The sequence below is a fragment of the Centruroides vittatus genome, unplaced genomic scaffold, assembly GCF_030686945.1.
Source record: "Centruroides vittatus isolate TY-2023 unplaced genomic scaffold, ASM3068694v2 contig_357, whole genome shotgun sequence".
Lineage (NCBI taxonomy): Eukaryota > Metazoa > Arthropoda > Arachnida > Scorpiones > Buthidae > Centruroides > Centruroides vittatus.
Window position 1 is genome coordinate 778,688 of NW_027122180.1, and position 50,976 is coordinate 829,663.

A 50,976-nucleotide genomic window follows, 5' to 3' on the forward strand; every position below is an offset into this window, starting at 1 on the left:
TGTCACAAAATACTGATATTTTTCGTCTTGAAATAAATAAATAAATATAAATCAAACTCATTTATAAAAAAGGTTTCGCAAAAAGTATTAATAATTAGGCTACAAGTCAATTGTTCTCCTTTCTAATTTCAGAAAATTATCCACCAGCATTTTAGCTTACAAATTTAAAAATTACTTTCGCCTAACAATATTATTTCTCCTTTTCAATTCTCTACAGGTAACGGTAGAATCTCGGAAAATCGCTTATTTATCTCATCTATTTTAGTACATTTATACAATTCCAGATTTATACTGCCTTCATCGATGTTAAAAAGTTTAATTAACAGTCGTTCTATTTTCTCCATGGTCAGTCACTCAGCGTATTATTTAAATATCAAAATATCAAAAAAATATTAATTTTATTAATAACAGATTTATAAATATAAATAGTCAAATACACGAAATACCCTATTTAGATGCAGAAAAAGGGGGAATGTATCAAAAAGTGCTTAGCATCAAAAAAAAAAAAAAAAAAAAAAAAAGAGAGAGAAAAGGAGTATTAATACATCCTCCAAACGATGGTAAACAATAAAGAACCTGCCTATGATACTTAAAATTTTACTCTGCTCGAATAAAGAAAATGTGCAGTACTTCAACTTACCAACTTTATTTGACGACTCTTTTAACATTAAGTTAAACAATTTATCCAGCCACTGTAAAAACTTTCGAAACTGATCTATTCAGGATAAAATGACAAGCAAGACCTGTAAATTTTACACAGTTTCTTACATTTCTTGTCAATACTTTCTTGTTACAATATTAGTTAAATATGTACTGAAAATTTAAACAACTCATCATACAAATAAGACTAAATTCTCACAGCGTTCATATATATCAAAATACATTAATATTATTTAAAACACGTGTACTGTACTTGCGCTAAAACCCAGATCATAATCCAAAATATTCCTTTAAACCTAAAATCTTACACCTTATTATTTCTGATAACCTGAACAAAATCACCAAATTTTATCTGTATAATCTACTAAATTTCTACTCAGAATCATCTGATAACCTTTGTTGATGGTTTCTTTCCTTACTTCATTATAATCAAACTTGTTTTCCATATTTCCATTTATCTATGTCAAATTATTCTAATCGCTGCCAGAGGACATGGTTCTGTACAGCAGTACGATTAAATAAAAATATTAGTTAAATATTAAGAAAAAAATTTTATCGACCCCTCTAATTAAATAAAATACACAGTCAGCCAGTTTAGCTTTAAAATATCAACTAAATTTAGCCTGAAGGTTCACGGAATTTAACATTTCATCTTCAGAAAACACGGGAGTGTTTCTCTAAAAATAGCATTCTGTTAATATATCCTTTAAATAATATATATACATATTTCCTAAATTCTGAGGTAAAAGCTACTTCACCTTAAAATAAGATTGCATGCATTTATTTAATTAAATATTATTTTATTTCGAAAAATTAAGTATACGTGAGGTTTATACATAAAATTTGACATTCACTTCTTATGCTCTTAATTATCCTTTCTATTTAAACTCATTTCTTTTTGATGAAACCGATATTCAAAACCATATAAAAGAGATTTTTAATTACGAAACTTAATTATTTAATATAATTTTTAAAGTAATTAAGATTATATATTTAATGAATCTTTATTTTAAATTATATATGCAAGTTTTCTTTGAAGTCAAGTAAATACAAACGTCAATTAAATTAAAATTGGTATAATAATCCAAAATTGTATGATCAGGGAAAATAAACACATAAATAGTTTTAAGTACATTCCTGTCTCATAATACACTTAGGTATATTTCCGCATTGGGAAATCTAATTATTCTCTATGACCTTTGTAATAAAAAATTATTACATTACTTTTATTGTAATTTATGATAAAAGTGGAAAAACCAGATTGGTCACACTTGCCCAATGAAAGTCACTTTTTTAAACAATATTTATAGTTACTTACAATATTTATAGTCAATATTTATAGTTAATCTTTCTGACAAAGAATTTAAAAGAAATTCTAAAATATTTGATTTTTTAAAAGATTTTTTAAACACATTTACTGCATTTAAGAAATATGCTTTCATTATTTTCGTCCATTCTTGTTAAAATAAATTTTATCAAACAGTAGAATTACAGCAAAATTTAAATTTTGTTACATCCAGATCGAAGTCTAAGATCTAAATAAAAGTGACTTTACAAGCCATTCCATTTAAGCACGAAATGGACTAAGATAGTAGTTACAACAACCATAAAGAGAAATTAGATTCTTATCTTGTTCATTTCGGAAATTTTGATCTCGTGTATTTTCGGAAATAAGTTTAATTCGGGTTTCGAGATAAGGATACTCTTCGCCAGTTGTTATGCATTTTCACATTGATCATTCAGTTTCAGATTATTGTAACAACATTTTTATGATTGTAGACTCAAAATTCATGATTTTAAATAAGATATGGACAAAGTTTCTTAAACTAATTTTTAATATATATATATATAAAACAAGCACATATGTATTTATTTTCTGATATAAAATATATAAATTTCTGACACAAATATATAAATAAAATATTTAGATATTACAACTGATAATTCTTTGTTGTTGCATTTATAGAATTAATTATGGTAATTCAGTTTTTGTTTCTCTTTAATTATTGATGATGTATATCTGTAAAATTTACATTTAATGAACAGACAAACATTACGATAAATGAAACAACAAAGAATTATTAACCAATCTTGTTACAACTTTTGAATTAAAGTTTCGTTCTCTTTTCAGATTATCAATTAAATTAGACGTTTATTGAAAATGGGGAGAATCTGATTTAAATTGATTAAATTAATAACCACGACTTATTGTTTACTTTAGAATTGGATAAAACAAAAAGAATAATTTTTCGAATTTTTAAAATTAGCGACGAATAAAAATTCTTGATAATGGATTTACAGTAAATAAGTGATAATAAGAAATTACTTTTCAATTAGTTCATAGATTATTTTTAAAAATAATCTATGAACTAATGTAGGAAACGGATTAAGTATAGAAAAAATAGTGTATTTAGAGACAAAACAGATCCAATTACTTTAAATGATAAAGGATGAAAAATACTCTCAGGCAATTTTAACGCCTAATTTTATTACCACGTATTATTGACTCCGCCATACGATACAGAAGATCTATTTTTCTATCATCGCAAGTTCGACAGGACCACAGTGAGTAAGGAATGAGACAATGTATCTGGGACAGACCACCCATAAAAATTCTTAAAGGTTTTTGCCCATTCGGATTTAATTCCGGGCCCTCAGAGCGGTAATTCTGGATCTCTCCTTTGCCTCATTGACTATTTAAAAAATTTAATAATAATATCACATAATAAGTTCAAACATGAAAAAGTTTTAATTTCTCAATTTGTTTTAGAGGGAAAAATACACAAAAAAAGGAATTAGTCAAATATAATTTTTTTTATTAAATGAACTGTTGTTAAATAAAACTTTTATATTTCGATGTGTTTATATTTAAATTTTACAAAAAAATTTTGTTTTAAAAATATGCTCTTATAAGGATTTAATAAAATTTCACGTTTTGCCAAATTAATATTCACTTCAAAACTTTAATAAAATTATTATGAAAATATCGATATGATATTAACTTAAAAATAAATGTTTATATCTTTACTTTAATAATTAAGAAATGAATTTGAAAATGTACAATACGTCGATATGTTAATTTTAAATGTAAACAATTTTATCTTCAGATTTTCACTGTTTGTAAGGAATAAACTAAAATAAATGTTTGTGAATTTCTTTTAAAAAATTTATTTTTATTATTATTTTCAATTGAACTGAAGTTAAGACTTTCGAATGTTGCGAATTTGTTGTGGATTGATGTTAATGCAATGACCCGAAAAATTCATAGCAACTACAAAGATATTTTTCTATTCTTTAAAATGCCTCTAGAAAAAAGTACAATTTAAACAAGCTGTTTCTCCTATGTACTTAACATATATTTGCCGTATATCTGTGTGTGTATATATATATATATTTATTTATTTATACAGAGATATGACCAACATGTGTTAAATAACAATATCCTGTTTCTTATACACACACTGATATATAAGAAAACGGATATTGTTATTTGATACGAAAAACATATCCTGTGAAGAAGTTACTTCCTAGTTTTCGAAAGTGAATAAATAAAATTATCCTCCCATAAAATAAGCACGAAAAATATATTACAATCAAATAAAAATTATAATAAAACGTGTCTTTACTGAATTTTAAAACTAACAGGGCAGACTCTGTAAACAAATGCATTCCTGGCATTCGAGAAGTTCTAATAACTGAAACATAAAAAAAAGTATTAAATAAAAATTGAATTTAATATTAAGAATTTGATAGTATAAAGCTTTAAATCTTGAAAACAACTTGATTGAATTATAACTTTGCCATTTGTAATTATCTAAACAATTCCTATAATATATGCGTAACAACATAATCTCATTGTTAATTAGTACAACAATTACAGGCTTAACATCACTTATAATAATCATAACTCATGCAGGCTAAACCAGAAGGCGATTTCTAATTAAAATAATGTCTTTTGTAATATCGGAATAAAAAATTTTTAGATAATAAAATTTTTAATAATAAAAATAGATATTAAAATTGTCACGTCTTATCAATGCAAATAAATTCTTCTCTCTTTTCTTGTTTTTTAAATTAGTATAAATCCTACTTTTTATCTCATAAAACAGAACAAAAATAAAGACATTCAGTTTCTGTCGACTTCGATTGTGTTAGATCTTCACTCATGCGAAAAATCACAAACTCAATTTTGTTTAGTGGTCATGTACGGAATATTTTTGTAGATAAGAAAATGTGTGATTCCCATATTTATCATAAGAGAAGCTATTTTCCCCTCATCTCGATAAATATTTGTGCCTCTACTCTACATTTCGATCGCATTTCTTTTCTTCTTCTCATTTTATTTCTGCCATACAATATTTACCAAATGCTGAATCATTATTGCTGAAGTCGTGCAGTAAATCTTCTTGTACAGTACATTCTCTTATTACTTAGATAATTACCCAGAAACTACATAGAAAATTTTAAAAATAATTCTTAATCTAATTATAGTTAAATGTTTTAAAGGAAAAATGTCTTTAATCTGGATTATACTTTAAGAAAACTTAGAATATAAGATTAAATCTTCAATTGAAATTGGATAAACGAAGATGTAGATTTTACCATTTTTGTTTTAGAATTATACCTCTTCGGTCGATCAAATGTAGATTAACAATGCTAAAACTATTGTGAATAAAATCCTGTTATAACAAAACGCAAGAAACCGGAAAATTTCTTTAGTTTTATTGAGTTGCACAGTTTTTATATTTTCTATTATATTGTAATCTCTTACTCTATCTGTATATGTATGTATGTACGTGTACTTAGGTAGGCTTTTTATTCTATTATTTCTTATTCCATTGTTGTAAAGCTGACTTAGAAAAATAATTTAAAAACAAAAATTACTTTTTACAGTTAAAATAAAGATTTCTATTTACTAGATAATAAATTAAAATAAGAATTAGCGATGTAAGAATTCTACTATTTTATTTCATATTAAATAATATGCTTTAAATTTTAATTCCAATAAGCATTAAATTGTTTAAAATGCTCTTAATACATGAGTTTATATTACTTTATAATTTATGGATTATTGAATTATTATATAAGCAACAGATGCGATAAATCATTTCCATTAATTATTTAACGAGCTATTTCATAATTTAAATTCCTACAATGTATAATACTACTTATAATTATTAATATGTAGTTTTATGCTTTAGATTATAGTGGTGATAAATTATTTGCCATAATCAATAATTAAATAAGAAAAATTAATACTAGAAACTGAAAAAGATCTCTTTTTATAATAAAAAAAAGAGTAATTTTCAAAATTTATTTTACAATCGCATTTTAATATACACGTTACTGTATAATACTACTGTATAATATTATTTACGTGTGATCTTTATCAACAATGCATAAACTTCTAATAAAAACAGTTGATCTATTTCAATCAATCAACTGTTTTTATTAGAAAATCCAGATTAGATTGTCGAAAAATAGATATTAATCCTTTTATGGTAACTTTATTGTTAATGTTCTTTCGGCCTTGCGTTTGTTGACGTTCTAACATTTATTCAGAATTTGTAATTATTTAATTTTGAAATTATGCTCATTTAAACTTAAATTATAGTGTATTTGGAGTTTATATATATCTAGCCTGCCATTATTTTCACTGTATCAAACTGGGTTATACCTATGTGGTGCCCAGTATACGCTGTACCTAGTGTGTTGAATAAAATATATGTATCTGTATCTGTATTTGGAGTTTACAATATTAAAAGTGCTAATTTACACGTATATTTGAAAATTCAGATGGGTCCGGTTCCAATTTGTTCGAATTTTCGACGATTTACTGAATTTCTTCTTTTGTAGTTATGTTAATTGTGTCTGTTTTATTTTCTTATTTCTTCTTTTTGAACAGATCCACATTTTTAATTAAAACTTTAATTTAAATATATCTATTGAATGTAAGTTCTTTCAGGTTTAATTTTGTAATTAATCCATATTGGGTTATATTTGGTTGGAAGCAGTGTTATTTACATGTGTTCATTTTGTAATACGATCCCGCACCAAAATTGAAATCCAGGAAGCTATTTAAATAAAATAAATATACCAATCTTGCGTAGGAATATAAATTAATAGATCATATTACAAACACACGTTACAGACAGTATTAGGAAATAATATTCTCAAAGTATACTATGACAGCCTTAGTTTTTAATAAAACATTCCACGAGAATAAACACATTCGTTGACAAATAAAATAGAATCACATATTGATAGACATATCCTCTTCAAATACCTACAGAAACAATATATTGTACTTACACAAGTAAAATCAATAAGAACACGGAACTCTCCCGAGAAACAAAACATTTATATACATATATAACGGATAAAGTATTCGTTGTATCTGTAGTCCATCTCCTTCCACATATACATTACATATAAGTCTAGAAACATTAGACCTTAATCACAACATTATCATTACATTTACGGAAAGTAGCAATATTAAATACTTCTCACACAGTCAGAAACTTTTTAAATATATTAATAACAGACAAACACGATAAAACAATTGTCTAATAGCTATGCATCGACTTTAATTCAGCGCGACTACAACTGAATATTATATTTACACGACATTTATTAACGAATTATAACAATTCCTTTATAAAAATAAGGATGCGTAACATTTTAACATCATAAAACAACTATTTTATCTTATATAAAATTCTATTTTACATAAATTTTCACTTTTAATATTCCTTTCTTACACTATTTTATAGATATTTTCAATATTTAAATTTCAATATAAGCGAGCGACATTATACAAACACTTATTACAATTTATTGCATTATTTAATATAACTATTTTAACTTTTTAAATAAATAGAACAAAAAACAATATTAAATTTTTAAGATTTTAAAATAAAACTTATTTGTATTCGAACTTACTTTACCTTTAAAAATTCATATAATTTGTATTTTATTAAATTAAATATAATATATATTTCAAAAGGTAAAATGAAAATAATATAGATAGGTTATGTAATAAAAATAATTTTTGCATAGTAATTAACTATTCGAGTACTTGTAAATTAACGATTCATAATCAGCAAAGCAGAAAGTAAAGTATTGCTTTAGAGAACTCTAATCACTAGTGAAAGGGACAACGCTTTCACTAACGACCCTACATATAAAAATGCTAATATAAAACAATACAAACAACACGTACTGTTCGGTTTTATTCCAATTTCAAGAAATAATTCAAGACGGAAACAGATTTTATCATTATTTTAAGGCAACAAATATTTTTTTTTCATCTCGGAAATATCAAATTTTTATTTTGTTCAACATTTTTGAAGAAATAAAAACTAAATTTCTGAACAAAGAAACTATTTTAAACTCTTATAATGTGCTATTTCATATGTATCTGCAAAGAAATAAAAACTGAAATTACAAAAATATAACACATAAAGACTGAGACAATTGAAAGTCTTTATTAGAACTGTTGATTTTTAAATTCTCAAACAAACGTGTGGAATGATTTCTAAATAACATTAAATAAATTTTTATAGTAGTAATATTAGAAAAGAAGGTTTATTAGATGTTATATAATAATTTACTCTGTAGATTCTATAAACTCTTTATGTATTAGAGTCGAGGCATATAAGTTAATATATTTAACTGTATTTGTAAGTTTATTATTGTATGAATTATTATTATTATTATTATTATTTAATTTTAAGGAATAAAAGTTGATTTTTGTGAGATCAAAATCAATTAACATCAAACTTTTATAAAGAATTAATGCATATTTGTAAGTCATTCCGACATTTTAGTTTGTATTTGTTGTTCTTATTCTAAGTAACGTATAAAAATATGTCTGAGAAGTTTTCGAGCTGACTTTTTAAAGATATTAGCAGCACAATTTGAAAGAAAACAATGAAATTATTTACAAATTATTTACATCTTCGATCAAGTTTCATCAATATACTATCAATCGTCATTTCGTTATTAATTAAATAACTGACCTAGTCACAATACATTGTTATTGTGTATGAATGCTAGAATTGTTGCAGAAAACTAGCTTTTAAGCGCAAATTTCAATTTAGGAATAAAAGAATAATTAGGTAGGATCATTTTCGGAGAATATAGAATACTGTGAAGCACTCTAAGATTTCTTTTCCCTCGAAACTGCTTAATCGCAATGCTTTGTTGCCTATAATAATTACAATTCACAACAACCGACTCAATTCGAAACGCTAACAATACAACAACAGAGGATTGCACATTGATAGAACTTGGTCATTATTTAGATTAGATGAATAGTTCCACTATTGACTACATTGTACTGATAGTATTTTAATTAAAAAATCAGGGCAAACTTTCCAAACACAACTTTTATATCGATTTGCTTCAGGTGTTAGGTTTAAACTACATTGATTTCTCTACAGATGTTTTGGTTCTGAATGTATTAAATGTTATTTTTACTTCTGTATTCGAATATAATTGTAATAATCTTATTTATTCTTATAAATATATTTATAAATATTTCAAAAGAACTGTTTTCTTTGGTTCTTTATATGTTTTTAGCAAGGCTTTAAATATTATCACTAAAGTCGAATGGCTTTATGATTCTAAAAATTTTTAGTATAATCTTAATACTTAATCTTAAATACTTTTGCAAATATTTATTTGACAAATCAATTTTATTTTCATCGTTTAGTCAATATTAAGAAATTAAAAGTAGTAGATAACAAAAAAATGTTATAAACTATTATATTTATCATTTCCCCGGCTGTTATATAGGGTGTTTTTTTATCTTGAGACAATGAAATAACTTACTTGGATCTCATTATTTTGAGAAAAAGCTATCTAGAAAAGTTGTAGGGTTTCGAAGGCCCAATCAGTTGGCGACCTTGGATGTGACCTTGACCTTGACCTTCAAGGTCATGAGGGTCAAGTCTGTTTTTTTCAATGGGAACACATACTTTTGACTCCGGCAATAGAAAGAGCGGGAAATTTCGCAACCAGCTATACCTTTGACCTTATGATCTAGGTCAAAGGTCACGATTATTTAAGGTTTAAATTATAAGCTTTTTCTAATGGGAAACCACACTTTTTATTACTGGAATGGGCAGGGAGGTAAAAGTTACATTTTTTCATGGTCTTATTACTTTGACCTTTAAAAGCATTCACTACTTTTAGCACTATCCAGGAGTAACGATGTGGACGTAGTAGTTTTCTGCTCCCTTTGAGGTGCTTATTTTCAGTGAGTCCCTTTGCCTCTCACTATCGTGGTGCTTGTTTTTTGTGAGTCACCTTACTTCTTGCAATTGCTTGAGATGTTGCTTTCAGGAAAAATTTTATAACAAATGTTCAAAATAATGCCCTTCCAGTTTGATGCATTTGTTGAGCTGCACTTAAAATTATCACGCTTGAGATGACCTTCAGAGGTCAACTTTGGGATACTCAAGGTCATGGCTGATTGTGAAATTTTCCACTCTTTCCATGTAAATATAACTTTTACCTCCCAGCCCATTCCAGTAATAAAAAGTATGGTTTCCCATTAGAAAAAGCTTATAATTTAAACCTTAAAATAATCGTGACCTTTGATCTAGATCATAAGGTCAAAGGTATATCTGGTTGTGAAATTTTCCGCTCTTTCGATTGCCGGAGTTAAAAATATGTGTTCCCATTGAAAAAACAGACTTGACCCTCATGACCTTGAAGGCCAAGGTCAAGGTCACATCCAAGGTCACCAATTGATTGGACCTTCGAAACCCTACAACTTTTCTAAATACCTTTCTCTCAAAATAATGAGATCCGAGTAAGTTATTTCATTGTCTCAAGATAAAAAAAACACCCTGTATATAAGAGAGAGAAATATGACAATCGGTCAAAAAACGATCCACAAGAGTTTTACATTTTTGGACTCAGAAGATCCTGAAACGTCGAGAAATGCAAAAAATTTGTTTATTTTTAATACTGTATGTATTGATGTTAGTGTGTATGGGGTACTATTTTGTTCACTCGCCTTGTAGCTTAATAACTCTTGTGTCTTTTGTCGAAAATTTCTGAAATTTTGCAGGAAGGTTTGCATATTAGGGGGATTGATGCTATTAAATGTTGGCGGTTAAATATCAAGGAGTTGGGGAGATAAAGGGACTGGTGGGTCATATCTCAAGTATATTTGGACTTAATGAAGATTTTACTTGTTATTAGTATTCCACAACTTTTTTCTAAAACTCATTCCTATCCTCAAAATGAATCTTTTTGCCATTTTATAATAATTAATTATGTAAAATGTTTTTAAAATAAAGTATCCTAACAGAATGTACCATATGCAGTTTTAAATATTATTGCCGGGAAAGATACTCAACTCGTTGCTGGATTTTTTAAAATATAATTTAATAGCAACATTACGCTACGTAAATGTAGACCAAATACAGTAATATTTAGTGAAAACAAAAATACTCAAAACTGGAATAACAATTTTAAAAAAATTTAGAACATTATAGACCATTACAATAGTAGGCCTAAGTAATTTTTCGTTAAATAAATAGCCATGGCAATTTTCTTTCAGTTTTTAATTTACAAAATATCAATACAACATAAACAACATCTAGTAATTTACTATAACCAAAATGATTGAAAATATTATTCAGTATCTATGCAACTACATTTGACGAGAATATTTGTAGTTAGCAAGAATCTGAAATGAATCTGTTTTAAATAAAGAAACGTCATTAAACAGACTATTGCCCACATTGATGACGTTTATGGATCTTGATAATATTTTCGAGTTGTCTTCGATTCTGGATGTCAATTCTCGTTACTTCGAGCAGAAACCATTATCTGTAGGAATGTGAATGAAGTGTCTTCATAAATTATCAATTAATATATCTCAAACAATTTATTTTGTAAATTAGAAATTCATTCCAGATAAACATAATCGGTTACCATAAATAGAATTGATATTTAATTTAATTAATACAGATAAATTATTTTGCTTGAATGGTTAAATAAGTTATATTTCTACTGATAATTCAATATTAATTATATTCATTAAAATTTTTAATTTAAAAATTCATTAATCTCAATAACAAGATCATCTCAACATTATTTTAAAATAACTTATATCGTTAGCTACGATTTTTTAATCGTCCTACTATAATTTTATGTATAAAATATATATTTAAGAGATGATTTTGAAAACATTAAAACAGCATATTCTTACAAATTTCAATTGCTATGAGTTCATACGAAATATTCTTACTAAAGATGCTAAAATATTAAAAATTACGAACAATTATAAATGAATCATTAAACTTATTTTCTTCACTACTTCCTTCTCTATTCTTTTTCAGAAAATTAATATGATAAAATAGAGAAAATTACTTGAATTAATTTAAATAATGAGAACCAAATGGTGAGAAACAAGTTTGTTTTTTCACTAAATTATATCAGCTAATTTATATTAAGGAAGTAAGCACAAGAATACAAGGAATTATCACCTTATTAGAATAAGGTGGTTATTCATTTATCCATTTAACAATTGCTAGTTATTTATTTAGTCTAAAATATAAAATATGTTTGTGTTGTTATATTTACTCAACTGTTCTTTAATTTCAACTGATGAATATTGATTGTATTATTATTACAAGAAACTATAAGCATTTTAATAATAAACACATGCCATTATAAATACAAAACTATATTTGTGATAATTTTAATGTTAATATAAAACCAATTTTTAAAATATTCTAAATACATTGTTTTCTTCAAATAAAATATAAACAAAATGTAATTTCGAACTATATTTTATTATTTGCAAAAGAATATGATAATTAAGAAACTTTTAAAGGATACAGATACTCCAGGCAATATTAAATAAAGCAAAATTGTTGAAATGAAATCAAAGATAATTTTAAATGTTTAAAATTTCAACAGACTGCAATTTCTAAAGATGTAGCTTCGGGTACTTGTTTATTTGAAAAATTCAGACTTATAATGAAGTGAATAAAACAGATATTTATTGTTGAAGGATCTGATTTCAGTTATGTTTAAAATAAAAGACAAACATTATTGAAATATAAGGCTTTTAAAGTAATAAGTTTTTATTATTACTAAATTGATATATCTATCTGATTTATAATATGGAATTTAATCTTATTTATATTCGGTTTTTAAAATTTACCAGACAATAGAATCAGCATTCTATTACTATACCATCAACCATAAAATAAATATATTCTGATATAAAGTAAAATATTTTGCATATTAAGAATATCTATTTATGTATCTTTATTAAAATCAATTCTTCTTATAAAAATAAATGCAAGACGATGCCATTAGAAAGCTTTTAATTGAAATTCATATTTATCTCAAATTACAAATAAAAGTGTATATTTATTACATTTATTTTATTTTGATTTTAATTAAATGCTTAATACAATGTTGAGAAAATCATATAGAAAGTAAGCATTTTAAAATCATATCTTTAAATTGGATAATTCAAAATTATTTTATTTTATAAAATTTTAATTTGTTATAATAGAATTGAAGTGATGATATAAAGCAACTCAACACGTGGGCGATATGCCAAATGAAGTTTCTCCCGGGAGGACTCTATGCGAAATTGACACTTATTTAGGTGTTACAAGTGAATGAACCCAGAAAACTCCACGTGGACAGCCCTTGATGAGACGAGAACATGCGACCAACTGCCAGTTTAGGTGCAGATTTTATTCCCTTGACCACCGATGTGCTTCGTATAGTTGTAATAATTAATGTCAAAAATTGCAAACTTCACTAGGACATCCCGTTGGTCAGGAGCGAATTCGCCACCAACTGTCGATGTTCAGTGGTTTTTAATCACTCGGCCACTGGTGAGATTCGTATTAATGTCAGTAATTGCTAAGTCGAGGAATTAAGAGGCCACAAATTATAATTAAAATATTAATTTTAACTAAATAATAAAAATAGAATTGAATATACATATGATATCTGTTAATAATAATTACTAAAAAATAAAGAAAAGTTAAATTTTAAGATTTAGGAGACGTGTTTTAAATTTATTAAAATAAAATTTAATTAAAAAAATATATATCAATCAATCTTAATTATTATTGATCATTTGACATTTAAATGCCACGAATTTGCAGGTGAACACAAAACCCAATTCCTCTTAAATATTGTATTTTAAAATTATATATTCTTTTAAATATTTTGATATCTGAAATAAATTGATAGTAATTTGTGATGAAAATTCATTTATATGGAAAATTTTAGATTTTGCAGTAATTTAATGTATATAAATTTGTCTATAAATAAAATTTTATTTTAGTTTTTATATTTTATATCCGTGTTTTATTTTCTTTTTATGTTTTTCGTGATCAATAAATTACGTTTATTTCTTATTGTCTTTAATTTATTCCATTTATTCTACTATTTTTATATATATTAACAACAAAAAATAATTAATAAAATGTAAACTAAGATTATTTTATCTATTTATTTAAGAAGTGATTTAGATAATTAAAACAGACTGCTAAAATAAAAAACGTCTGAAATCATTTGAAACTTTTAAACAATGAAAGAAATTCTTAAAGACAATTCTTCAAAAACAAATAAGAATAAAAAATGTAATATGTGCTTTTTGATATTTGTTTCTTTCTTTTAAAATTTGTCAGTTGAGATCTTATTTCAAAAATTTTACGTTTCATCTATGAAAATATGAACAATCGATCGAAAGCAAAACTTATCTGATATTAAAATTACAGATGCCAAGCAGAGATTATTTTTGACAAATAAAAACAAAACAATAAGAATAGTTTTACTTCACTTTTGCCTAACTTATCAGATTTGATATAAAATATTTAAGTTTAGTTTTTATTGTTTTGAATAAAGTTTTACAACATATAACTTATATCAAAGGCGTAGCTACCGTGGAACAGTGGAGCAAACTGCTCCAGGCGCACGAATCACGAGGACGCCAAATTAGAAAAGACGATTTGAATCCGTTCGACAGTTATCTACACTTTTTAAGTGTTTATCACCTGCATATCTTGTCGCGTCATCTGATAAAAATATTCTGGAAGGATCAGAATTTTTACAATCGGCATATTCCTCAGACATTTCGCCTTGTTTTGGATCTCAACTGATCCGATTTAAAATGTGTTTTTATAGTCAAATAAAAGAAATTATTTCTATAAGCGAAGTTGCCGAACTACTTTTAATTCACATCGCAGCCTCAAGTAGGTTTTCGGACATTATTGCAGCACGCCTCATTTTTTTTTTTAACTTTACCAGCGACGATAGCGACAGCAAAACGAAGTTTTTCAAAACTAAAATTATCTAAACTTATTTAAGAAGCAGCGTGTCACAACACCGTCTTAGCTCTGGCTACTATATCAATTGAAAAAGCAATAGCTTGTCAACTTGATCTGAAGAAAGTGATTGATCGAATTGCAAACGAAAAAGTGAGAAAACAACAATCTTAAAGTGTTCTTTATGTATTTTTGTGTATTTGTTATGAAACTAGATTTGCATACTTTTTGTTAATACAGTTTATATACTATGTAGTAAACATTATTAGGTACTCGGAACTTAAAGAATTATATTTTGTTTTATTATTATATTTATAAAGTAAGACCCCGTTTAACGCGGGGGATGCGTTCCTAGATGACAAAGCGCTAAACGAAACAGCGTTAAACGAAATCATTTTAACGTAGAGTAAATAGGGAAAGGGGAACACGCGACCAAAAATAAACAAATTTTGCTTTAATTTTAAGTTATTTTTATATTAATTTGAATAATAATATATGTCAAATAACACAAACATATGCACACAGAAATGTAAAGTTCATTTTTCGTGATGAAGGTCCTGGCTCTTCTGAAATTCTTGTTTTTGAGATAAAGTAGTTTCATTTGTCACTTTTGGGTTCTTCGTTTTCAAAATCTCTATTTTCCAGTTCTACTTGAGTTCCTTGTTCTGCCAGTTCTTGAAGGTAAGACTCTCACCAGAAAGCTACAGTATCCTCAATATCCTGTTCATCTACATCTGCTAGTCTTTCTGTATCGATTAGGTTGACAATTTGGTCAACCTAACGATACAGCGATAGGCTCTTCTTGCTGAGAATTCTTGAATACCTTCAGCCATAATTTCTTCCACACTTCGTTCATGCAGTTACCAGTTAATTCTTCCCAAGCGAAGTCGATATTGCCTATGGCATCCATGATGTTATATATTTTTTTTCCAAAGTTGCACCAAACAAACATAAATTTAAGAGAAGTGCGGCGCTATGACAAATTGCCACCTTTTGCTGATTGCTTCTGTGTTCGGGAATTATCGTCTTATATACGAATTAATGAAATGCCGCGATGAAAAAGTTCATAGAATAGCTTACACTTTAATAATCGTAGATTATAAAAATACATTTAAAATCTTCAGAAGTAGAGAAACAATACGATGCTTTGATAAGTATCATGCTCATGATCACAAATTGTCAAGTATCACAAATTAAAATTATATACACTGTATAAAATATAAAAATATATACTTATAACTATTATAATATTATGTTTTATCATTAAAAAATTTGTAATAATTTTTTGAAAATAGAGATTATAATGATTTATTTTTAAAATGAATATCATTGTACCGCTGGTTAACCTTTCACATTTAACTCGATATAAAATTCACAAAAAGAATTTTATATTATACATTCAAATTTTATGAAAAAAAATTATACAAATAAAGAAATAAGCGTATATACAGTAAGATTTTTGTCTGTTTTGAGAATTTTTTTAAAATAAAATGATTAAAATGACTGTTTTTTTAAATTTATATAAATTAACTTTATTTTATCTATTAGTAAACAACAAAAATTTATAAAATATCTTCTACTAAAAGTTACGAGATAATTCTTGTGCTAGATTACGTTGTTCTGAAATTATTCCTTTGATAAAATAAGTAAATTTTGTCAAAAGTAAACTTTAAAAAACGTGCTAAATGAACCATTATATTATGATTAAGATAATAATCTACTATTAAAAAGCAAATTTAATAATAAATTAAATGATACTTTTAAATTTTGATAAGAGAAAATACTAGAAAAATTCATTTCGGAATTAAATCATGAAAATAAATTAAAGAATGAAAAAGAAATTGTGGAAATATATTATTGCAGCTTTCTGTTACGATGACGACTCTATAGGAATAACCACGAAAAAACTTTAAAATAACATTGAAGACATCATTATTTGATTGATTGAACTTCTTTAAGAATTTATACTGAGCTGCTTCTGTCAGCAGCTTCTCAGAAATGCTACACCAAACAGAGATTGTCATATCATTAATTATTTCTTATGAAATTACTAAATCACGTGGCATACACTTTATTTGATGTATATAGACTTAATTTAAAGAAACTGGTTCGTTCGATTACTTTGTGAAGACGTTAAAAGAAAGTTAGAACTGGAGACTCTAAGAATCAAGATTTATTATTTAATGAGAACTTCGCCAAAGCGCTCGAGAACTTGTATTCCATTTCAATAATACAATACAACTTGTATTGTATTATTGAAATGAATATCGATGAACTCCCAATGATCGTATGTTTCTTTTATTGCGACTAAAGGTTAACAATATTTTCTTGAATTCTGTGAAGAAACTACTGTAGTTTTCGAAATTCCTGAGATAAAATAAGATTCATAGTCACAGAAAATACACTTTGTTTATAGAATGGATATAGAATTTGCATCGTTCTAAATGAAATATTTTGTGTACGTTACATGAATAAAGAGGAGAAAATAAATATCTTCTTTCATGTTTATATTGCTCTTTTCCATGCATTCGCGCATAATATTATGAGGATTTATTCATAAATCTTCGTAAAATACAGTGAGAAATATATTATATGTTTCAAGTTTCATAAAATTATTAAAAGTATCATTATGAATGATTATTCTTTACTTCTCTTCTTTCTAACATTATTCATTTTAAACATCCAAAGAATTATTTTGCTTTATACTTCACAAACAGAATATAAAATAAACATTTATAGACTAGAATTTTACATTTTCTTATTTATGTTTTAGTTTATAAACGAATACATTTATCTCACATAGCATATTAATTTTGTTTGGATTACTTTTAATATTACTAGAATAGGAACAAATTGAGGTAAAACCCTGGTCACGTAGACTTTTGACGATCAATATTAAAACGAGTTTAAACCGTCCGTCCGTTCTCCATGCACATTTCTGTAACATGTCACTTTCACTTTCATTCTGAATCGGGTAAATTTGACTGAGAACACTTGGTTTCTCAGTACATGGAAATAATGCGTAAAAACAGTTTAACCATGTTTTCATCCAGTATGCGATAAGTCTGGCCACCTTGGCCAGGTCTGAATTTATAGCAAAAAGAACTAATTAACTGAACTGTTAAGAGACTAGAACAACTTCTAATTACTTAAGCTCTTTTGTAGTCGACAAAACAAGAGCATTGTTTTTCTAAAGTAACTTGCATTTAAATCTGAAAAAATAATTTGTGAAAGAAGAGCATTAATATCCGGAATTATCCGCAATTCTTTCTTAAACAAAACAAAATTGGTATTTAAAATGAAATCGCGGATTGACTTGTTCTGTAAGTTTTTTTTTTTATTTATGAAGTTAACTTATTAGAAACAGTCTTTACATAGGAAATTCCTTTGAAATGTGCCTGTCTTTTCGGTGATTTCATACTCAATTCATTAACAGGTAGCCAGGCCAGGTTTGCATGAAATTGCTTATACTTTCAGGCCAAGTCAATCCAAATTCGTCTAATCAACCAAACATCCAGTTTTCATTAATATTTTCAGAATTTAAAAATTAAATGTTTATTCTGGCTTTATAAGCATTTATTGATAGTAATTCAAATTACATAATGACATAGTCTTATCTGGCATTTGGCGCTTTTCTATCTGGTTAGCAAAATTGCATCTTTCATGGGTGATTTGTCAGACTTATTGCAAACATTTTGCATTTAATTTACCAGCGCCCGTTAAATGAAGCGATTAGTAGGGCTTCAGAGAGGTACTAGAAAGTGCGTACAGCGCATTAATTTTACCAATATATTTTACCATTATACAAAAGCATGTTATTCTTAGTGGGCGGGCTTGTACGATGGCCAGATTTTTACTCAATCCCCTTATATTTTTCAATTTAAATATGTGATTTAATTAAGTTAGTTGATTGTCCAGTGCTTTATACTGTAATTTAGGAAATACGAACTAATAAGAAACAAAACATTTTACTTAAAATATAAGAATTTGCTTATTTCTTATTAATATTTCTTACTAAGATTTCAGATGATAGTTGTAATTAAGGAAAAAGGAATGTAGAACTAATATAGACTATATAATAAAAAAAAACATATAATTATAAACATTCTTTACAGTTATCACAATAGAAAATATTGAAAAAATATGAGAAGTTATACATTTACAATTAGTAAAGAATATAAAAATAGGAAGATATAATCATAAATAAATTAAAATGTTTCAAATGAATTTGTAATTTTTCAACACATTTCATTACTCTAATCTCTAATTTGTACCTAAGTTTTTTTTTTTTTTAAATTTATTAAACCTGCGAATGTTTCAAACTAATTAATAATAAATAAAACCATTTTGTTTTAGAATGATCTATAGCCATTGTTTAAATAGCGCAAAAATGTGCCTTTGCGACTTCTTTACTGTTTAGTTTATAATACGAATTTATTAATATAAACATATCTAACGTTCATAAATTCATGTAGGCCATACAGTTTTAAAATATAAGATTAAATGTAGACTTATATTTTAATGTTTTATTTTATAAATATTCGTTTTAGTTTATCAGATATAATATTTACATTTGTTATAGTATTTATCTATTTCTCTAAATTAGAATTTTTTAGAACTTCAATAAGTAAATAAATTCAAACAGATCAAATATTTTAATATCAATTATTTATTGTCATTTTAATACGACTAATTAATTATTAATTAATTAAAATACATTTTTGTTCAAATAATCAATGATTAATGTAATGTTTAATAATTAAACACTCCGCTATATGTTTAATGATTAAACGTTACATTAATTATTAATTATCTCAACAAAAATTATATTTTGATTCACATCATCGTTCTATTGATTCTGATTATGATTCTTTTTAAATTATTGATTAACTTAGGCTTACATCTATTCTATACGGCTAAACATTCTATAAAGTATTTCTAACTAAAAATTCGATTCATATTTCAATCTTTATTGTTTCTTACAGGTCGGCCATTAAAAGCAAGCAGTTTAACGAGTAAAAATAATAAAAATTTCCTGAATGATATCAAGTCATTTCTGTCACTATGCCATGAGAATATTTCCGCCTCTCCAGATAGCAAAGCCATTCGCAACACAGAAATTTACGAGGAAACCTCCGATTTTATGTAGCATGTGAAATAGTTTGTTTTTATTTGAATGAGAAGTGATTTGAACATTTTTACGGTAACTCTGTTTTATACTCTCCAACAGTAAATTGTAAAGTCGGAAACAATTTCTAAAACCAGTGAACCGTGAAGGACGAGCGAAGCAGATAGTCGATCTTTCTTTTTCGTCATAGAACATCAACTGCCATCTGTTTTTCTTTTTCTCTCATGTAGCCAACATACAGAAGTTGCGCTACGTCATCGTATCAGAACAGTCACAGATTCCGCAGTTTTCCAATGGAAGCGTGGAATTCGCGTGAGATTGGAAAAGTCAAAATGTCAAGACAAAACAACTCGCGCAGTTTTTGCAGACCGTATCGTCTCCTGGGTTTTCTTTTTCTTAGTGCAGGTTGTTTATATCAAAGTTTTTCTTTTATGGCGATGTATCTAGAATATCCTACCACAGTAGAAGTGAATGTGATGCATCTGCCAGCTTTGAAATTTCCAGCAGTCACAATATGCAATAGTAACAGGTAATGAAAGCTTTTAAGAATATTAATTCATATTTTTTATATTTTTTTGATAAATCTATAGTTAGTAATATCGGAATAATAATTAATTTTAAAACATAAATGATTAGTTATTATAACTGTCTAATATATTTTCAATTTTTTCGAATTGCTTTAAGTCACTTATATAAAGAAAATATATAAATTTTGTCTTTATTTTTAATACAGAAAAATATATAAATAAATATTTAATCTTAATTAATTTTCTTAATTTACTATAGCCTATATATTTTGTAAGAGAGAAACAAATTCGTAACTTTGTTAGAGGTTTATTAATCCTTTTATTAAAACAGCCAGGTGTTAACAATTTACACAATATTATTAATTTTAAGTTTAAAATTTAAATTTCTTAAATTGAATTTTGTAGTTTGTAACTATTTCATTAGTAGTGTGTAGTATTTTAATCTGTCGTCTAATTTTCTACATCTTTAGTAAATAATTTTATCTAGAGACTTCTAAAACAGCTACATGAACGATAAAATAAAATTAGTTTTGTTATAACAACTATGCGATGTATTGATTATTTGTATTTGTTTATTTAGTGACTTGTTAACAACATGGATCGAATAAATCTTAATTGTAAACCATATGCGAGTTCACATCACACCCATTGCTCTCTCATTGATCTTGTTATAGATTAAATTTAATGTTGTTAACATACTAATCTTGTCAAGTTTCTATTTGTAAATAGATTTTTATAATTTATTTATCGATAAATATATTGATATTCAAATGTTTACTTTTGTATATATTGAATTAAATATATGATACGTTTTTTTTATAATTACAATTTTTTAAATAACCTTAATGCAACGAAGGTATTTTTTCTAAAGCATTATTAAAAATATCAGATTACTATACTTCACTATGAATAATAAGTTGTTTGTTTGTTTTAATACTCTTCGAATCCTCTGATATTAAATTTTGCCACTCAGGAATTCAATAAGTTTTATGCATTATTCATTAAGGAAAATACCGTAGAAAATTAATAGAAAACTTTCATTTTGAATTGATTTTGTTCAAAATTGAACTCTTTTAAGATATTTACAATACTTTGACTTATTCTTTCATTTATAGTTAATTAATAATTATAAAAAGAAAATTATTAATTACATCCCTGTTTAACCGTCATTATATTCAAATTATTTTTCTTATCTTAATCAAATTTAATGATCTAATTAATACGTTCGTTTATTTATGATTTAAATAAACTAAATGCTTCGTTATTTAAAATATTAAAAGTTTTATTAAACTGATAAGTTCATTAGTTATAAAGGTTCACATAACTGGCGCCATGTTGATAAATTACTAAATAAAATAACTGTTTAATTCAGGTAACTAACACTTCATTAAAAGAAATGTTTCGGTGAAACATCTGACCCTCTTTATGTAGCAAAATTAATTAACAGATTAGATTCATTAGAATGATGTAGAACATACAGATAATCATATCTCCTCTGCTGTAGGATATATTTGAAATTAAGAATAAAACATATGTAGAAAAGATACATATCTCTTTTAACTCTTAAAATTTAAATTATTGTTCTAATATAAGACTCTTGGATGAGTCTTATATTAGAACAATAATTTAAATTTTTAAATAAGAATATTTGGTGAATATGTTTTATTCATAATTTCAAATGTTTTACGTCGTTCTAATTTGTTAATTAGCTGAGAAATGAAGAGATTCAGAGATCTTTTTAATAAAGTACTCCGAATTAAGCAATTATTTTGTTTATTTATTTAAATTCGTTGTTTTATAAACAATATTTTTCCGCAAAGTATGTAGGTGTATTAATTATGCCTTATCAATAACAAAAATTATTTATTGGGTTGTTGCAAATGAAATGGCCGTTTTTAAAATTTAAACTTTTCGATCTTTGTACTTCAACTTTTTTCCATGTAAAGAGTGCTGTATGTTTGCAATTGGAAGAGCACAAACATAATGTATGAATTTAAAAATGTAATCTCATTTATGTTGTGAGTGCTACACATATAAGAGTACTTTTTCTGACTGCATGGAAGAAAGGAAATTGAATAATTTTCTTTTATGAGTATAAGCAAGGATATAATGCAGTCGAAGCAACCCGAAATATCAATAAAACTTTTGCTGAAGATTCTGTGAGTGAGCAGGCCATCAGACATCGGTTCAAAAAATTTCAATTTTATTCTGGGAATACAAATCCAAAAAATCAGAATTGAAGATCATCGTTGAATCAGAACGTCACCCCATTATCTGGGAAATTGTGGAAAGGTTGAACATACTGGACATTAAACCATTTCTCAACATCTAAACATTTTAGCCACCTTATTCTCCAGACTTTTTGTCAACAGACTATTTCTTTTTTTTTTTTTTAAATACATTTAGACAGTTTTTTGGCAGGAAAATCTTCAAAGAAAAGGACGCAATAAAAATTACCTTTAATGACTTTTTGGCTTTTTACTCTCTTGATTTCTACTAAATTGGCATTAATGCATTTCTATTGCATTGGGAAAAGTGTATTAAACAAATTAAACAACATTTAATTTTATTTTCAGAAAACTTTCAAAAAATTAAATTTTAATTACAAATTAAATATATATATATTTTTAATCATTCATTCTATAGGGCCTATATACTTACTTAACTAAAAAATCTGATGGCAAAAATCGAGAAACCAATATTACGCATTTTGAAGAAGATATTATTCCTTCATAAGATAAAAATTGATAATACAGTCACATTATTCATGAAATATTTATGGAAGCGCAGTCTAACCAATTACATAAGAAAATCAATGGCTTAAAAGAAGAACCGCACATTATATAACCAACCTACTTTATATTAAAAATATATTCAAATGAATTTTTAAAAGTATATTACTAAAATAAAAAAAACTGTTGGATAAAATATCTACTTTGCAAGACATACTAAAGTAAATTTACAGATAAATAACAATTGAAAATAAAAATCTCTGCCTAAACAAATAAATTTCTTAATACTCTAAGTTACTGCTTTAAAATATTTTCGAAAGAAAAATCAATTCTGAAATGTTTTATTTTAGGGGTTTGAGTTAAAATTTTAAAAATAAATTATTTAAAATCGATATTTTAAATTAATTCTTGTGAATATTTTCAATATTCAATTTACTTGTTTTATTTATTCAAGAACATTCTTATATTCATATATATATAATAATATATAAAACAGTATAAATGAGGTTTGTATGTGAATGAACAATCACAGATAATATTATATGCTAACTGAAATAACTGAAATAATAAATATTTAAGAATTTACAGCATAATTTCAAAAATGTATGCGAAGATATCAGAACTTAAAATAACAGCAAACTAAGTTTAATGTTTATATTTGTATAGATACAGAAATGTATGTGTATACATGTACGGATATGTATAGTATATGTACGCGGATAAGTTTGGTTATAAATAAATTTCATAAACATTAAACTTAGTTTATTGTCATTTATTTTAATTTTATTTTAAGTTGTAAATAATCTCTCCACGTATTTTTGAGATTTATGTTTTAAATTCGAAAAATTTATTATATTAATTGTTTCAAAATAACTTATTTGCATATTCGATCATATATTTATTTATTAATTTAAAGAAAATTAAACATCTATAGTTATATGTAAAACATGTTATATTCCAGAAAGTGTGTACAGCTGTACAGAAGTAATTATCATAGTTTATTTATTTTCTAATTGATATATATATTCATTGATTATCGTTTTTGTTGTAGAATTCGATTAAACGAATGGTGCAAAGTAAATAGATCAATATGTGAAATGACATCAAAAGAAAATGACGAGGTAGGCGTTTCAGTAATGATAACCATAATTAAATTTGTAAACTAAAACGCAATTTAACAGGAATATGAAAAAATGTTACATAAAACTTACTATAACATGAAAAGAAGTTTACGAATGAAACTGGGCCATCAAAAGCAAGATTTTATTATTTATTGTGACTACGATGGACTTAATTGCTTTCAACAGTAAATACTTTCTGTAGATTTAAGTTAAAACTTAAAGAATTAGAAATTATATAAAATTAATACGTGTATATATCCTATAAAAATATAATATTTTAGTATTTATAGATTCTATGATTATGAATATACAAACTGTTATACATTTAATGCTGAATGGGGAAAATCTGATACCGAACTTCCTATGGCAACTCTATTCAATCCAATTTCTGGAAAATCTTCAGGTAAATACCGTATTTACTCGCATATAAGACGAGGTTTTTATTCATTTTTCACTGCTTCAAAAACCTAAATCGTCCTATACGCGCGAGTGAAAGATTCATTGCGTTTTTGCAATAATTTTTGTGAACCATGTATTCACATTTTTTATTGGATGCTCACACTATGTGTTTAAAAACAAAAGTATTTTATCTGGGTCGTTTGAATCGTTCTTCTGTATTGTCAAGACTAAAGATGAATAGCAATAGGAAAAGCAAAGCTTTTGAAGATGATTATTCGGAAATCAGAATTCGGAAAAATTCATAAGTGTAATCGACGGAGAGTGTATTTGGCTGTTAAGAATAGACAAAAAAGATTCCGGATGGTCCAGCTTTACATGAACAAATTATGTTGTCGATTTCACAAGATTTGTCCTTAAAGTTTAAAATGCCAGTAATTTTTGCGGGACAATGTGTGCATTTACGTGCATTTGATATAAAATTAGAATTGTATTAATAAATCTAATTTTCTTTATTTTGATCTTTAAAGTCACACCTCGTCCTATATACGAAATCGTCTTATATGCGAGTAAATACGGTATCACTTTTATGCAATTTGAAAAATGTAATTTATATATATTATTTCTAATAATTAACATTTAGCAATGGACATAATATTTAAGCTACAAACATGTGATTATAAGAGAAAAAGTGTTTTCAATATCTTATGAATATTCATAAAATATTGACAACGCTTTTTAAATTAATGAATAATTAATTTAATAAGACTTACCTGCTAATTTAATGTGGAAATTAAAAGAAATATTGCTGTTTAATTTTTAAACAGCAATATTTTTTGAACTTCCACATTAACCCAGTGGGCTATTCCTTTAAATATAAAAAATAATTTTATTAGTTTATATTAAATGTATGATTATATTTATATAATTATAATTATACATTTTGTAGATAATGCTATAAAATTTTCATTTTTATTTATCATCTCTATATTTATAAACAATACATTATTTGTAATGAAAATTATTTATGAATATATGTCCCTATATAACTGATATTCTTTGCCAATTTTTGAAATTAACATAGCTTAAAAGATGAAATGAATTACTATTCAATTATGCCCTCTGAATGGATTACATTTTATAATTTTTTTTCTGGATAATCTAGTAGCGAACCTTAATAATCTTCATTCAGTTTGACTAGCCAGCCATTTAGTTCGTTTCAACTCCATATAATCCATATAAATTACGTTAGTTTTTTATACATATAAAAATGCAGAAAATCTGCATTCCAAATGCATAGCGAATAAAAGTTTATTTTCTCAACTACACTTTATCTCATGATTAAAATAGACTTGGTTATAAGATAAACTGTGGTTAATCATTTGATAGTGTGTTAATTGGAATACCTGCAGGTTTTTCTGCATTTACGTGATATTAAGTCTGACATAGTAATTTAGTTTCTAAATCGTAGTATAATACTATATATACATTTAATTTAGACCAGGCTTTCTCAAACTTTTTTCTACTGTTGCCCCCTTTCCGCTATTTTTCAAAAAATTGACTTGTACTGTAACCGGTTGCAAAAATATTAAATTTTAAGCGGACGAAGGGACATAAATTTCGAATAATTTTATTGGAATATACACTCGTATATTTTTATTTACGAATGTTTGCACTTACTAACTTACTAAGAGATTTGAAAAAAATACATACTTGTGATATTTTATCTCCCTCTTAAGCGAAACTTTCGTCCTCGTTGAAAAATTCTGTGATAGATGATAGCTAATAAATGTTTTTTTAAATACTGAATTAATTAAAGTTATACAATATACCGTTATTCATTTTTCTATTAGCATTTCACAACAAAAATTACACATTTATTTATTTAATTTAATATATCGTAGGTGAAATTTCACAAATATCAATTATAGTTTTCATTCTTAATACACTGAATTTAAATCTATGTAATCACATTCATTTTCATAGACGAAAGCTACAAAAATTTCCAATTTCTAATGGAAGCTTGTATGAAAAGATCTCATTATTATTTAATATATTCTTAACAAATGGCATACAAAAAAAAAAAGAAAAAAGAAAATCCTATTTCACAGCAAATAAATTCTGAACAGTTGATAAAATGCTATTTGCTGTGTTGTTATTTATTAATATTATGATTACTCGGTGTGAAGCTGCATGAGATTTTGAGCTTCTTATACAAAGTTCCTGAAAAGATTTACCATTATCTAATAAGAAAAGATAAGAGTAATAAGAAAACAAATAAATATCTTGCAATAAATTGTTTAATATTTTAAGTATTTTGAAAAAATAAATTTTAAATATAAGTATAATTCTTAATATTATCAAATTTCTAAACTATAATATATGTATACAATACATTATAAGAATTTGACGATATTAAAAAGTATATTTATATTTAAAATTTATTTTTTCAAAATACTCCGTATTTTTTGATATATAGGATTACAAGCTACATTTTTATATACACTATATATAAATGTAGCTTATAGTATATACCTGTATATAGCTCTACATATCTATCACACAAAGTTCATTAATTATAGTTTTAAAAAAGTTATTTAGATAAAGTAGAAAACTGTATTATTTTAATAAATTAATTATCGTAAAAATTTGATTTTAAAACAAAAGTAACCAACGTAACACCAGAATATTGTATCAAGCATTCTGTGTTTTTCGGGTTTTGATTATTCACGGTAGCTGCAGTTCATATTATCTTGGATAATCGTGTCTCTATTATATCAATATATTAAACACAAATAATTTTTTTAATTTTTCACCTGTTGAAATTATATAAAATTAAAGAATTCATAGCTTAAATTATTTCAAAATCAATCAAATGAAGGCACATACCAAAAAGACATTTTCATTATAGTTTATTAAATATTTGGAATCTAAAATAAGCTGAGAACGAAGTTTATTTTTTATTAATAACATGTCGAACATTCCACTTAACAAATTTTTCAAATTGCTTTATTTGTATATCGCATCTTTTGTAGCCGATTGTATTATTTGCATTCGAAAAAGTCCTTCTGCTTGTACAGAACTAAAACTATGGCCAATGGTGATATTCAGCGGGTTCGCACAGGTTCGGCCGAACCCGTTGTTAAAGTTTTCAGTTTTCCGAACCTTGTTAAACACACGGAACATTTCTCAGTGGTTTTGTTTTTTTAAAAAAAGATATTAAAATATACGTATTATACTCTGTAATACTACTAAACTAGAGCCTTATACTCCGTTCGCACCAAGCATTTCAATCTAGATTGTGAGCAACGTCGGGGACTATGTCTTGGTGCGATCTCTCTCGACCGTTTCAATCTCGACCGAAATACGGTTTAATCGCGATCGATTCAAGAGAGTTCTTGAAACTAGATCCAGTCATAAGAGAGATCCCATAATCTCACGCGCGCGAGATAATACAAGATGGCTGTGGAACACGTGTCGGGCTATGGACAGCGAAATAAAAAGGATATTGTATTTCGAGAGACGATGACATCTGTCTATTATCAGCAGTGCCATTCGGGGTAAAAAATTTCTCTGCCTAAAAAAAAAAAAAAAATAAAGTCGACAGCACTAATATACTATTGTTACCTGGTCTTTGCCCAGGGCTCGTTACGTTCCAAATACGCCACTGATTATTAGATATATCGCAAGAAAAGGTATTGTATTTATTTCTAGCCAAAACTTCCATTTTGTTTGTCGGTGATTGTCAGGGAAAAATTTTCTGCTAGCGAACCCTTTGTTAACTATTTCGAATATCACCACTGACTATGGCCAGATGGATAAGGCTGTTAAGGCATCAGTCTATCGGTCTGAACGACCCCCGGAATCAAATCTGAGAAAGCAATCCCAGAAATTTATCGTGGCCAGTCTGTTCCAGATATGACGTAGTCCCTTTACTACCTGACTTGCGTCTTGTACGTCGAAATGTCGTCATAACTTCTAATTCTTATTGGCCAACATAAGTTTTATTCTTTATGGTTGTCGAATTTATTAGGTGGTCGTAAGCACGAAAGAAGAGAGATAATACGAAATATACTTAAGAAATTTTGTATGTTTTAAAAATCATCTTATAAAGAATTATATCAGCTTTAAGTAGAGAATATGTACAGTACTGACACACTAGAAGTATGGAAAAACCAGTCTAGTATTTTTTGCTTTGATCGCTGCGTTATACACATGCTGGAAGACATTGATATTGCTATCGACGTATAGCAATCCATGCTAGCTCAACTGGAAATCATAATTCCTAAAGATTAGCAGATCTTCAGATTAGGGACGTTTCAACACAACATAGGTATCGATAATGGTATCCATTAGTACTTCAGTATCATCAAAGGTCGACAAATCAATGACGATGTGCAATCATCGACGTTGAATCCATGATTACATAGCCATAGTCTAGCTTTTTTCAACTATTTCCGCTTTATAGGCACTAAGAGGGGTTGTTTTTAATCATGTCCATAGTGGTTCGGTCAGACCCACAATGAGAACAGTTACTTTCTTGTTAGCAATATGATGCTCTCCTTTTGTGAATCACATGAACGGAAAGTCTCTAAGGATATCGTTAAAATGTTATTTTTAACAATATCCTTAGTGTACGACGTTGTCATTGGCGACCCTTTCGTGAAGCCAGCCGCAAGATTTGTGTTATACTTTTTGAATACTAAATTGAATACTATGTTTGAAAAGTTCTAGAAAGGTGCACACCTTTCTAGAACTTTTCAAACATACAGACTCTAAAATATATGCTCTAGCAACAAAACATTAAATTTTTGAACAAATTATTTTTATGCTGAGATATTTAGGATGTATAGTAATTAGAACAGCAAGTGATAGAACAATTTGCAAAATTAATCGCTTTATAATAAAGTGTTGTGTTTTAAAATTTTTAATTACTCGGATATGAATTTCGTGAAATTTGTTATTTATTTCCGAAATTTTTGGAATGCACGCAGATGCATTTTTATGCCTTACAAATCATTTTTATAATTAAGAGTTAGACACTAAGTTATATAAAATGTTAAAAAACGTTATAAATTTTCTTAAATGCAAACAAAAATAAAAAAGAGAACAATTTTGCGATTTCAGCGATTTCAACAAATCATAAATACAAGAAATTCAAATGTTATGGTTTTATTTCTTAACATTCATATCAGTGTAGAAATATAATTTATCTCTTTATATTTCGTGATCGAAAGCATATACTCTTTCCAATGTCAATAAAGAAAATTTTCCAAAAAAATGAATTTGGACGTTATAATTGTATATACATATTTATTTAAATATTTATATTTAAACATTTCGTAACTTTGAAATATCGATGATTACATTTAAATAAGAGAAAGTATTTTTATTTTTATTTAAATATATTTTCTCAATACAGTTGCTGAAATCGCAAAATATTTAATCAAATATTAATGTTTTAATATATCTTTACTGAGAAATAGTACTGATATATTTAATTTATAGAGAAAGACGTATTTCTCTTTGAGCATGTCGTTTTTATTATTATTAAAAAGGCACTTAAAATATAAAAATTAAAAAAATATATATACTTTTGATAAAATTCAATTAATGAATTATTTTCCAGTTATAAATATACATATATATTTACTGATTGTATTGGCATAATTTTCTATAGTCGTTTTATATTATTTGGGTGATTAGTTTAAACCCATTATTCTATTAAATTTATAGATTCAGCGATAAGATGGATACGAACAAGCCTCTGATTGGTTCATATAATTTAATCAATAATTCAAATTTTGAAAAGGCTCTTAAATTTCTTTAGAGAATTCATAGCTAGTTATTAAATTGACATAATATATTAAAAGGGTATTAAAAGTATGATAGTTCTACATAAAATGGCGTATGTATTGGTTCAGAGACTGGATCCATAAATTATATACGTACAGTACTGTACATGAATCAGACTAATTCCATCTTCACTTCTTGAATGTTTGAAAATTTCATTTAATGATCGTAAAGTTTGTAAACCTAAAATTTTATTCAATTTTACTAAAAGATTTCAAGATGCAAACAAACTGAACATCTAATTATATTTTAAAATAAACATCTTTCTTGTTTACTGTTATTTTGTATAATATACAAAATTTTGAGATTATTTCATTTCACATAGCATTATAATGAAGTGAAATATTCACAGCAATTTATATTTCAATAATTTTATTCTAAATGCCATCAATTTTCATTTCAAATGAAATTGCTATTCTTACATTTTAATAATTAACAAACTGTTTTTTCCACATTTTAAACTAAAAGTTTAATCGTAAGTTTATTATTATTATTATTATTTAATATTAAAATTAATGTATTAATTCTTATCTTTTTCATGATGAATATTTTGTACCTGACCATTCAATTATATAATTACAATATTTAATAGTGTTTATGAACTTCACCTGTTGAGTGTTTTAAAAAATTTAAACATCAAATTTATTGGGCTGCAATTTGAAAAAAATAAATTTCCATTGTCGTCTGTCTGTCTGCTTGTCTGTCCTTTCTTAATCTCGAGAACGGAGTTCGACAGATGAAAAACGAGACCAGACATGAAGCCTTTGGTGCAGGAGGTCCCAATTAACTATACAAGAACATCTGGTATGAACCGGAATTTATGTTATTTCAATTCAAAACTTCTCCTGAAAGCAGTAAATAAACGACCAGAACGACTCTATTATTAAAGGAAAAGTGTGATGTACTGTACAGAGGCAAGACACTACAGTATTAATTTGAAGTGGAGAGCATATATTTTAAATTAAATTAATTAAAAATATGATTAAAAATTGCAACCCGATGTCACAATAAATAATAGCTCGCTACAAGTATATAATATTCAAAACAGTGGAATAGTTTGGTGGAATAAAGCAATGCAACACAGGGTGATCTGGCAATGGGGTTCCTCCGGAAGGACTTTCTATGGAGAACTGACTCTTATTTAAGTGTTACATATGTGAATAAGACTCGGAAAACTCTACATGTCCAACCCGTTGGTCAGGCGTAATATTTAAACAACATTCCAAATTATCTTTATCCTTTGTACGCAAAAATCTAACAAGTAAAATAATCGTATTATATAATATCATTTAATTTATAACATTTCTACATTAATTTCTTTATGAACGCAAAAAATTCAAAGTTAATAATACGGAAAAATTAATATCCAAAAATACTTTCATATTCTCTTAATATGTTAAATTAAAATAATATTTAATTCAAACAATTTGTAAATAAACAAAAAATTAAATAAATGCCTGAAGATTCTAAAATACTTGAGTAGAAAAATATACACATTGATTATGTGAATAGTGTAAGTAAAATTATATTCTCATTCAACTCGTTATATTTTACATAATCATACTGAATAAAAGAATTAATCAGTTGAAATGTGAAAAGTTTAAAAATCAAGTGACTTTGTTATGTAAATTACAAAGGAAATGTTTTGAATTTATTGATTTATTATAAAATAATCAACTAATAAATTACACATTTATAACAGATTAATTGACCGGTCGAATGGCCGGGGCCATTGAGAAATGAACCTATCGTACAGGTGAACTTGGGATCGAACTCGGGCAGGTCGAAAAACACCAGGAATTTCTAATGAGCAGTTCGTCTCGGATATGTTGACTCCTCTTACGTAAAAATTTAAAAGGATTTTTTTATAAGAGGGAAGTTCACAAAAAAATTAAGTGAAATTCCTTTAAAATACATTCATTGATAAAAAAAAAGGAGGAGACATTGAAATCGAATGAAACTTTATTAGTGAGATGATAATGGCAAGTGATCACAATAGTAATGAGTAATTATTTATTGTGACATTGTCACAATACCATGCTGCAATGTTTAATCACATTTTAAATTTATTTAATTTAAAATATATGCTCGTGTGAAAGTTCGAACCCACCGGAATTAAGCCGGTAATGATACATCCCTTTCCGCGCGAGTAGAAGGAAAAGGGATATGAGTCAAAAGAAAAAAAATATGAATCAGGAGGAACCAGAGTCGAAAAACGCGGGTTGGCGAAACTGAAACTCGTGACCGCAAGAATAAAAAGGTGACGACGGAGAAAAGGGAGGTCGGTTACGTTTTTCTTTAGACTGTGCGTGTGCGAACAAAAATCGAGGGAACCGCCTGAAATCAACGGAATCGTGTCGACTACGAGGACCGACCCGGATCCCGAGGTATGACCCGAATTTATGTAAACTCTCCCTCCGCGATTCCAGACAGAGGCGACCTTCGCGCGCCCCTTTTGTAATCATCCTGCTAGCTTAAATAAAGTCTTGTTGTTGTTGTTATCCATTGGTAATGTCTTTTATTCGAATATTCGCATCCGCCAATCTACCGTCGACCCCATTCACTTCCTCCACTCGCATAAAAACGCGTAACGCGTAACTCATCCGAACCGCCATCTTGACGTGGGCAGGTCTCACGGACCTGTTAGCCGACAAAAAGGAGGAACGAGGCTTTGGCCGCCTCCCGGCACCCACAAATTTCTTTCCCCGTAAAGGGCGTGGGTTCGAACCCCACTCCTGACACCAATTTGTGGGTGCCGGGAGGCGGCCAAAGCCTCGTTCCTCCTTTTTGTCGGCTAACAGGTCCGTGAGACCTGCCCACGTCAAGATGGCGGTTCGGATGAGTTACGCGTTACGCGTTTTTATGCAAGTGGAGGAAGTGAATGGGGTCGACGGTAGATTGGCAGATGCGAATATTCGAATAAAGGACATTACCAATGGATAACAACAACAACAAGACTTTATTTAAGCTAGCAGGATGATTACAAAAGGGGCGCGCGAAGGTCGCCTCTGTCTGGAATCGCGGAGGGAGAGTTTACATAAATTCGGGTCATACCTCGGGATCCGGGTCGGTCCTCGTAGTCGACACGATTCCGTTGATTTCAGGCGGTTTCCCTCGATTTTTGTTCGCACACGCACAGTCTAAAGAAAAACGTAACCGACCTCCCTTTTCTCCGTCGTCACCTTTTTATTCTCGCGGTCACGAGTTTCAGTTTCGCCAACCCGCGTTTTTCGACTCTGGTTCCTCCTGATTCATATTTTTTTTTCTTTTGACTCATATCCCTTTTCCTTCTACTCGCGCGGAAAGGGATGTATCATTACCAGCTTAATTCCGGTGGGTTCGAACTTTCACACCTGCCATCTCAAATTAGTAGTGGCTTGCCACTGTACTGTACATCATACTTTTCCTGTTAGCAATAGAATCGTGCCGGTCAGCTGTCTAACATCTTTCAGGAGAAAATTTTTGTATTGAAATAATATAACTTCCGGTTTGCATCAGAAATTCACTGTAGTTAATCGGGGCCTCCTGCTTCTAAGGTAGGTTTCCATATCTACTCTCGTCTTTCATCTATTTAACTCCATTCTCGAGATTAAGGAACGATAGAATGGCAGTGGGAATTTATAGGTCTACAATTTTTTCAAATTGCAGCACAACAAAACCATAGTGTAGGGTTTGGAATCGCCTAGGGAAGCGATTTCCGCCCTGTTTTACTATAACGAACTTTCATAACGGAAAAACCGTTAGCAACAGCCGTTAGAAACGTCCGTTGGAAAGATCCGTTGTGTTTCAAATCGACGACAGACGGACGATTGGTCGGCGGAAGATGACCGTTGGCCGGCCGTTATGGAAACATTCAAATTTGATTGGCGGACGATTTAAACGCCGACCGCTATAAAAGCAGCAAGTTTCGGCGGGAACAAAAAAGTTCGTATCGGGATCGGATGGGTTCGTATCGGGAGGATCGGATCGGATCGGATTAAGATCGTCGTTATCGAAGTGCTAACTAACTCTCTCTCGTTGGACGTTACGGAAGTCTGGGGAAAGTAAACCCCAGTGGTTGAGTACGAACATGTTCCTGACTCGGAGGTTTTGTTAATTACAAGTCTGTTTAATCGTAAGGAGTCCTTTCGACGAATTTGTACGGGAATAGTCGTGACTCTAATCTGTATTACTTTGTACATTTATATTGTAAATATAAACTTTGTGTTTCGTCAAACCGACTGAGTGGTTATTTTGAACATTACTCATAGCAATGAAACAATTTCCACGGTACAATTTAAAGTTACTTGTAGGACCTCTTGCCTATAAAGATATGACAATACAGTACAGCATGGAAACATATAGGAACCATATGATATCCTACGGCAGATTTCCATACATATGCTGCAACTGCCGGTTGCAATCTATGACAAAGTGACGAAGACATTCCTGGAAAACTCTAGCTGTGCGCGACCAAGCATTATCTATAGGACTTTCTGAACGTATCGCTGTGTTGTCAATGCTTACAACTAGGGGTATCCGAGTATTAAACGATATTCCCAGAGCAACACTCCAGCAATTGGAAAGTGTGCCACTCAACAGTAAAAGAGAGATTGAAGCGATCACCAGTGGTCCTCTACACTGGTCGTCTGTTCCCAAACAGAACCAGAATTCGTTGCTAAAGACGACTTGTTGACAGTCAGTAATAATCCGTATTTCTCTATCACGGACGGCATCACGACGATAATGGATGTTAACAGATGTAGCGGTTGCCTGAATACATCTGCTAGACATCTGCCAATGGTAGGGGAAAAGCAAGATTCTGTAGTGAGGTTTTACCGTATCTCTGGATGGTGTACAAAGACGTCGTTACAGTCGTTCGTGCTTGTATCACGATCATCTCTGCTGGCCGTCTGTATGAGTTGTTTACCTGAAGTATCCACTGATCCAAAACATTGTTTCAGTCAGGTCAGAACGACCAGATGGTGGGAATATTCTTCCCTCAGCCCGATGATGCAGCCCGACCTCCAAACAACAGGAGCACTGAAAATTCTGAACCTAATGAGTTCTGCGAGCTTTTTTCATAGGATATTAAAGTAGACACACTGGTGACCATACGAGACGTACGGTCGTATCACAAGTGTAATTATTTACATAACTGGTATGTAAATACATCTGCACAATTTATTACACATATTAATAGCTGTATGCCGAGTTTTACGGTAGTCGGATAATCCATCTAAGTGTTACAATCTTTTTTCAATGAGTATATATCCTATAAAATTCAGCAATGTAATTTAATCCTCAGCTACAATGGCGAAATCTGGCCTATACAACTATATTCACGGGGTAGTTTTGTATCCCAAATTTTGACAAGTTTTTAATTGAAATAAAATTTTAAAAGTTAGTATTTTTTCGTTTACTGTAATAAATAAACTTTCTGAAGTTGAAAGATAATCAGTTATTTCAAATATAGTAGAAAATAGAGTTAGAATTTGTATAATAGATAACAATAAATAACAAATGAAGATTTTCTAATAATCTTCAAAAACATTAATTTATGATATTTTCTTCCCTAAATAACAGTCATCTTAAACTTTAATTCTGTCGTATTTCAATCGGTCTACTAATGAACTTTATTAATAATAAAAAAATGTTGTCAAAAGCTACTAACAATAATTAACGTAACATTCATTTACGTTAATTACGAATGATACCTCCACTTATAACCATTTGTTTGTGGTACTCAACCTCCTGGTGTGAGAGGACAGGCACTTAGAATACATGGAAGCATAGCAACATTGCTTGTTTCACATAGGAAATGTTTTCATATTTGTGTGTAGTGGGGTACGTTTGTAAGGATTGAGATTCGGATTAATTGCATGTTAAATTTTGAATTCTAATATTTTACATTTATTCTACTTTTACATTAATTTTTTAATTCTTTCTATTTATTTTCATGAGACATTTGTTTATTTTGATTTATTTAAAGCATTTGTTTGTTGTATTATATTAAATACTAAATTTAATGTGATACAAAATTTCGCTGTTTATATTAATGTTTAAAAATGCAATTTTTGATATCATTTGCTTTTTAAAATTTTAAATATTTATTTAATGCACAGATTTATAGTTTATGCATATTACATTTAGTTTTTTTCTTATTAAATTAAACATTTAAATTGATCTATAATATTTATAATATAAATATATTTTAAAACTTGTATATAATTTTGACTGTTTCGAAGTAAGTTGATGCATTGTGTCAAGAATAACGCAAACTAAAAATATATTGAATTCATGTCAAAACAAAATTAATAACGTCATTAATATTGTGTCGTTTACACAGTATAGATAATAAACTTAGCACATTAATCATAATAATGATTTTATATCTAAATAATAGTTTACAGAAAATAAGTGAAGTTTCTTTTGTGAACAACAAATTTAAAACTATAGTCAAAGTTCGATTTAGCATCACTATTTGCTCGCTTCTAGAATTAGTATTAAATAGATTATCAACTATCTAAAATATTAAGAATTTATATAAATTATAGTAGTGAGATCTGCATACAAGATCGATTTTCATTTCGATATTCACGCATTTGATGATAACCATATTGTTTGCATTGCAAATCGTACAAGAATTCTCATATAATGAAAGTTTTTTATTTTGTATTTATGAAGAAGATTCGTTTATATGTATACATTGGCAAGTTATAAGAGAAGTACTATTTAGGAAAGCGCTATATCGAAGTCTGACTGTATATCTGCTATGAGAAACAAAAAAAAAACTTAAGAAATTGTAAATAATACTCGATTAAAGCCATTTTTAAAATAAAAAATGATTTTAATAATTTTAGTTTCTTTAATTAGCGTATGAGTTTTAAACTAAGAAAATTAAGAGAAAACTGCTTATAATAAACTTACTTTTTGTTTTTTCTTAGTTAAATTGCAGAAATACGACATAATCTTAAAAACAAAGTTGCAAAAGTTCTAATTTTATAACCAAAAATTAATCTATGAATTTTAACAAATAAGACTACGTTCAAGAATTTCTAAATTAGATTTAAATTAATTACGTGGAGTTTAATATAATAAATATGTATTTAAATAAATCAAATAAATAGTGTTATAAATTATAACAATTAATTACGATTTAACATGTTAAATTATTTTTATAAACATAAATACACGTTATTTCTGAGAGCTTGTTTCAAATACTTATACGTCATTTTGGTTTTAATAATAATCAAGATAATGTATTTTTAAATATACAAAGATTGTAAAAGAATATAAATTTATTATATTTATTCAAAAATAATCAGCTGAACGTCTACATAAATTTCAGAAACTTTATTAAAGGAAATAACTTTAGATTAATATACGCAAAATTTTATTTTTAACGTCAACTCGCCATACATATTTGATGAACACAAAGTCATATGAAACCGGTTGAAACATCGAATTATATGAGAAAATTATTATTTTCTATTTTGACATTTGACGTAATTTTAATAATCTTCGCTTGAAACTCATGAATGATAGAAAATTGAAATATTTTTATTGATTGACCACGTCTGACTCACTATTTGACATTTTCATAATTTACTAAAATGTCAAACAAAGTTAAACAGAATATTTTTGACAACTCGAGAATCTGGAACTATACACTTATGTAATTTTAAAGCGGTATATTTATATTTTAAGATTTTATTGTTATGTTAATCTTGTTAATATTTTATTAAGTTACGATTTGAGATATTTATATTTTATTCATTATTTGGAGATAATAGATAAATATTTATACATATATGAAAACATAAAAAATAATTTTATATTATTGAATTTTGTATTATTCTGAATAATAAAGTAAAAAGATATGTTATTTTAGAGACTATTAATACAATATTTAGCACAGATTTACTCTTTGTAGAACAATTGATTGGATTGATCGTATATAGAAACGCACAGAAGCGCGATCTGCCAAGGGAGATGCTTCCCGGGAGGACTTTCTCAGGAAAACTGGCCTCTATTTAGCTATTAGACACGTGTAAATAACCCAGACTTGGACCAGTGGTCAAGCGCGTTGACCAATGCTTGACCACTGGCCTCTGGTGGGTGAAGAACAATTGAAGACGTCACTTGGAATTGAGATAATCGGTGTAATTCATAAGTGCATTATTCTAAATTTAAAATTAATTTAATTTTTTTGGCGTTAGGTAGAATAATGCATTGCAAAATAAAAAAACTTTTTGATATTTTAATTTTCGCAAGAACCCATTTTATTACTACGTTTAATGTATATTAATCTAAAGTGATTCCAATTAAAGATGGGAGTATTCGAATTCAAAAATAGAGAACCATTTGATTTTGCAAAGTTCTCCGTGAAAGTGAAAACACATGCAAGGTTTCTAATACTAGGAGTTCCCGGATGCGATCCTTACTAGCTTACTGGTATATGACAGTAAATAAACTAATTCGAGAACCAAGAACTAGGGTTTCATTCTGCCATCGAAAATTCTAATAGCATTGTAAGGTATGGAATCGCCAAGACGCGCGATTCCCACCTGTTTGTTATAACGAACTGTCATAACGGAAAAGTCGTTAGGATCGGCCGTTGGAAACGACCGTTAGGAACTTCCGTGGGAAGAACCGTTAAGTTTCGAATCGTCAACCATCGGACGATTGGCCGGCGGGAAGTGACCGTTGGCGGCCGTTGCGGGAACATTCAAATTTGATTGGAGCAGGGTTCGAACGCCGTCGACTATTTAAGTTCGTATCGCGATCGGCTGGGATGGTGTGATCGTATCGGAGGTGATCGGATCGGATCGGATCAAGGGAGATCGTCGTTATCGAGGTGCTAACTAACTCTCTCGTGGGAAGTTACGTGTTTGTGTACGAACTTGTTCCTGACTCGGAGGTTTTGTTAATTACAAGTCTGTTTGTTCGTAAGGAGTTCTTTCGACGAATTTGTACGGGAATAGTCGGTTGTTGTTGGAATTAGTGGTTGTGCATATTTAATTGTAACTCTAAGTGGAATATTTTGTACATTTACTGTAAACATAAAATTTGTGTTTTTCGTCAAACCGACTGAGTGGTTATTTTGAACATTACTAGCATTAAAATAATACAAAGATCAAGTTATTCCATAATTTGACTTTTCGAGGAATTTCAATTCTCTAGTTATCATTAACTTTAGTCTTTGTAATTACTAACAATGTTAATCAATTTTTTCTTCAATACTCGATATTAGTTAGTTAATAACTACTACAGTACTATGTAGTTCGTAGAAGAAAAATTGGCAGTATGTATTACCTTATTCTCACTGTTTTCAAAGAGTTAATTCGTTGCTTGTTCTCAATAATTGGATTTTCGGAACTCATTTGAATCTTAAAAGATCTCATTTCTTAAAAGTGTTTGATTCTATTCTCGGATGATTCTAAAACCTTAACAAAGACCTTGTGTCTATGTGTCCTTTGTCACGTGACTTTTGACTCTCTGAAAAGGTTTGAACTCATTCTCAAAATGCAGTCACCTTACAGCCCGAGGCGATTTTACTAACTTATCCATTACAAGTGAAATATTAATTTTTCGCTTTATTCTGATTAAATTACGTTATTTGCACTCAAAAATCTTTTCCCGTTTCCTCGTTAGACGAGTTTCTGGCTTTTTGTAGAATTTACGTAGAAAAATCTCTCTGTTCCGAAGTTTTTTCTGTTTAGACAGGTTTCCGTTTTAACTACATTTTACTGTATTAATGTAATACTGACTGTTTTATATCTTACAGAATTGTTAATATGTATGAATTTAGAAAAGGATGAATATACTAAAATGGATAAAACTGTTCGTGCTAGAATGACTATACACGATTCACAAACAATTCCTAACCCTAGATACGACGGAGTCAGTTTATTACCGGATACATTTTATTCGTATGGAGTTAGAAAGGTAAATTTTATTAATAGTATAAGTTTGAAAAATCTATGTAATTTATTTAATTTTTTTAAAAAAATCTATGTTTTTTCCCATTGAGAACACGATCAAACTGCTAGAGGCTCCGTATCAACCCGGATGTAGAAACTACAAATCTGAAAAAGAGAAAAGAGTAGGAGCTTTAATGTCACAAGAGGTAAAACCAATTAAATAAGCTCATTAATTTGAAATTTTTGAAAATTAATCTTCCAATTATTTTTTTTAAAATATAGTAAATAGGCTGCGTTTTCTTTTAATTCAATCGTTCCGATTTGAATTACTTTTGTATTATTTTTATTCAATAATTAATTTAATTTTAAAATAATTTGTTTTGTTTATTATAATTAGTAAATATAAGTTATTAGATATTTTGAAGAAATAAATATTTTTAAAAGTCATTAATTAGTAATTTATTTATAAGTAAAAAATAAAATCAAATGAATTTTAAAATGCTATTTTAGTCTATAGCTTTTATATTTTATGTCCTTTTTATTATGTGTGTATTATATATTTGCTCACGCTTATTGATTATTATTTTTTATGTATAGTGTAAAATTGTTTTTATCTAGAGGATTTTTTTTTTTTTGTTATAAACTGGGGAGAGTAATCTCTAGTCCACTATAAATAGCCTAAGCTTTACATAGATAATTTTAGCTTTTAGAAGCTATTTATACATTCAAAAATCTAATTCAAGAATTCTTTAAAGTTTAATAATTTATAAAACTTAGTCTAAATAGATTATAAAATAGATATTAAGTTTTATTGCAGCAGTCCAGGCAGAGATGTTTTGTTTGTGAATTTTTATATATAAAATTCACGTTAATGAAAAATCTGTTATAAACAGAAATTTGGAATATTTATTCTTTTAATCGATTTATGGATTTTTCAATGTCAAAAAGTATTTTTATTTTGAAATATTTTTTTTTTTACATTTGATTTAATGAATATTTTCACACGTGGTTCTAATTTTTATTTTCTATTTGATGTGGTTTGTTATTTTTCGAACTGTTATTTTTATCATGTTTGTTTTTACGATATTTTATAACGTTAGAAAACCAAAGAAATTATTGAAATGTTTCAAAGAAAGTTGAAAAATAGACATACAACAAACCAACAAGAAATAATTGGTTTTCGAATGAAAGAAAATTAAAAATGTTCTCTTATTGAAAACATCGATTGATAATACTTTGTGTTTTTTTAATGTTTTTTTTGAATTATTATATAATTCTAATTGCTAATTCACATAACTAATTTAATAAATAATTATTATTGAATTAATTACATGAATTACAGAAGAATTTATTTGACGATCAGTAAACTATTTATTTGTTTTGCAACTAATCACTCTTTTCAATTTCCTCACTGTTTATTAAATTTATCCTTTTCCTTATTGCATGGTTCATTTTTTTTATTAATGAAAAAGAGCGTTTCTTCGAAATAATGATGAAATTTATTCCAAAAACAAATCTAGAAAACATCATCATATCAGACAAAACAGGATGGCCGGATGGCCAAGGAATGCACTGCGGGATCCGAAATCGAATCCTGGCAGGTCGAAATATTCCTGGAATTTTTTGGGTTGATCTGTCCTTTATATGTCGAGCCCGTCTCCACCTGGCCGCCCCGTTATGTGCTTGACCAAACTTACGATGGGACTGATAGAAAGGCTCTCTTGATATCCATAGGATGAAAATAGTCCTAAAAGCAAAGAAAACAGAATCATAACAAAAAGAAATAGAAAATTATGTGAATTATTGACATTTTTATTCACACTAAATATGATATACAAGATCAATAGAGACAAATACTTGAGTTATTACAGACAAAATGATACAGATTAAAAGCATTAGCAAAATATTTGATTTCTTGTTACTGATTTCATTAACAAAAAATTAAATATCTTAAGAGGACGTCCAGAGTAGTTATCATATCAATATTTCTGTAGTCATTATTCTTATCTATATGAAATCGTATGCTATATTACAAGAAAGCTCACAAACACTCAAAATATCAATACATATCCAAAGCCTTTATAGATATTATGTTATTGAATACATTCTTCAAAGTATAGAACAAAAATTAATTTATTTACGACACTTACTGACAGTTAATATTTATTCACATTTTCCGCAATATCCTATTTAATACGTACTGTACTTATGAACTGTGCTTAAGATAATTTGTTAAAACAATAATCAACAATAAAAATAACAAAAAGTAACGAAGATTTTTTTTTTTTGTTGAGAAAGATCGTATCATCGAGAAAATCTTATAGAAATGAGTGCTATTTAATAAAATTAAAATTAAATATTTTCAGCATTTAATATTCAATATTAATATTTTATATTTAATAAATTAACGCTTTCATCGCGATCATAATTGTATTTTTAAGAAATATCGAAATTAAAAGAGCAAACAAATAGCTTCTCTGAGGAACTTTATTGAAATTAATATTGAAGTTTTGCTATCAGCAAATAGATTATTGTATATGAAATGAAAGTATTATCTAATATACTTCTAAACAATATGATTACTTTTCAATCAATCAATTAACTTCAATTTTTTATGATAAAAATTCTTTTCGTGTTACATAAATTGTACGTAGACATGGTTCAATTTGATTCTGAAACCTTTTAATTGAATTAACGAATGGAGAAACACCCCTTGAGAGTCTACTAATAATCCAAATTAAATATAATTTATTTCACTTTATTAACAACACATATATAATATAATTAAAGATTAATTGTCAAGAATTGATTAATTAATTAATTAGTAAGCAATATAATTATATATACAGTGAAACCTGTGTAAACCTGACTCGTACGGTATCGAATACTTCTCTGGTTTGACAGGATTCCGTTTTGAACTGGTTTCTTTTTTAACACAGAAAATTGCTGCGTTTCTAAGAATTTTTCCCGTTTGGGCAGGGTTCTGTTTTAGATAGTGTTACCGTATATATTTAAATACCTCATCCTTACGTTTCTAGGCATAACAAACTTGTAAATTATAATGATAAACGACATTTATCATGTTAAATAAAAATAACAGTATCAGAAAGCATAAAATCAAGAATCCATTTCAATATAACAGAAATAAAGAAAATGTGAATAATAACAATTTTTGAAATTACTTAGTTTTACTATTTAAGCCATTTTATTTTCTGTTTCCTATGAAATACAATAAGTCTAAACTAAAAAAGAGAGATATGTTTACTGCTTTATTTCCACCGAGTTTTCAAATACAGATATCTCCCTTCAAAATTATAAAAAAAATGTTTGCGGACCCCTAAATACAAAGTACAGTATATACAGGAAATGTCTTAATTATAGAATTTCAGATGACCAAATTCTCAATACAAATATATATATAAGTACAATTTATTATATTAATGTTTGCTATGACGTATCATATTATTAGGACTTATTCTACTGATGTTCTGTTTCTGCAATTGAGGAAAACTTACTCAGAAAAAACAATCTTTCACGAAGGCATATGAATTAATATATATAAGTACACCACTCTTGTTCATCTAAATATATATATGAACACTATGGTATGAATGAACATTAATGCACAAGGCCACAAAAGGTTACCACTTATCGAAGATTTACTTAACGCTGCAAACTGTTTTCCATTAGCTATCCATATGCTCATAAGTGTAAACATGAATTAGTAGTGAGGATTGAACGCTCTCTACGAGGGAAGCGACTTATATACATACTAATCGTACTGAAAATAAATAATGTTCTATAACGAAATTTGTTACAATCTATTGATATATGTTCAGAAAAATGAATACTTATTACTAAATACTTTCTGAACGTTTCGTGCATCCGATTTTGGAAAGTGCTAAGTTAGGCAAGTAGAAAAAAAAATTCTCTAAACTTGAGCAATCTTTTCTATAAGGTCACAAGTGAACTTTTACGCGTGAATTTTTCTTTCTTATAGAGTTGCAGGTTTAAAACGTGTTGGGTACCATCATACTCCATAATTCTAGTAAATTGAATAATATTTGCAAATGATATGCAAACTTTTAATATATAGTTTATTTTCATCTTTTTACTGGTCAAGTTTAATTTTACCGTCACAAATACCAGCTTAATTGAGGTTGCATAATGATCCAAAGGAGAAAACACCAAAATAAAATTGTATCCAAAGTCCCAGGGCATGCCCGCGGCCCCTGGGCAGTTGTTTTTAAATTCAAGTATAAAATACCTCAGATAGGCTATATATCAGCATTCCTTTTAAATTTTTGAGAAAATAAAAAGTAACATCATTAACCACAATTTTTTTCGTTTCCATCTTTTTCTCTCAATTACATCAGCTTCATATTTCGTTTCGTCTCAGATTCTATTCCTTAAATTTTTCAATTTTATTCAAGTACTTTCTCTTAAATTTTTGATATTAGATAGGCCTATGATTCTATATATTTTACTTTAAACTATAAAGACATTATTTTTTTTATAAACTTACTAAAAGTAAATTTGTAATCTGGAACAATATTTGAATTTATTAATATAAATCATATTAAATTAAATATACTTTTACGCACTGTGATTTTGTAAAAAAAGATACATATAATTGTAATTAAAAATATAAAAATTGAAATAATAAAATCTACTTGAATCATATTTATAGAAATGCTAGATAAATTACGATCATTCTTTTAATAATAATAAATACAAATTGTGATTATTCGTTAAATTTTGCTAAGAAAAGTGCATACTTCTACAGCCGTTTAAGTGATTTATTACGTAAGAATAATAACGTTTATTAAAATATTTTAATTTCTTATATTTCAAGCTTTAATATATTTAATTTCTAATATGTCAGTAGATAATTTCCGCTTCAGAATGAATATTCCATATTTCAAACTGCGGAGGAATATGTGCATCTGCATGTTTAGCAAAATGTGAATCGAGATGTTATGTAAAATCATTTATATTCTCATAAAATATCAGCATCTCAAGTTAAACAAAGAATTAAATTTAATTGATTGGCATTCTGTTTTAATGAATTTAAAATCATCCATTTGATACTGTAAACCAATATTTAAATATAATCAATCATATTGCTCAATATTCGCAAAATTTAATTATTACAGTTTTAATAATTGTTGTTAGAATAAATCGGAGAAGAATAATTTCTTGTCAAAAATTCAAAGAGCGGAAAAAATCTTCTGTTTATTTATTGACTATCTTATTAATTTTCTTGACTCGACTTTAAATATAAATTACATGCCAAATTTGTTATCTTGAGAGAAGTTAATGATTTGGATGAACTATAAATTTATCGATTAAGTTAAAATTAAACTATCGGGTTATTTCATCAATTATATTCGTGTCATACTCAACGAGAAAATATTTATGTCGACTTACTTTTAAATACAAATTAATTTTGTGTTTTAGGTAAAAGAAATATGCGTAAGAGTTATAAATTTGCATCTTCCAAAATTTTCTTTAACAGTTTTTCAGAAATCTTGTTTCATATTAATTGTCCCGATATACATTTTTTGTGGATTTTTAAAAGTTAATTATGAAGCCTTTATATTAATTTCTTCTTGTTAAAGTTCTAAGAATACAGAAATATAAAATCAAATCCCGTTATTACGTTATCGGTTTATGTGAAGTAGGTTTGCGGCCTTGTGGAGTAGGAAATGCGTTTCAAGGTTAATGAATTCGGTTAATATGTAAAACGAAGCGTGTCACGATCCCGTGAATTCAATAAAAATTAAATTACATCGTTTAATACAAAGCACGTTGCTTTCAGCTTCTCTGAAATCACAAGATCTAAAGTGGAAACACATAAACCATATCACAACAAGGGCACGTTTTTCGACTTTAACGTTGACCAATACGTTTACGACCGTCGTCGTTGGCAATGCAACTATGCCACGTCAAGATGTTCACTTCAACTCGAAAAATTACACTTCTTATGGTCGGCACTTTGTACGCCGAACAGTTAAGACAGTTAACATACCCATTGGAAATTGGGAAATTTTCAGGTTTAAAAATCAGTAGTTTCACAAAATAGTTCTTATTTTAAATTACTTTAATAACGAAACAAGTGAATTACAATTACAATACCAAATACTGTAATTAGAAGGTAATTTTAAGATTAAAAGAAAGCCGTTTCTATGGAAATCCAATCAAATAAATTATTTTTAAATTTGTAAAGTTTTAGGTGCATTCAGCTCCAGAATTCAAATTGGCGGGTAGGTCAATCTGTTAATCTATATAGTCCAGTAACTTTAGATTTTTTTCTGTGGAAAAATTTTAAGCAAGCTGAATTTTTCCATATAGTTTTATTGCAATAAGTAAACTAGCTACTGGAAAATAAGGTTATAGTTTTATTTAGTCATACTAAATAAAATGCCAAAAATCCTCAGCATTCTGCTGTACGCTTAAAGTTTTACGTGCTAAAAAGATGCTTACAGAGGATATAAAATTGGTTTTTCGTTAATATCTCTGTTGCTATTGATTTTACGGCATCGAACGTTAATATAAACTTGAAGATGAGACAATTCTCTACAAAAGGGGTCCTTATCTTTATCAAGGAATGTCAGAGAAAGAAGTCATCAACAGAGACGAGAAAATCCAAGAGACAGAAGTGAGTCAGCTAGATTATCTTGAACAGGGCTTCTATTATGAATTCGTTCAAGAACAAGAATAATAGTGCAATTTTTTCGTATTTATTTTAACATGTACAGTACAGTACAGTACCTATGATAAAGATATATGTTAAAAATGATACTTCTCTAACATCTACAAATGTGTTATTTATTAATTTTTGTGTGTATTAATATAATGTATGTTTTCATTTCTTCCAAATCTACTATACTGCTTTAACTAATATCCGCGTGAATATGATGATTTATAGTTTCAACTTTAAATTGAGCGGAAACTATCGCTTGTATCAAAAAATTGACACGGACCCATTTTGTAGAGAATTTCTCGTCTTCAAGTTTATATATATATAACCTTTGTTGCCGTAAAATCAATAGCAACAGAGATATTGACGAAAAACCAGTTTTATATCCCCTGTTAGCACCTCTTTTTATCACAGTAAAACATTAAGCGTACAGCAGAATGCTGGAGACTTTTCACATTTTATTTAGTAAATAAAGCGATATACAAAAGCTAACTTAAAATTTTTCCTCAGAAACGACCTTCTTTCGTCTATTTGCTGGACTAATATCCAGTAGCTTTAATCGTCATTCTAACAACTCTGGTTGTGGTCGAAAAATTGATTCTTTATTCAATCATAAATTTATTTATTTATTTTTAAACGTGTCCAAACAAGATAAAACATGGTGAAATAATAGGGAGGAAATTTGACTTTTTCCTTTTTATGGTATGACCATTGACCATAATGTTAGAAGAGATATTATTGTGCAGTTTTAATTAATAATTACAGTCGTAGAAATAGTCAATAACATTTTATAAAGTGCCCGTGATTAAAGTTAGATGAATTCTTAATGATCTGGAAAAATATTAGTGATATTATACACTTAAAACATTAAGTAAACTAAAATTATCTATCCTTACCTGAGTCATACAAAACAGGGACTTTAACATATTGAAAGATTGACATATCTTTAATATTTGCTTCGAATTTTAATTAAGTTATTTAATAACTGTAACAAGACACTCGCAACCGTTTATTTATATTAAACTGATATACGGAGGTGGTCATAATTAAAGAGTACGTGTTCAAGAGCTCTGAACAACTATTCTTTAATTATGATAAACCTGTGTACGTAGGGCCTATATGAGTTTAAATTAAATAACGATTATATATAAAAATGTTTAAGTATCTGGTTAAACTCTGAACACATTTCATAAACATTCAAAATATAGTTTATTTAAATACAGTTTCTCTCGTCTTCTCTTTCTTTAGATATAAAGTATTTTAAATGTAAAATATTGGTGACAGATCTTATTAACTAAGAAAACACACATTAAAAGATAAAGAAAACAGAGAAAAAGATAAGATTATTTAATCTTTTAAATTCATTTTAGTCAAATATATCAGTTTTAACGTTATATTTTATACATATTTTAATTTATTTTATTTGTAATCTTTTATTGAAGCGAATTTTATAAATATTTTTATTTAAAAAGTTTGAATGGGATAAATGTGAATAATGGTAAATTTAAGAAAGTTTAATGCGTAGCACGTTGTCAACACTCTCAAAAAGTTGTTATGCTGCAAAAATAGACATTTAAATCAACTAAAAATATAAATAACGATGTAAAATACCAGGGCCACAGAGAAGAAAGTGATGGAGATTTATCCCCGAAACCGGAAAAAAAAAAAAAAATCCAGCAACGAGTTGCTCAATTTTCCCTGCAAAATTTGGTGGCACCATCTCTTATCATACTTTATTTATCAACTTTTCATATATTTAACTATTATAAAATGACAAAAGGTTTAATTTTGAGGGTAGGGCTGAGTTTTATAAAAAAAAATTGTAAATGCTAATAACGAGTAAAATCGTTATTAAGTCAGACCTTACTGGAGATACACATGACCCACTTTATCTCCCCATCCCCTCGACCTTTAATCGCCAAAATTTAAGAGCATCGATTCTTTTAATAAACAAATCTCACCGCAAAATTTCATAAATTTTCGACAAAAAGCACAGGAGCTGTTATCTTTCAAACAGGGTGAACAAAATCGTCCTCTCACACACACACACACACACACACACACACACACACACACACACACATACACACACACTAACATCCATACATACAGAAATTACCCACGAATTTTTTGCATTTCTCCACGTTTCAAGGATCCAAATGAGTCCAAAAATGCAAAAATCTTGGGGGAGTCATTTTTGATCGATTGCCATACTTTAATTAGATAATTAATTAAGAAAGTAATTAGGGCTCTTAGTGGTTCCTACTCTTATAAAATTAAAGTTATTTTAAAAATTTTTAAGACTACTTTAAAAAAAAAAAAAAAAAAAAAAAAAAAAAAAAAAAGGGATTGCTAAGAAGAAAACGGGATGTACTCTTCCCCTTGGGCCCATCCAAGCTTTCGATGACCCTGTATACCTGATACCGTAACAAGAAAAATAATATTAAATTATAACATTTAAATTCGAGATACTATTTTGATTTCATATTTTAAATTAATTTCGCCGATTAAGAAGTATATTTAATTGGCAGAATTTTGAAGCCATGACAACATATAATCATTTGACGGGCAAAATTTTTAAATTATAAACATCTTTATTTTTATTTTTTAGGATTGTCTTGCCGAATGCCTTTTTATGGCAACTTTGGAAAAATGCAATTGTACGTATCATCGATTTGCGCTAATATACGAAGATATTCCTTGCAAAAAACAAAAAGGTTCTTTATTATATATAAAATATAAATTCCAATTACTATAAATATAATTTTATTATTATCGTAAAATTTTTAATTAATAAAAAGATATTTTATTAGAAAATTGTCTTACGAACAACTTTACTGCCCGTAGAGAAGCATGCTATAAAAGTTGTGGAATGCCTTGCGAGTAAGTTTAGGTTATTTCATTGACTAATAAGTAAACGTTGTTATATATTCTTCTCTTAATTTTTGAAGGAAAACAACTTATGATTATATAGCCGTAGACTCGCATAAATTGCAAACGGTAAGTTTAAAAAATATATAATATATTTAAAATATAGTATATCGAGTCAACGTAGAAATTTAGTGTTAAAATTGTTTTAAAATTTATTCTTAGGCATCATTTCAGTATGACGATAAAGTACTTCCTTTTATAAAAAATAAAACAGAAGAAGAGTATGTATAATATTGTAAACAAAATAATTTAAAATGCACATACAGTAGAGCATTGATTATCCGACCCCCGATTAACCGACTTATCGGTTAACCGACCGTGTTCTAGTCGGCAAATTCAAATGTCCGCTAGTGATGTGGCGCTACTATACAGTAGAGAGTCGATAAGTGGAACCAATTGGGGACTGGGGTCCTTCCAGTTAATGATTTGTTCCAGTTTCCGACTTTGTACGAAAAAATACATTAACCTGTCCGATGTTCAAATTTTTCTCCGTTGCGTATCGCTTCCTGTTGAATTTTTCTCCGTTGCGTGACGCTTCGCGTTGAATTTTCGTCGATTTTAAGCCTAACGAAAATTTTTATAATAATCATCGAGGCTATCGTATCGTTAAAAATTATTTCTGCATTTTGTACAAACAAAATAAATATATTAAAGAATATAAAAAACATGAAAATTATACTTTAGAAGTAAATTTAGTAT

The 50,976-nt window shown here is 27.9% G+C and overlaps 1 protein-coding gene across 1 annotated transcript; it reads left to right on the top strand.

The window, feature by feature from the left end:
* The first annotated feature begins 20,441 nt into the window (after positions 1–20,441).
* LOC136974856 (amiloride-sensitive sodium channel subunit beta-2-like) lies at positions 20,442–50,367 on the top strand. The gene is made up of 9 exons (XM_067269837.1): positions 20,442–20,638; positions 24,420–24,489; positions 24,550–24,674; positions 24,780–24,892; positions 40,508–40,668; positions 40,754–40,849; positions 49,958–50,063; positions 50,160–50,229; positions 50,298–50,367. Exons 1-9 carry the CDS (start codon positions 20,442–20,444, stop codon positions 50,365–50,367), a joined length of 1,008 nt encoding a protein of 335 aa, XP_067125938.1.
* Positions 50,368–50,976: the final 609 nt, after the last annotated feature.

Coding starts and splice junctions, on each gene's coding strand:
- LOC136974856 (XM_067269837.1), top strand. CDS start 20,442: ATGTCAAGACAAAACAACTCGCGCAGTTTTTGCAGACCGTATCGTCTC. Junction 24,490..24,549: donor CATCAAAAGAAAATGACGAG/GTAGGCGTTTCA, acceptor GCAATTTAACAG/GAATATGAAAAAATGTTACA. Junction 40,669..40,753: donor ATTCGTATGGAGTTAGAAAG/GTAAATTTTATT, acceptor TTTCCCATTGAG/AACACGATCAAACTGCTAGA.